The 65398-nt window shown below is 35.2% G+C and overlaps 6 protein-coding genes across 7 annotated transcripts; all 6 read right to left on the bottom strand.

The window, feature by feature from the left end:
* Positions 1–6775: 6775 nt before the first annotated feature.
* On the bottom strand, positions 6776–9552 carry LOC145121341 (protein HOTHEAD-like). Its single transcript, XM_079057104.1, has 4 exons — positions 9468–9552; positions 8330–8977; positions 7858–8252; positions 6776–7476 (listed from the first exon to the last, which is right to left on the bottom strand). Exons 1-4 carry the CDS (start codon positions 9550–9552, stop codon positions 6853–6855), a joined length of 1752 nt encoding a protein of 583 aa, XP_078913230.1. The 3' UTR covers positions 6776–6852.
* A 5231-nt stretch (positions 9553–14783) lies between these two features.
* On the bottom strand, positions 14784–18918 carry LOC145118487 (SPX domain-containing membrane protein At4g22990-like). The gene is made up of 11 exons (XM_079054193.1): positions 18614–18918; positions 17907–17965; positions 17661–17781; positions 17272–17583; positions 17105–17209; positions 16579–17033; positions 16223–16512; positions 15958–16139; positions 15687–15877; positions 15458–15591; positions 14784–15369 (listed from the first exon to the last, which is right to left on the bottom strand). Exons 2-11 carry the CDS (start codon positions 17957–17959, stop codon positions 15131–15133), a joined length of 2082 nt encoding a protein of 693 aa, XP_078910319.1. The 5' UTR covers positions 17960–17965; positions 18614–18918; the 3' UTR covers positions 14784–15130.
* Positions 18919–23287: 4369 nt separating this feature from the next.
* Positions 23288–25530, bottom strand: LOC145118799 (Pleckstrin homology (PH) domain superfamily protein). The gene is made up of 9 exons (XM_079054465.1): positions 25319–25530; positions 24902–25047; positions 24736–24823; positions 24423–24660; positions 24297–24350; positions 24116–24213; positions 23902–24027; positions 23730–23819; positions 23288–23642 (listed from the first exon to the last, which is right to left on the bottom strand). Exons 1-9 carry the CDS (start codon positions 25376–25378, stop codon positions 23520–23522), a joined length of 1023 nt encoding a protein of 340 aa, XP_078910591.1. The 5' UTR covers positions 25379–25530; the 3' UTR covers positions 23288–23519.
* Positions 25531–27505: 1975 nt separating this feature from the next.
* LOC145118684 (UDP-galactose/UDP-glucose transporter 2-like) lies at positions 27506–29725 on the bottom strand. Its single transcript, XM_079054377.1, has 6 exons — positions 29089–29725; positions 28776–29006; positions 28454–28696; positions 28242–28343; positions 28041–28148; positions 27506–27961 (listed from the first exon to the last, which is right to left on the bottom strand). Exons 1-6 carry the CDS (start codon positions 29212–29214, stop codon positions 27719–27721), a joined length of 1053 nt encoding a protein of 350 aa, XP_078910503.1. The 5' UTR covers positions 29215–29725; the 3' UTR covers positions 27506–27718.
* A 260-nt stretch (positions 29726–29985) lies between these two features.
* THO1 (nuclear matrix protein-like protein) lies at positions 29986–35109 on the bottom strand. Of its 2 annotated transcripts, XM_079057051.1 has the most exons (20): positions 34918–35109; positions 34692–34775; positions 33951–34025; positions 33755–33848; positions 33519–33664; positions 33365–33436; positions 33220–33292; positions 33070–33135; positions 32880–32926; positions 32363–32434; positions 32151–32276; positions 31976–32041; positions 31841–31882; positions 31620–31736; positions 31442–31524; positions 31301–31367; positions 31134–31205; positions 30766–30876; positions 30512–30664; positions 29986–30434 (listed from the first exon to the last, which is right to left on the bottom strand). In XM_079057051.1, the coding sequence occupies exons 1-20, from the start codon at positions 34918–34920 to the stop codon at positions 30198–30200; spliced, it is 1806 nt and encodes a 601-aa protein (XP_078913177.1). In that variant the 5' UTR covers positions 34921–35109; the 3' UTR covers positions 29986–30197. The 2 variants fall into 2 exon arrangements, with proteins under 2 accessions (XP_078913177.1, XP_078913178.1); XM_079057052.1 differs by lacking the exon at positions 34918–35109 and having other exon boundaries at positions 33755–33844; positions 34692–34733.
* A 14617-nt stretch (positions 35110–49726) lies between these two features.
* On the bottom strand, positions 49727–52528 carry LOC145118784 (GAR2-like protein). The gene is made up of 3 exons (XM_079054454.1): positions 51550–52528; positions 50538–50697; positions 49727–50464 (listed from the first exon to the last, which is right to left on the bottom strand). Exons 1-3 carry the CDS (start codon positions 52294–52296, stop codon positions 49920–49922), a joined length of 1452 nt encoding a protein of 483 aa, XP_078910580.1. The 5' UTR covers positions 52297–52528; the 3' UTR covers positions 49727–49919.
* Between the last annotated feature and the right edge of the window lie 12870 nt (positions 52529–65398).

Genomic DNA, 65398 nt, shown 5'->3' with positions numbered 1-65398 from the left:
ACTTATTAAGATTTGGTTTCTAGCTTGTGTCTCACCTACCACATGCTCCTTTGATATGGTGTATTCATGACTCCTTAATTTAAAAGTCAAACATGCCTCACAATTTTGTGTAAATTTTGTCAATATTGTAACCCGTTTAGTTTTTAATTTTTTTATAGGAAGTGTTAAACACGTAGGGCGTGTTCGGCACAGAGCGTTTAGGAGCGTTTGAGAGCTTCTAGCTTCTAGCGTTTGACAAAACGCTCTGTTTTGAACAGAAAACTTTGTTTGACACTACAAGCTTTTAGCGTTTAGTTTAAACAAAACGCTCCAAATCCAAAAGCTGCTTCATGTTGCGTTTAACAAAACGCTACAAGCTACAAGCTACCCGCTAACAGCTAGTTTTGCCGAACATGCCCCTAAACTTAAGGACATCTCGCAAAATTCGTCAATATCTGATAACTGAAAGCTACTATCTGATATATAACACTTGTTGTCAGTGTAATTTTTATTTATATAGAAGTATTCAAAAAAATTAATGTTTGTTTTTAAATGTGTAAAATAAGATAAAAAACTAAAAAAAATTAAAAGCTGTAAGATATTTGAAGCAGCTTTTGGGTTACATACATCTTGTTTTTTTTTTGTTTTTTTAAAAAAAAATTATACCGGCAAAAGAAACATTTTTTTATAGTTTTTGTCTTCTTAAAAGTAAAAGTCTAAAAAGTGTATTATTTAATTAATAAATCAAAAATTTACTTATTAAGAAATATTATATTATTAATGAAAACAAAATAAAACGCTATATTGACTAAAGTAAATTATCGATTTACCAAAATAGATGAAACCAAAGTTCAGGGTCGGTTCTATCCTTTGCAAAACTAAGCAAGGGCTTAGAGCTCCAATTCTAAAGGGCCCACATTTTAAAGCTTATTCTGTTATATATGTATATATACGTATTTCTTGGGTTACAAAGACAAGTTAAAGTTTGGCATGAAAAACACTTGTTTATAAAACAAAAAGTCTCAAGTTTGAAACGGTCTGCTTACTTGAAGGGCCCCAATTTTTTTGTTTGGTTAGAGCCCCAAATTGGTTGAGCCGCCCATGCCAAAGTTCTAAATGGCGTGAGGCGTGACGTGGATGCATGACCAAATCTCAAGTTATACGAGCCACGACGAAGCCATGACGTTTTTCAAGGCGTAATGTAAGGCGGTAATTTTGTATTAAAATATAATTATATTATCAAATAAACATAGATTTATATTAAATATATGAGGTTTTTAGAAGTGTTATATTAATAATAATAGCAAAAAGTTAACAAAAACTCAATAGTTGTATGCCTTGTTAGAAAAGTCATAACAACAACAAAAAAAATGTGTCTCGAACGAAAAAAATCGTGTCATAACACGTCATGACACGCCATATCATGCGTTTTCACACGTCACGCCTAACAACACCGCCATGAGACTTTTCGAAACGGTGGAGTTGCGCCTCATGCCATGGCGTGCCTTGACGCGCGCCATTGCACGCCTTCAAGAACACTAGATGAAAGACATTTAACGCGACATGAGCTAATTAAATATCAAGAAATACTTAAAAGTCTACAGCCTGGTAGCTTTTGTTTTAATAATATTGTACAGTTTAAAAAAAAATTAAACAATGGGATATTAAAAGAAATTAATGTTAATATTTAGACTATGTTTGACGTACTAGTTAAAAAAAATTAATTTTTAGTTTAAAAGTTAGCTGATAAAAAAACAATGTTTGATATAAGTTGACTGAAAAATATAAAATAACATAAAAAGACATTTAGAAAAATATGATTTTATAGTTAATTAAGGAAAATTATCAGAAAAGTCCTAATATTTTCAGGAAAGTTACACTTTAGTCCAAAGATTTTTTTTTGAACATAAAAGTCCCGATTATTTGTAAAAACACGATAATATGTCATTTCTCGTTAAAAGAAAAAAAGATTTTTTTGTAAACTTGAGCCAAAATGAAATATTCGAGACTTTTATGTTCAAAAAAAAAAATATTGGGACTAAAGTGTAACTTTTTCGAAAATATTAAGACTTTTCTGACGATTTCCCGTTAATTAAGGACAAAATTGTTCACTATATATTTAGATAAAACCTAATTGTCCAATTCGGAATTTGGATTCAACTATTTGGTTTGGATATTTTGATAAACTTTAGCAAAACTGAATTAATATTTTGGATTTCAGATTTGTTTCAGTTTTTTTTTCTTCGGTTTATAAAATAAAAATCGAATAGTCCAAAAAAACTTAATAACAATCTATTATTTATTTATTTATATTTTTTGTTCTTAATATCCATCTTTTTATTATTTATTAATTTACTAAATTGTATTTTTAAGTTGATTAGAAAGTATTCCACAACAAAAGCCTTAATGTGTACTTTTCAAATGTTTTTTATCTATAAAATATCAAATTATAATATATTTTTTCTTAATAGTTGTTCATAAATTTTAATTCATAACTAAACAATTTATTTGTGTTTAAAGTTGACTAATATATAAGTTATGTATATTTTTTTAATGGTTGCCTCTTGAAAACCGAATTGTAAAACCGATCCAACGAATTATAATTTGGTTGGTTCAAATCTAATTTAAGTTTAGTTTGGACTATTCAGATCCATGTTTTGAAAACTAAAATCAATTTGGATTTATTTGATTGGATTGGATCGAATCAATCTATCCAAATGAACACACCTAATTAATGATATATTTGAAAAATAACAAAAACTTCTGAAAAGCTAGTTTAAGTAGTTTTTTTTAAAATCTAGTTTATAAGCTAACTTATAAGTTATTTTTGGTTTATCAAACACAACAATTTAAAAAACTTGAAAATAAACTGGTTGTGGCACGATAAACACAACCTTAATTTAGAACTACGAGTCAAGGTTCATAAAATATAAGTTTTGTATGTATGTTGTTCATGTTTTATTTTTACAATAACTAATATCTGAATTATTCTATTTTATTTTGGTTTTATGAAGAATATTATTTATAGTCAATAAATCCTTATAGAAACATTATTATGGTTCACCTACAGATTTATATATATGTTATTTTCTTTTACGTATATATTTTCTTATTAATGAAAATCATATGAAAAAAATATTTTATATAATTAATAATGATTAAGGAAGATAAACAAAATACCTAAAGGGAATGAGCAAAGATGGTGTTGTCTATAAATAACTCTCTTGTGGCGTTGTCGACTTTTAATTTTGGCAGTACATAAAGGCGAGGGTTTGGGTTTATTATCGCCACTAATCGGACTTTGAGTGAGAAGGGTTCTTGTGTGGATATTGTGCATTAATTTTTGGTGTGTTGATGATGACATTGAAAGTGAATTTTAATTGAATGTAACAAGAATGGGAATGAGAATGAAATACTGGAAATAGGAAGAAAGGAATACCAGTGAATGATATAAAACTTTCATGTACTGAATGATTTTGCTGGAAACCCTAATATGAATTCTCTTGAAAGACTTTCATGTACGTTTTATGTTATAAATTTCCCAAAACGTTCTGATATGGTGGGTTGTAGGCGGTATGTAGGAAGCATGGAATAGTCGCAAATGTCTATATCGTTCGAAAATTATCTAAGTTGGGTGGAGGTGGTGGTGATGAAAGGAGCAAGGGTAATTTGATAATCTTTCATTTTCCCTCTTTAGTTGGAATTAATTCATTCCTTCTATTGATAGAAGAATGAGCTTTCCCCTCATTCGTGGAAAAAAATCGTTTAGGACTGTTATTCCTTAACAAAAGTTAAACCGAACATAGAAAATGAAGGGTGAAACTGGATCCAAATCCCCACATTCCACAAAAGTCAACCAAACAACCCCTAAGATTAGGATTTGGTCCGCTTGTAAATGAGGAAACATAAATGATGGATCATGGATTGATGTTGTGTTATTTTTCTATAAATTATTTTAGGAAGCAATTACATTTAAAATTATTAATGAAGGATTCCAACTCGCCTTCGTAATATTTCTTTACTTGAATTCTTCGGTTGATGTCGGGATTTTAATCTTCGTTGTCAAGCTTCCTGATTACGGACCCAAAACATCCAATGTAGAAATGAAGTACTGATTTGTAAAATCATCATCATTTTACCGTTTAAATAAAAACCTTCACACCAAGCAAACAGTTAGTAAAAAAAATAAGATAAGAGCTTCATATTCGTTATCATCAAAATAAATGAGAGTGCTAATCATACGCACAAATTAAAATGCACCGACAATGCTTAATGAACTAAAAAGACGGAATTAGCCAATACAAATTTAGGAACTCTTCAAAGTGTTTAGTTACCAAAATCATATGTAATAAAAACAATGCCTATGCTATTATGTGTAATAATAGAATTTCTTTATGTAAAAGAAACAAATAACTTAAATAAGCTATGGAAAACCTCAAGAATTAACCAAAAAACACAGTTAAGAATGAAGCCCAAAAGAGGATCAAAACAGACCATTTCTAGGCGTCCAATCATAATGCTACAATTCCTGACCGTAGTCGTACAATGGTTTCAGTTTAGCCCTATGTCATCTTCATTTTGAGCCCGATGATGGGGCACTCGACCCCTACGATGGAACCCTTGACTATTACGAGAATTTCTTCTGTCACTACGGCTAAAAGTGCCAAAACTGTATCGTCTTTTTTCCTTTGATCGTTTGGAAAGCCATTCCCTGGATGCCCTGCATCAGAAAGTTGATTCATATATAATTTCATACAAAATCCCCTCACCCTTCAACCCTGTTTATTTGTAAGTATTTAATATTTTAGCTTTTGTGATCATTAAGTGAATTTTTTGTGTTCGTTGATGTTATATACAAGGAGGTTATGTAATATGTCACAAAAATCTGGTTACAATCTTTTATAACATGTGGAAAACTAAAAAGTTGATTGCTTGTAAATAGAAGTGCTCTTATATACTTATGTGCCCCGAATACACCCAATGTCCAAAAGAACACACAACATATACATATGCCAAATTTTTATAATGATATTTATTAATCATACCTTTGATTCTACGTGATGTAATGCTTGAAAGCTTGACCTAAATGAACATTCATGGTTGTAAACAAAAGAGTCAAAGGGCAACTCTCCTTTGGCAGTAAAATGTATATATTAGAGAAAGAATTTCCTAATTCAAGATCAAAGTTGATCATTATTAAGCACCAAGTATGCAACTGCCAAAAGAAGAGAAACCCTAAAACTAGTTTGCTTATTAGATCGTAAAACTTGACCTTAATGTTGTAGATTTCTACTTGGGCATGATCATGCCCTAAGGATCATACTTAGAGCTTATATACATGTTTTTTCTATTGCATAAACCATTAAGAAATAGGATATGCCTATGGGCACCTATGGTTTATACCATGGATATTATCCCCATGAGAGATATAGATTCCTAGAGAGCCAAAGCTTCTTCATTTCAGAAAAAGTGTTAGATTCTATTTGAAGCATGATATAAACACTTGAATGTTCTTATACACCATCACGTGTCTTTGTGTGGGGACAGATGGAAAAGATATATAAAGGTGATGGAAGAAGATGCTTCCCCTTAACTAGCTAGCTATAAACAAGTGCATATCTGTTTATCCCTTAAAGTGTGCTATAAATATGTGCACATTAGTTGATCCCTAAAAGGGTTATTGTCAATAATGAGGATGAGGAACACATTATTGAATTTTTCAATCTATGAGAAACTGAGAGGAAGTTCACGTACTACCTTGTTCCACATTTTTAGGTGATATACAAATATTACAATACTAGGTGTAAAACCCGTGTAAATACACGGACTGATTAAAAAAATATTAAAATATAAATAATAAGTATTTTTTAAAATAAAATTTTGAAATAAGAGATGAAGAAACATATTAATTGCAATTTAGTATAATATTTATTACATTTGATACTTTACATATATAAGTATAAGTATTATGTGAGTTTTTAATTTTAAAAATTGAAAAAAACCATAAACTAACATGTGAATATTATTTATTTAAAAAATATCACAAAATGACAAGTGTCAAAACTCATTAGAGATTGACATGCGTTAAAATTATCTTCATTTATTATAGTATATCTCTTTGATATTAGTTGCAGGTCAATTCAATACACCCGAAACACGTTATGTTTAGCCAGAGATAATTTATAGAAATCTTAAAGATAAAACATTTGTTTTTTCATTAAGCATTATTGTTAACTCAATTGGCACTACAAAAGTTTGGAATTCAAATTTAAAACATTTAAGTTGGTGATATATTTCATGCTTTGATATCTCCCGTTCATAATATATGTTTTTCACATCCAAACAAATAAACAAATTCACGAGATAAGCTAACTTAAAAGCTAAAAACTAGCTTTTCGGCTAGCACACAAAATAAAACTTAAGTAAAAAACAAATTTGTTAAATTTGTATTGGAAAAAAATGGTTAAAATGAAGATAACTATATATGAGATGATCAAATTAGCAGCAAAAAATAAAAAAAAATTAAAAACTACCTACAGCTTAAGCAACTATTTACAAATTATAACCTCTTGTATGGTTGGCTATTATTTTTAATATATTGATTATTTAATTTTGAAAGTAAATGTAACCATATTTGACATGTCAACGCCAAACTTGTTCAACCAAATCCTATTAGACACATATGTAGGTAAATTATTCTTTAAAACTTTTGTAATAAGCATGCATGCATGTATCTAAACTAATATACAGAAGAATTTTATAATATATAATTGTAAGTATTTACAAAACCCTAAACTAATTGCTCAAAGAAATCAAGTGTTTGAAGAACAAATGTTTTTTTTGTTTGTCCATCAAAGAATAATATGTACACAATCATGAATAAGTTTCATTTTTTGCATACCTCTCGCGCAACATTTTAACACCCATGTATCTTCCGAGCATCATTACAGTAGCTTGAGGATTAGTTCCTGGAGAATAATCAAAAGTTGATCCATCGATAACCCTAAGAGCATCAACACCAATAACCTTATAATCACGATCTACCACTTTCCCCACATGACATCCTCCATGGTAATGCCATATAGTCATCACTGTATCTCTACAAAACTGTTCTAAAGACCTCGATGCATTTGCATGTTTAGGCAACATGTTAACAGGTGCATTAGCTGTCATGTTTAGAAGGCTTGAGATTGGGAGATAATTATAGCGAAATCTTGAAAATGATCTCGATTCAATCACCTTCTCAATCATTTTGATCCCTTGAACACATCTTTCTAAGTCTCCACGATCTTTAAAGTAATTGAATGTGACTGCAGGATTGTCATTTGGGTTTTTAGTTCGAAGCTGAAGATGGCCTCTTGAGAGTGGGCCCATAATCTTCTCCAAGATAAACCCACCCACGAATGCACTTCGTGGGAGGAACCTCATTGCCTGTATTGCCCTATCTAACGCCTTTTGTGTTCTTTGTTTTGGAGGCAAAGTTGAGAATTGTCCGATCTGGAAATACAAAAAAAAATTATTTCAACTGTATGGGTATCGATGTACATTTTGGACTAAATAAACAGTTTGAACGTGATTAAACGACAATTTTTTTTGCACATGAGAAAATTTCTCAATATCATCAATTTTAACAAATATTCTTCATTTCTTTTGCGAGAGAAGTTGGGTGGTGAAAAAAAAAACCAAAATGGGCAAAAAGTTAGTGACTTGATATATTATGTTGGATTTTTTTTTTGGCTTACCATATTAAGTCGTCGTGTCAAGATTAAGTAAAAAAAAAAAACAACCATACGTAGTTATTGACATTAAGTGGTCAACTTAGCTCATTAAGTAAAAAAAGAAACAGTAATGAAATTTTTAACAAAGAGTTATATATACCTTTGGAGAAAACATCCCAAAATCTCGAGTGCTTTGAGTTTGATCAGTACCAAAGTTTTCACCACTAGCACCCTCGATATAACTTCCATTGTGAGTGATACCAACGACTTGGATGAGAGACACCTCAACGGGTCTAGGAGAGGGGACAAAAACCGCATTCATCGGGTTATCAGACATCCCTTGGCCCACCAATGGCTGATCCAATACCACAGATATGTTATGGGCCTGAAGGTGTCTCTTTGGGCCCAACCCACTCAACATTAAAAGTTGTGGGCTTCCTAGTGCCCCAGAACAAACTATCACTTCACTATTAGGACCTCTTCTTAAATAAGCCCAGTGATTAAGCCCACTTGCGTCTGTGAAGATCACCCCATCTGCTGTTGGCCTTGGTTTTCCTGCATGTATATAAAATTACGATAAGGGTCATGAATGTACTGTTTTTAATGCATGATTTACAACAAGAGACGCTCACCTTCTGTTGTAAATAGTATTTTCTGAACAGGTGCATGGAGGAAAACAGTGATCCCTGAAGGGTTCGCATAACGGAGCAAGTGAGCAGACGTATGCCGCCGCCCATATCCATCAAAAATGGTGCCACCAACTTTTGTTCCGTACAAATGGTCAAGCGTGTAGCCATTGTAAGGCCGTATTCCGATCTCCAGCAAACTATTTCTCACCGCCGACTGCCACTGTCTCAACGGCGGCTGAAACGCCACCACTTTTTCAACCCATCGGTACGACTCGTTCACCAATTTGGCATCCCAACCGGCCTTGGCGATGTATGGTGAGCCGGCACGTGTGTAGAATCCGGCGTTGAGGGATGTTCCGCCGCCGAGCACCCGGGCCCTGGCGTTGATGACGCCGTCCTCTGAGACAAAGCGTTGAGAAGGGGATTTGGGGGAGAGGTCGGAGAGTGCTGCTCCAAATCTTGATAAGTGGGTGATGTTGGGGTTCCGGAATGGGGAGCCACCGCGTTCGAGGACGAGTACGGAGTAGGTTTGAGAGAGAGTAGCAGCTAACGGGCAGCCGGCGGTGCCTCCGCCGACGATAATGTAATCGTAGTATGACACCATCGGAGCTGCTGTTGATTGGTGTATAAAAGGGAAGCCTGTGTCTTTATGTGAGAAAATAATTAATTACATAATTAGTAAATCATCAATAGTTTCAATACAGATATTCTCTTTATTTATTTTCTATAAAAAAAATTAGAAAACAACCTGTAGACCTTTTTCTTTAAATTCACATCTTTCATGTTTTAACTAACGTTTCCTAAGTATCTTTGATGATAAAGAAAAGAATGAAAGAGGTGCATCTACTCTTCTTTAAAGTAGTTTTGCTAGAATCAATGCACATTTCCAAATATGTGAAATAATATGATCGAGGAAGATCGGTAGGTGCATAAGAAGTGGAGAAACTGATACAGGGATCGAGCTAGCTAAGAAACATAAGAAGTGGAATTGAATTTTAGAAAATTGATTATAATTTATCAAAGTTGTTGTATGATTTCATATATATTGATCGTATGAAATACCTTTATTAAAATAAAAATTTAGAAGGGGGCTAGCTAAAAGTCTTTAAATTTTGTATTTCACCACGTAAAAAGGAGTTACCTCCACGTCCAAAGCAAAACCCAAGACAAAGAAGCAATGCAGAGAGACCAGTAGCCATTTTTCTCCACCATCTTGAAGAACCCATGTTTTAGTTTAACTTTGTGTGTTTGTGTGTGTATTTTTTTAATGTATAAGCGTGAGTGTGTTAGGGGCACAACAGAAAGATGCAATGATGGATAGGGTTTTTATGGAGGCGAAATCCAAGAATCTTAACGGTTTTTAGTTAGCAAATAATACAAAGTACAAAGATTTCCTGTTTTTTTATGTTTGAATGTTGTTCACCAATAACACATCCATATCTGCATTATCTTTTAACATTCTTGAACACTGAAAATTCCGATAATTCTCAAGAAAATCCAAGAAACGTGACAACTCAAAACCTACAAATATACATTTATGAAGAGACGCTTTATACCCAATTCGTTTGTCTTGATCAATGAACCACAAAACATGCTAGAAATGCAAATGTCAATTATACATGTGTCCGTCGAGCCAAATTAAAACAGTGTTTTTATCTCCCGCACCCACCTTCTATAAAGCATTCGGCTTATATTAATTCCAAGTTTATTGAAGTCATCACCGATTAAGTGTTGCAATTAATCGATTTTGTTTGACAACAATAAATTTGTGTGCCATATGTGAATAGCATTGATAGTTAGTTTTCACCCATATGGGCGATTCAAAATATTAAGATAATTGATGGGAAGGGTGGGACTGATGCACCATAGGCACCCCGCAGGTGGACGAGCAACAACGATATCGAGGTTGTTATGACCAAGTGAAAGTCATGGCAAGGCCATCAGCCAAGTTCACCGGTGAAATCCAACTTGCAATTTGCACTTGCTTGGTGAAAAAGATCGCGACCAGCTACTCCTCGATGTGATCCTCAGAAGCGACCCATTTCACCGATAAAAAACGTTATCGCGACCAATATTGCCCGACGTCATGCTTGTTCCAAAAAAAAGATGGGAAGGCTGTTTCAAAAAAGAGCATAGAAGGTGTATAGTCCACTATTTCTTAAATTGACATTAGGTTTGAAAAGGCACGTCTTGTTGGCTAGCTTAATAAGGTTGTTGGTAGTGATAAAACATTCTTAAAGAGGTTTATCCTAACCTCTATACAATTGATAGGAAGAAGGATTGTCTAGTGGAGGAAAGATTGTTAATGAGGATGGTCGAGACATCTTAGAAGGGGGCGTGAGTCTAGACAATTCTCTGATTTGACTACCTTGTTGGATGATTTTCAATTTTATAAAGGGTATGACCATGGGCGTATCTATGCTTTGTGAAGGTGGGTCCTATTTTTATAAAAAAATAGTATAAATTGTGCATAAAAAAAGGGGAACTACCTAATAAATTTTCAAAGACCTACCTTATAAAATTTGCTAAAAAGAAAAATGGATCAAAGTGTATAAACCCTATATTTTATATTTCAATCCACTTAAAATAGCTCAATGCTTCGATCCACTTACAATGTAATAATTAGACAAAAGTCCAGTCCATTTAAAATTAAACAAAAAAGGATAAAATAGCAAAAAAAATGCTTGAAATATGAAACGTCGCTTAGGTTGAGACAATATTGATCAACATCCTTGAAGCATCATACGATGTCGTCCTGATGATCGCTTCCACCCATCTGTCGTTCGCCGTCCAACCATCGCTACCGGCCCAACACCGCCCCTCCTCCAGGCACTATCCTGCCACTAGTATTATTTACTCTCTTATTTTTTCGGTTTCACTTACATAAGGAACCACGTGGTTTTGGGTTCTAGATTCGTCACTGGGCATGACAGGTGGTTGTCGAAGGGCGATGGAAGCAATGTGTGACAATTATAAAATTAGATCATTAATCGTTAAACCCAATCGTTTTAAATAGATGTAATAGAGCTAATGTAACCATTTTAAATCATTTAGATGCAAATAAATTTCACACACTTGGAGAATGCATATGAAATATCATAGAAACCTTCGATTTGAAAATTGGAAATAGATAGTTGATTTATTAATTTATTATGTGCTTAATAAATTAATATGAGATTAATAGTTAAACAATTGATTTGTTAATTTATAAGGTTAATTAATTAATAAGAAATCAATTGGAATTAAGTAATGATCAATCGGAATTAATCTGGATATAATTTGGGATTATTTGTAATTAATTAAAGGTGAAAGGGGCGAATTGTAATTGTTCAATAGTTGAACAAAAGAAACAATTCTAGAACCATCCAAGGGGTGGACGATTTTGGGAGCCTCCTTCGAGTTTCCAGAAGCCTCGTGGATGCATATAAGAAAATGATTTAGATTAGGGTTAAATCTATTCAAATCTTGTTTGGTTACCTAAACTATAAATAGGACCCCTTTATGATCTTAATTTCGTTCTGCACTTCCCATAAGCCTTAGGAATGAAATTTTCCTCTCCTCCTTTCTCCTTAATTGTCTTCTAGTTCTAGGGTTTGGGTGTGAGCCATTAGAGACATCATATTTTTGGTACTAGCTTTCCAAGCTCTTTAAAGGAAAGATTGAAGTGATTTGTTTACTACAACAAATCAAAGGTATGTAACCCTAATTCTTTTGTTTTTGATTATACTAGGTTTTCAATTAGGGTTCATGTTAGTTTTTTTGTTCATAGTATGTTGCATTCAAAGTGTATGATATAGATACTTAAGGTTGCATGTGCCCTTAATTGTTAAGTGAAATTCCGCAAGCACATAATTTTTGTAACCTATAAAACCTATCAGGTTGTTAGCAGAACGGGTTCGATAAGACATAGCCTCATTAAAAGTATAATGATATAAAGTACTAGAGTCTTATTTAAAATCTCACTCTAGTTACTTTAGGAAAAATGAGAAATTGTATGCTAATCCATGAAAATACACATCATTCTTTATATGTCGTTAGTGGAGCATGTGTGGCTAACCGGAACACTAATTTGAGACTATAAAGTTGAATGATGGTACAAATTATAAATTATCATTATTGTTGTAGCGTGTGTGGTTAACCAGCACATCAACTGGAGATAATAAAAGACGTCGATGTTGTCAAGCGGGTTTGCATGGTTATTCACATCTTGGTGGTGGTGGTGGTGGTGGTGGCGGTGGTGGTGGCGGCGGCGGCGGTGGTGGTGGTGGTGGAAATCATGGCTACTTGTCACAGACCAAGTTTCTGGAAAATTCCACCATCGTCTAGAGAACTCCGGAACGATCAAGTATACTCAAGAAGTCTCCGGAGAGATCAAGAATGCTCTACGGGACCCTGAAAGATGCTAGAATATTATAGATGTCTGTGGAACAAAGGAGAACGATTTGGAATAATCACGAAGGCACTAGACGAAGCTAGAACGACCCGGAAGACTTTGTAACGATCTAGAACACGCTAGATCATACAAGAGCGATTTGGATAATATCGGGACGACCTAGAGATTTTTAGAGCATCATAGACAAGTATATCATATTCTAGAGTCTTGTAAAGGCCATGTATATAATAAAGAAGAGTCTAGATTAGTCAAGAATCATCAGGACCTAGAAACTTCCATTTGAGGAGGTGTAAGGTTCCTGAATTTATTTAAAAAACATGCGATTTTTTCATAAAAAAATTCAAAAAAAAGTTTTGTGATCTCTAAGTATTTTTTTTATGCATTTTTATGATTTTTAGAGCTTTTTGTTTTCCATAGAACCTATATATATATATATATATATATATATATATATATATATATATATATATATATATATATATATATATATATATATATATATATATATATATATATATATATATATATCCCAATGTGGAGAAAAAAATGTTACTAATTTCATTAACCGTAAAAGAAGAAAAATCACTAGTACAGAAAGCATTTGATGCGGTTAAAATGATTTATTAGTGCGGTTATTGAACCGCACCAAAAAATATCGCATTAGAAAATACCCTTATTTGATGATGCGGTTACAAAACCGCTCCAAAAAATAACCAAAACCGCTCCAAAAAAACAATATTGGGATAATACAAATCGCACCAAAAAACAATAAAAACCGCTCCAAATAAAGATGCAATACCAAAAAAAAAACCTCCCACATTCGCACCAAAAAATAGATTTTGTTCTGGTGCATAAACTTCCGATCAACGGTGCTCGTTGCAGTTCCATTTGTATGGTGGGAGGGCAAATCCATCCTCCTTGAAGCTATCAGGCCAGATGCCATCTAGACCAGATCAAACACCCACCGAAACCACAATCATTTCAGATACCTGTTTGTTGTCGAGAACACATCAATCACCAAGGCACCATTTTTTCCACCATTAACCACCGTAGAGCATCTTTAAATTGAGTCGATCTGCTTCACCTTCGGTTCACCATCTCGCCACCTCCGACCACCTGCCATCTATACCACTAATCACCGAGAACACCTACCATAGAGCACCTACCTTTTGCCGAGAACCATCCATGCGTCATCATCTCCTACATACTTCCGATTCACCACCATTATTCCACCTTACACAGCCCGACGCCACCAAAAGTCAATCAGAAAAAGAAAAGGAAGAAGAAAAGAAGTTGGTTTATCTATGTACCTGTCATCTCCATCACTAACCACCGAGAACATCACCACAACCCCCTGCCTTTGCCGAGAACCATCCAAGCACCACCATCGCCTACAGATTTCTGATCCGCCACCCTTGTTCCATCTTAAGCAACTTGACACCACCGAACGTGAAGTAGAAAAAAAAAGAACGTAAGGAAGAAGAACAGAATTTATGTGTTTTGTTTTGTTTGCAAAGGGGGAAAAACACTCACACAATAAAGGTACAGGTGCTTTTATGATGCGATTCCCATTCTTCAATGATGCGTTTATTAGATCGAAGAGTCAGGAGGGAAAATGAAAATTTTGGTTTGTTAGAAAATCAAAAGTTTGGGGGAAATGAAAAATTAGAATGAAATTTTAGAGGGAAAGAATAAACAAATGATGCGGTTACCATATCATTTTTTGAGGCGGTTTTTATTTATATAAATGTGTTTAATAGTGCGGTTTCGAGCTAACGCATCAAATAATGCGTTTTTGATGTCTTTTAATATCGATATAAGAAAACCGCTCCAACAAATGCTTTAACCGGTGCGGTTTCTTAGTTTATTAATGCGAAAATGTTTTAATGGTACGGTTTTAGGCTCTCACCGCACCAAAAAAAAAAGTCATCGCACTATTAAATACGTTCTGTACTAGTGAATAAAATCAATAAAATAACTTAACAAGCTTGTACACTATACAAACATACATGCCAACTATTTTGTCCCAAATACACATGCACACATACAACAGCTGCAAACAAATTCAAATCCAAAAATGATTTATTGAATTATAAAATAATTCAATTTTATAAACAGTGACCCAGAAAATTTACAAATAAAAAAATATATAAAAATCCCATCTTCACATCTAAAACTCATTACATATAAATGATAAACAACAACATCTGAAACGTATCTAATCCATTCCAAGGCCGTCTAGTGGGGGTAGAAATTCTCCTTTATGAAATTATGCAACTCAACCTCTCAACCGTATAGGGCTCCCATGACTAAAGCTTGTTACATATAAATAACAAAATACATTACAAATACTCAATCGGCCTTTTACGTACGTGATTCAAACTCCAGGACATCAAGATAATATATATCAATCAGTATTGTGAATTGTAGGTCAAACACGTGCAAATAATCGTCAATATGCAGATCGCAAGAGAAGGTAGTAAAGTGACATTCAAGAGTCTACTCTCCCCCGCATACCCTCCTAACGTTATTGTAGCATCTGCAATCACTCGCGCGATTGTTCCAGCTTCAGTGGACAATAATCCACCATTATAAGTCCCACGGGATAGCCTTGATGACATCACACGAGAAAGAAGCGATAGATTCACACCTAAAGTATCAAGAAACAATGGCAGAAAAGCTAGTATATATACCATTATATGTTTCATAATATATAATCACAAAAATAAAAGAATTACCTTCCAAAACTTCGGCAGAAACAAACATCACGAGTCCTGACAAGACATACTGAGTCACGGTGTAAGGAATTATTACGTTAAAACTTGCGAGAATTCCCAAAAAAACCATGATTTCGGATGCTAGTAATATTTGTCTGAACCATAAAATGGAAAAAAGAAATCTTTTGATGTTGAAGTTTTGATAAGAAAAGGGTACATCATATATACATGATTAATGAAATGTATATACCTGTCCTCAAAAATGTTGCTGATATTGCTTCCGATGATAATATTTACAGGAAGAACAGTTAGGCCGAGGCACACAAGAAATATTGAAACTTTACCAGTAGTCCAGTGAAAGTAGTATGAAGTTATGACACTAGATTCTGCCAACAAGATCTCCATTGCGTACTTTAGCATAAAATATATCAACAATTGGACCTGAAATATATTCATCGTAAAAAAAATTCTTGAAGAAATGATCATTACAATTCGCATGTTTAACTAGTGAAAAAACAAACCTTTACAGAAGGTGTGAGTAACTTATATGCTGCCTTTAGGGAACTAACGGGTGCATGTGAGTCTTCTGATAGTTCCTCACTCATGTCACATTCTTGATCATCATCTTCACCATCTTGGTGTGCCTCTGAACTTAATAATGGCTGTGTTGCACCTTTCTCAAGGGCATCACTCCCCACTTGACCTATCATAAAGATCCAAATTAATTCCAACACCATAAACAATAAAAATAAAACATTCAAACTAAAAAGATGGAATTAAACATACGTGCATGGACAAGATCCTTGTGAGAAAGACGATCAGGTTCTCTAAAAGAAATCGAAAGCCATATAAGATATAAAAGCCATGCAACAGCCATAACCCAACCAGGTAATGTGTTTTGGTTAATATGAATCATATAAATCTTGAATTTCACTTGTAGTAAACCCGCAAGAGCGGGCCCACAAGCCATTCCAAGAGCACTCGCACTAACGAAACCTGCTGAAGCCTGCATTCGGATCTTGAGTGGGACACAATCACTGATGTACCTTCGGTTCACTGCTCTAGCAGACCCAAGACTGCGAAGTCAACGAAAAAGTCAATATTTTGTTTAAATTTTCAAGAGACATACATTAATTACATACCCACAAAACAAACGACCGAGTAGAAGCACTGATATGGAGTTGAAATCATAAGCCAATGCATACATTACGTTTCCTATAAAAAGAAGGATGCTGCTAAAGACTAAAGGTTTGAAATACGATTTGTTTGACCACGCGCTAAAATAGATTGAAGAAAAGATTTGAGCAACAGCCATGGCACCAATCACAACCCCACAAACAGTTGCTGCAGCTCCTAGGCTCATGGAGTAGTCATCTGCTGTTGGGACGATGATATACGTATTCACCATATAAAGAAATGTATTCACCAAATTCATGAAAAGTGACATGAAATTGTATCTTTCATCATCGGGGTTTTCCTCTGTAGGCATTGGTAGTTCTTCGTGCATGATAAGAGCATGTTGCCCGAGAAAAGTAAGAAAATTTGTCGAGTAAGATAATCTGTCTACAGCTGCTCTTATTGCGTCGATTACAGGATCCTACAATTGGGATTTTTATGAGACAAATTAAAGGCGAAAATTTGAAAGAACTAGATAAAAGTTGGGAGGACCTGAAGAGGGCGAGTAGGTTGATCATAAATCGATAAGTAACTCCCCTGACGATCTTCAAGTTCTGCTAGATTTCGAGATATGGCCCCTACCACAGCCCCTAAACCCTGAAAATTTTGTTAGAATTCTTTCAAAAAGAAGTAAATAAATATAAAAGAGCGCAAATTACCACATGCTTGAAGACTTGTTGAAGCTGGGAATAAGGATGATTCGCTCGTGTTTTAACATAGTAATCAGTAAATCCGTAGCCTAAACGTTTATCAAACTTTTTAAGGATCTTACGAAGTCCAATTGCATTTATCTCAACGAAAAACAGAAGCTTTAGTAGATCTCTTCCAATGTCTCTATAACCTTCTCTCAAAGCAGCTATTTTGACTAAATCAAGCTCGATTTGAAGAGTTTCTTGTTGTTCTCCAAACTTGGCTATCCTGCTAGAAAGAATCCCTTGTTGTTCCAGTAAAAAGAGAACAACTTTTTCAATCTACATCCATTACATATACATAAATCACACATAAAGTACATTAAAAACTAAAAAGATTTGAACAAAAGTTAGTGTACCTGGATATCGAGCATTCTTGAGAAGTCTTTGAGAACGTATCTACGTTCAATACCTCCGGTTTCAATCTGTCGAGCATATTGTTTAACTTTTTTCTTCATAAGTTTGTAGTTGATGTAATATCTGTTAAGTCGCCATATATAACATAGAATGAAGTTTCAATAAGTGCCCCTTGAGATACTATCGAGCATATTGTTTAACTCACACTTTTCTACACTATAAAAAGATGAGGGGAAAATGCAAAGTACCCTTGCCATTCTTCGATTTGTCTGTCTTTTAACTTTTTCCCAAAAGCAACCATCTCTCACTGCATCAAATGTAGTAGAAATTTACCAGTAGAATCTACGAATTTTTTTTTATCAGAATTCAAAATTCACCTATAAGTCTCAAGAATCAAACAAACACACTTGACTTCTCAAAAGTTCTCAACTTTTTAAAGAAACTTATCTAGTTTTAGTTGTACCCAACCATAGTTCTAGTAAGAGAACTCTACATCTTGTGAAAAAAGATACTTTAACAACTGACATATTGTGGAGATGTAAATGCAAAAGAGTCATGGTACTTATGGTTTTTTCAATAGTCGATGGTGGTTTCAAATGATATGTCTTTCTTTCTTTCTTTTTGTATATCTGAAGAACAATCATTTTAAGAAAAAGGAACAGATACAACGGTTTAGAAATTAGATTGATAACCTACTCATGTTAATGTACAAACCAAAGCAGCAGAAATCTTTAATTCGTTTGCTGATTCATACAAAGAAAGTGATCACTTGTGGTAGAAATTGAAATACAACCTGCACCTCCTACTCCATCAAAAGTTATTTAAAATGCAATACCCACATTAAAGAAACAATATTTTTTCATAACTTTTATGCAAAAATCGTAACCCAGTCCGAGAAATGGAAATTGACATGCAATAACTTGAAATTCACGTAGATAGTGCTAATAAGCCTAACCTTCCTTTGGGTATCTTAGATGAACATCAACAAAAACAAGCAATTGTGTACGTATATATGTATGTTCTTGTATTTAGAACAAGGGATCTGGAGAGTGCGGAGTGGGTTGCATGAAATTGATCACAAGATTGGCATGGAATGGGTTTTCTTTTTGATGATTTCGAAATTAACAAAGAAGACTGGTATTGAATAGCATTTGTATCTGCTATTCCTGCATATTATGTTGCGATATGAAGATAGAAGAGAAGAGAGGGATTGGGAAAGGGATGGAATTGAGGTGGAGGTGGCGCTCATACGGTTTTCTTTGTTCGCTGCCTTTTCAAACCTTCATCAATCAATCAAGCTATCACCTTTTATGCAAACATTATTAAAAATAAAAAAGTAAAAAAACCTTAGACTTAGTTCGGTAGGACCAAGTTGGCAAGTTGTGTATCACAAGGATAAAGGTAAATTTCTATTTAAAATAAATGTACTTTGAATATATATATTTAGGGGTGATTGGCTTATCTTTTGAGATGTCAAAAGTCCTTTTTGGAAAAGTTGCAAAAAATGAGGTTTTCCTGACTTTTCCAAAAAGTCAGTTTTCCTTATATCCAAAATCCAAAAGCAGCTTTTAAAATGTTTTTACCAAACATTTTTTGCCTTTTATTTTTTCTTAAAATGACTTTTGGCCTCTCAAAAGATAAGTCAAACACCCCCTAAGGGTATAAGTAATTTTTTTTAAAGGGCTAAATACTAATCTAGTAAAATTAAGAAAGTAATTAACCATTTTTAGCCAAAAATTAGGAATTGTTCCAAAATAGCCCACGAAACCGTAGGTTTTAGAATCGTCTACGGTTTCGCTAATTCGTCTAATGTTTCATGTTTAGTATAAAAAAATAAAAAAATAAAAAACAAATCATTTGAAGATATAAAACCGTAGGTTTTTTTATAACCTACGGTTTTCTCTCTATAAAATACGGTTTCTCAAATCGTAGCTTACGGTTTTGGGTTAAATCTACGTTTTTTTTTTTAATAAAAACTACAGTTTTAGATTGAAGTCTACGGTTTTGGGTTAAAAAGCTATAGTTTTGTGCATTGTGGACTTGTACACCTTAGGTTTCGTAAGAAACCTACGGTTTTAATTTTTATTCGGTTTTTTTCAAAAAAAAAGTTATCCCATATACAAAAACTACTCCTAATCTACAATACGGGAAAATTTTGTTTAAAAATGGACGTATCTCATTGTTTTTCGGGTGCTCTATTGAGAGAAAATAGTAGACAATGGAATAGAAAATGAGAAAAAATTAACCTAAATTGAAAAATAAGACATTATATACTATGGGCCAATGGGCCACAAAACAGTAGACGGGCCACAAAACAGTAGTCTGACCGTAGTCAACCCTAACTTATCTACTATTTTGTGGGTTAGTTTTGGGTAATGTGTTTTTTTCTTAGCTAATTTTACATAGATAATTAGTATATTTGGCTAGATTAGTATTTTCCCCTTTTTTAAATCATTAAAGAGTTAATAGGCATGTGAACGACTATTACCCTCATAAAAACTATTAATGAGACCTGACTAGTGGGTATAAGCAACTAATTAAAGGGTATTAAAAGTTATCACCGTATATGTCATGTCAATATGGTGTTATAACATTAAATTGAGAAAATTAGCAACTAGTTATAACACTTCATGTCATCATTTTTTTTTATTTAATTTTTTATATTTATAAAAACAAAATTAATTAAAACAGTAGTCATTTATGATTTTTATTAACATATAACTATAGAAAAGATCATCGTAGCCTAATTTTAAAAAAATAATGTACAAGCATATATATATAAAAACCAAGCAATTGTAAGAGACTCAATCTCATTTTAACCTAAATATATTTACTCTTCTAATTGTCTTCTCCAACCTATCTTTGTTCTTGCGTCGCTCCCTCATAAAAATCATCTTCGTCAAACCTTATTCTTGCTAATATGGTCAAAATTACATACAACAAACGATTGATAAATGCCGATTAATATGATCAAAATCGAAGTCAACATCGAAATTTGATTTGATATTCTTCATGTTGCAGTTCATTGTCATCACGACTGAAGACCACATAACGGGAAGGGGGCGGTGTTCCCCTATGGTAACGCCGTTAAAGGTTGTCCACGTCACCAAAACGACACTCGACCCACACCGAGTCGTCTAAAAAATCATTAGACAAAACTCACATAAAGAATTGAATAAATGTTGGAATTATAAATGCTTTTACTTGTCTATTCATGAATTTTACTAAATGTTTATTATTTGTGTAAATACAATTTTTTTTAAGATTTTCCATATGTCACGTGTCTATGAGATTTTAAAAGGGAAAGTTACCTATAAATGTAATATAGTTCTCATTTTGTATATGTTTAGTCCTTATTGTTTATTTTTTCTTGTAAAATAAGTTATTGAACTTGTTTTGTATACATTCAGTCCTTATGATCCACTACTTCAGGTTAAGTTCTTAATTTTACATATTTAGACTTTAATTTTTTTTTTTTGCAAAGTAGGTCCTTGTTTTTTTTACACACTCAATCCTTATGACGCGTCTCCCACTTATATCAGTAGTCTAATTCATGAATTGGTTAAATAATATTGATGTTCTAATTTTCTTCAAAAAGAAAATGTATTCGGTTTCGATTCATCTATCTCCATAGCAGACAACAATATTATTTGTGATTGCTTCCTCCTAACTCAACTTGCACTTACCTGAGAAAAGAACTCCTTGTAAAAAAGTTTAGAGTTTTCTTTAATTTTTTGGTATGTCGATTTTAACCATTTTTCAGTAAATGAGTTTTTTGTTTTTTTTTCAAATTGACCTTCTTTCTTACCTTCTTAGAATTTGTTTTTTGTTACTGAAAAAAACCAAATAAAATTGCAAATTTTGGCAATAGGTAAATGAAGAACATGTCAAATTGACCTCGAATTTTAAATATGAGTTTGCAGTTGTTAAAGAGGAGGTTTTATGTCTCAAAAAAGAAGTGAATGAGTTGAAGAAAAATTAATAATGATAAAGTTAAAATAAGTTGTAATCTTTTGTATTGAAGTGAAATTTAGTTCATATTTGTATTGGAATCATTATGGCTAATGCGTTTTCTACTTCACCTGGTGTAACGTAGTTTATATTGCTATTAAATGAAGTTGGTATTGGGATTAAATGTAGTTGGTATTGTATTATAACAGTTGCTAATACCAAAAGTATAATGTTATTAATCAGACATGATTCCATTGCCTAGATGAGCCACATATGAAAACTCCTCATTAATGATTGTAGGATGTCACGTAAGCAAAAACATGAAGAAAAAATGGTCATAAGTGTGTACAAAAACAACAAAGGCTTACTTTTAAAAAAAATACATTAATGACTAAATATGTATAAATTGAAAACTTAACCTAGAGTAATCGGTCATAAGGATTGAATGTGTATAAAAACAACAAGTTCAAAGACATATTTTATAAGAAAAAACAACAAAGATACAAAATAAAAATATATTATCCTTTTAGGTAATTTTTTGATTTCAAAATTGACATGATGTTATACATTCCTTATGGAGGACTTTGAGAAATATCAATCAATCCCCAAATACTTAATATCATAAAAGACCTATATATTTGAGTTTTTTCCGGATAAAACCTCAAATTTATTTATTTTTCTAAAAAAGACCTTGTATTTTTCCGTTTTTTTATAATTTGGTTATTTTAGCCGGTTTACGGGTAATTTTCCGGTTTTAGACAAAATTACTTTAGATAAACCTTCAACTTTTTCTTATCCAAAAAAACATTCACATTTGACAAACTTTTTCTTTTGAACCATTCTTTTACTTTTTGGTGCATAGTTCCCATGGTTTTCTTGTTTATGATATTTTGATAGCTTTTTTCATTAAAAAAAATTTCTTTTGAACCATCCTACCTCCCCTTACCCTATTTTTATGGGGCAGGGGTAATGTTGTCATTTTCATTGTAACATACATTGAAATCTAAAGGAAATATTTGATTTTTATACAAAACAAAGAGAAAGAGGTCGTGTTCAATTCTTATTAGAAAAATAGCTTGACAATTTTTGTTAAAGGAAAAACTTGAACGCTTATATTAGATTCCAACCATAGATTGGTGTTTAGAAGTTCTCTTTTTTATTCTTAAAACAATCTAACATACCAAGCCAACTTATACCATTATTTTTCACCTCATATAATCACCGACCATTCTACAAATAGATTTTGATACACATTTTGATAATAATAGTTGGATACAATAGTCTCTCTTTTTCGAACAAATCAAATGTTTCTTTCAAGTTCAAATGTTAAAAAGCATTAAGAACAATAAGAACAAGAGAATTAAGAGTAAAAAACACCATTGATTCAAACAAAAACTAAAATCGAGTCTCATAGTCACATTATTATAGATCAATTTACTTCTAATTTTTTTAAATGTTTCTAACTAGAAAAACATGAAAGTAGGGATTAGATTCAATAACAAAATGTCAAATATTATAATTTTTTCGGAAAATAAATAGAAAATATTTAGGTTTTTTTTTTGAAAAAAAATATCTAAAAACAAAAATTTACCAGTAAACCTACCAAAATTGACAAATAGAATAAATGCAAGGTGAAGACGATTATTGATTGCATGCTACTTAAGATGGTGGATTAAAAAAAAAAAAAAAAAAAGCTTTGATAAATTTAGAAAAATGTTAGGAACTACAACTGTGTATCTCATCTTTTATACGACACAAAGAATAAATTTCCCAAGTTGTACATAAATTGACCTCGATTCTGCATACCATACCTTGTTCATAATTAGTCTTCCATTCATGGTGGGCCAAGTTTGTTTGGGTGAGAAGATGAAGATGAAGATGACATCATCAATGGCAGATGAAGATGAAGATCAAGCTGCAGGAGCATATTCTTGAATGACAGCTGCAAGCTTGTCCCTGTCCTCCTGACTCTTTGTCCTTATCAAGAATGTCCGTGCAACCACTTTGCTATCATCATCATTCCCACTATCATCCTATAAAATTAAAATTACTTATATTATTACAACTTTGCCATCCTAAGGGTAAATGAGGGAAGAAAAATGGCATACATAATTACATACCACTGTATGAAAAATGGCGACAATGGAATTCTTTTGCAAGCTTGTTTTTATCCCTGGATATAACAATGCATTAAGCAGCAATCTTCCCACCTGCAATTAATAATAATAATATAACAAAATGAAGCAAAACTCTTTAAAACTTTTGTAAAAATAAAAAATATAAATAACATACATCATTTCTAACGAGAACTGTAGGTTTGGATTCTTTAGTGCCTTTGGTGACACCTTCTTTGCATTTGATAGACAGTTGACCTGTCCCTCTATCTTTCCATGCATCTTTATCTGTTGAATCAGTTGACTGAAACAAATAGATATCCTTTTACCCTTTTGTAATTATTCTACAGAAGGTCTAAAATAATATAAATATCTGTCCTTTTGAAAATTACCTTGACATAAAGCTTACATTTGACTTCATGCACAACCAAGATACCAGTCTCTTCAGTCTTTTTCACAGATGGGCTGCTTGGCTGCTCAACATCATCTTCTGTTAAATTCAAAACATAAATTATAAAATCACATACTGTTTATTACAAAAGATAGAGCAAATAATATTCTGTATCTTATTACCTCCATCTGCATCATTTGAAGCATCTGGCTTTACAGAAATTGAGCTCTGTCCACCTGAGAGAGAAGGAAAATGAAACACCTTAGAAATGTTGAACATTATAAGATACCACATAATATAACACCTACCAAATGAAAAAGAAGATTGATTGTTGAAGAGAGGACCAGTGTTCCATGAGGCTGTGAACCCTGAAGTTGCAAACATTGGGGTTGTTCCAGAAGTTGGACCATTCATAGTTGATAAGTTCTCATTGTCTTTACTTTCAGTAGCAAGTTTCTTTTGAGGGGAATGTGATCCTTGTTCTAACAAATTTTCTTTCTTTGTAGAATTTGATTTGAGCCAGTTGACAACATCACTAAATTTCTCCTATACAACGAAGATCAATAAAGTTCTTGCATGAAATATACAAATTGCAGACTTGATATCAGTTTGGAACATTACCAGAATGCTTGAGGAGTGAGTTATGTAGTCACGTACTCCATCTTCCCAAAGTTCATCAGGGTGGTTTTGTAACTGAGTATTAACCCAACTGTAGATAACGGCTTAAATTATTGAAATGGTGAAACAGTGAGAGTTTCTTGCAACTGAAACAGGAAAGATCACAGACCTTGCAAATTGGTTATTAAGAGCTCTCACATGTTGTCTTGATGATTCAGCCCGACGCATATCCAATGATGGAGCTGCTATTGATTTTTGTTGTGATGATTCTGCCCGTTGAAAATCAAATTGAGATCCTACCATAATTTTTTTACTCTGAAACCACATAACTATACTAATAAGAACAAGCAAACAGTCCCCATTCAGCTTAGTATTCAGCTAAAAGTGTAAGAAATTGACTATATTGCTTTCAACATAGCAGCTCAATTTGCGAGAAGAAAATCAGTCGGGATTCAGGTACAGTTACAAAATCAATCAATTAAATTGAAAACCTAAGCTTCAACTGAGTTTACATAACCCATTAATGCATCAGCTGATACGAACAGAAAGTAATGAAACACAAAAAGGGAGCTAGGGTGTTGCTCACAAACAAATTGTTGGTGTCTGCACTGGATTCTGATATGGCGAGACGCTTGGTTCCTTTCATGTATGATTGATAGCTGCCTTTTCGAGAACAGAGATTGAATCAAACGAAGCCAAATTAGGGTTCTTATGATGATAAAAATACCCCTTTTTTCGCCGTAGATCAAAATTTCGTCTTTCTAGGGTTTTCGATTTTCGTTTTTCAAATCGGCAGACTTATTATAATGTACACGTAGGTACATAGAAATCTACATTTTTTAGCCGTTAAATTCAGGTGGGGTACTGAGTTTCAATTAGAGCCGTTGGATCTGCGAGATGATGGCGGTCTGGTCACATGTTGTGTCTGCCCAAATATAAATTTATCATCTCATGGACATGGGCCCATCTTAATTAGCCCACAGTAGGTCCATTGTTCAATGAGCTATGCATTAATGCTATGTATTTTAACCATTTGAAAAATGAGGATGCTACAAATGATTTTAAAATTTTTATTTTTTAATATTGTATGACACATTTGATGGCTCTTGGTGCTAGCTTCCCCTTATCAAAATGGGCATAATTTGTGCAACTAAATATCATTAACTTCGAGTAATTTGTAGGAGAATAGGACCATACATCAACTTTAGTCTTTGTTTAGGGCTACGGAAAGTTGATTGATTCATAAGGTGAGAAGTCGTGGAAGCCGCCTCGAGCTAAAATTGAAAATATAGGTTTGCATTAGACAACATATATCTACATGATTGTGTTAATGAGTGTAAGGGACGATATAGTTTGTGGAAATGTCTATTAGAAAATCGGGGTAATAGAATGTCTGGATCAATGAAAGTTGTGAAAACTTTCAGATTAAAGCATTTTGAGGGTACATTCGAAAATCTCTAATAGGATAAAACTTATTGTTCTAAAAGAAAGAATGAAGAAGATGTTATGATTATGTGTGTACCAGATCTAACTTCGAAATTGATCATATAATAGGAATATACCTTCTAGTCTTAAAAATGTCATATGATAGTTACAAGAATGTAACTTCCTGTCCAAACTTAAAACCGGGTCTAGAACTTGGATCACAAAATCTGGTTCATTTTCTAAAATTCGGATTTCTAATGCATTTTTAACAAAGCAACTAACTTAAAACCGGGTTTAGAACTTCGACCCCAGCCAGGGATTATGCCTGTTGGACTCCACCAGGGGCTGCTGCCCCTTTGACCCCGCTCCAAGGGGTGCTACCCCCGGACTCATGTAAGTTCAAGGACTTCTCCTCTAAAAGCAGTGTACTTTCAACCAAGACAAACTTGAACAAATATGCACTCTGCACCACCCTAACTTGTTTAATATTTATCAAGGTACATTGATCAACAAATTAATCTCATTACACTTAAATAATATTAGTGATACAAAATCACCAACAATGTCTTCAGTCTTGAAGTATAATTCAAATTTTTTTCTAAACACAACTCCAAACCATTATTTGTACGCAACTTCTTAACTGTCTTTTCGATTTGACTTTCAATGACAGTCTTCTATTTTTTAAAGGCGGAGAATGCATCTGATTTATTTAAAATAATAATAATAATAATAATAAGATCACACTTTTATTGAATAGCAGCCAATGATGGTCATCAAGTAGCTAACACCTCCTGAGTATTTGTTATAAAATGTCCCTCTCCCAAAAGCCTGAATGGCGAACGTGTTGTGAACTAAAGTGTTGAATTTCACCTTTTTTTATATGTTTAGAGTCTACTTCTTTAGAACTTCTTTCAAAATGTAGTTATGAAGATGGAAATGAATTCGGAGTAGGGCTTTATAATCTTTCTTCTTCTCTTCCTTAGTCCAAATGGTGTGATTTTTCTTCCAAAATCATCCTATGCAACATCATAATCTTCTTGAGCTAGTAATGCTCGCATCTTGATCTATTATAACGAGTACTGGTGGGTATTAAGATGCAACCTCTACAAAAATTGAGGACAAAGATATAGACAATTATGCTACTAAAGATTAAATAAAGAACTCAAGAAGATTTAACATTGTTCACTCGATTGTGACTAAACTACATCCACATGCAAACTAAAAAAGTTATTTTTATTGTATTCAAGAGGCTTTGTAGGTTTTATGGGAAAAACTAATTTGGTGGAAACCTTTGCATGTTTCAAGAATCATAAAATTACACGGTTGATCAAGTTATTATTTTATAAGATAAAATAACAAAATGACTTAATTATCTCGAAAATCCATTTCCAAATATCAATACATCCCGCCAATTAAACTTCAAATCAATCTAACTACACATCCAAATCAACAAAAACAAAACCATCATATATCTAACATTACACCCCTACCAAAACCTTCTTTCAATCTCAACAACAACAACAACCACAACAACAAAAAATCACCAATTTCAATAACCATTTCACACCAAAGACCTCTTTTCATCATCCTGTTCTTCATTCTTTTCATCTCTAGGATAAGATTTTACTTGTTTTACAATTGCATCCGGTAATCTTAGCTTTTGAGGAATCTTATGATCAGGCAACATTTTCATCATAATACCCGCAGCTATTAAAATTAACCCCATTGCATGTTGTTCTGACATGGGCTTTGTAAATATTATATAAGATAACAATAAAGTTACTGCCTTTCTTGCAGTTGTTACCTGTAATAACCATATATACATTTTTACCTTTAAAATATCCAATTTTTTTTAATACGGAATCAAGAAAATGTTTATTTACCAAAGCAGTGGTTGCAGCTCCAAAAATGGCAATTAGTGATAGAACGGATACTTGGCCTACAAATGTAGCCACAGCTTCAAAAACCAAAACCCCGTATACATAAGGATGCTGCATTTTTAATATTATAAAAGAATTATTAAAAAAAGATGTGTTTTTTTATGTAAATAGAAAGATATGACTTATGAGAAGCTGAAGACTTACTTCAAAACATGAATTCCATGCTCTGAATAATTCTCCTGTTAAAACCATTGGTGGAATCAAGAAAGGTGTTCCAACGACTGTTGAGCAGAATAGCATTTCCATCTGAAAATGTGTGTCAGTAAATGTGAAGTGATGGAAACTGAAGAAGGAATGGAATTAGTCATTACATTCCATTCCTTGTTCAATTCCTTCATACCAAAGACGATAATTACCTGAGTAGTATCACGATTAATGGTAAAAATGGCTTCTTGCAAATTACCCAAAAAGGAATCCATGACTAAGGCTCCAGAAACCATCACAACACCAATAATACTAAAATTTGGAGAACTATTGGCATCAGCTAATGTGAAGAGGATCAATCCAACAACAAGAAGAACAGCAGAAAAATATTCACGTGGGGGATACTTTCTTCTCAAACCAGGAATGAAAGCTCCCATCATCATAACAGGTAAAACCTATAAACAATTTCGTTTAAAAAATGTTAAAACAACAAATTTGGATCCAAAAAACGTATAAAACATTTGAGATAGATACCTTGGTTGATTTGAACATTAGTTGAGCAGGATAATTGAGATAAGCCAAGGATCCTTTTGTTAATCCATGAGAACCCATAAGAACAGCAGAAAGCTTAACGTACATTTTCCATGGATTCACCATTTGCTTTGTGGTGAATCCTTGTAAACTTATGAGTGTTAAGTATACAAAGCCTTGTACGAATGTAAAGTACCATCCATAGCTGAATTTAAGCCTGTTATATACGTATTCCTGCGATAAAAAAAATAATAATAATATAGGTATGATTATGTGTGAATCTGAGCGATATATGAATGAAATCGAGAAAACGAACCTCACAGATGCCATTAACAAGATACCCAAAGAAAAATCCAGAAGAACAAATAAGAAATTGTTGCCATGTTGGTTTATCTGTTAGCGTAATCCCAAACAAAGTCCTTATGTGATCTTCTCCCTTCATCTCTGTGACAATTCATCAAACACCTACACTGCAGAAGAATGATCAAAACCGGGTGTTACCCGCTTTGATTCTCTCACTTTTCGACCAAAATAAAAAAATTGTTTGGACAGGAGACGCATCAGAACATTGCTTGACAGTAACGACTTGTCTTGAATTTGTTAATTTCCAAAGAACCGCATTCAATTTTCTCCTTTTTGCAGGTTTTACAAGGAACTTTGATAGGCGAAGAGGCAACGAGAGAGAAACGAGAAGACCCCAATTGAAGTTTTCCCAGTTTATCTCCTCTGCAATCTGCATCTCTCGCGGTGTAGTGATGGAGGGATAATGGCTTGAAACAAGGAGAAAACATCTCCTCTTTTGAAGGAATTTTCATGTTGTATGAACAAGAAATAGAAAGAGACCCCATAACGACTCAGAGCCTCGGAAGTAGGAGAATTTAACATCAATTTTAGAATCTTGGTGAGGTGTATTTGATAAAGGGAGCAGTTGCAAACCTTTCAACGTATCATCAATCTTAATTAATTTTATGAGGAAAAAATGATTAACTTTAATTATGTAGATTTTTATATAAGCAAAATGTATTTTATCACAAAAAATAAATAAATAAATAACAGTGAGACGTAAATCGGTTAACGTTATCTCTAGCAACTATGTCAACTATGGTGTATTGTATGGATGAATATGCTAGATGATTTTGTTAATTTCTTGCATTTAATCAATTTTAATATATAACTCGTCGTCTACTTTTTGTTATGGATCAACACATCATAATATGTAAAAAAAATATAAATTTAGCATTATATTCTCATTTCAACAATGTGAAAAAGAAGTTTAACGACCAACAATTTGGCAAATCTTACTTAAAACTCAAAATAACTACAATCAAATATAAATTCCTGTTAGTTTTACTCATAATATTACAGTTACACACAGGTTTCATACAAAAGATGAAAGCTACTACTCTTGTCTTTTCCTTTCTTTTTTCAACCCACTGTATTTGTATCAACATCTGCATCATTTTCAGCATCTATCATCCCTGATTCCGGTTCCGGTTCCTGTTCTGGTTCCGGTTCCGGTTCCGGTTCCGGCTCTGTTTCATCAATTTGACCAGGCTCTTGAGCTGTTGTATCGGTCTCCATTGCCATTGTTGATGCTTCAAGATCTTGTCTATTATTATTATTATTCCCTTCACCATCACCCTCACTTGCAGGTGTTGCAATCTTTCAAAAATAAAAACATGGAATTTATAAAAAATAAAATTAAGCAAAAAAATAAGAAAAATGTGTATGTTTAGTACCTGATTGTTGTCTTCTGATTGATTTGCAGGAGTTTTGTTTTCTTCTTTTTTAGCACGTTTTGATCTGTCACTTGGTTTTGCTTGATATTTTGATCGGATGTCAGCTGGCATAAGTTCCATCGGCACAACCCCTTCCACACCAAATTCAGTAAACTAAAACAAAAAATGGGTCATATTATTAAAAAAACAATTATATAATAATATACTTTTTTTAATTTAAAAAAAAAAAAAAAAAAAAAAAAAAAAAAACTCACTCGAGAAAACCCCTCCAAATCCTGCCTTGCTGAAAATCTAAGACCTTTCCAGCAGTAAACACGGTTGTTTTTATGGTGGTATTCTGCTTCAATCCCAGCATCTACATCCATCTGCAAATTTTAAAAAAGAAACAACAGTAAGTTACATTTTCAGTCCCTATTATAGCTTCATTTTTGCAATTTTGGTCCTAAAAGGTTTTTTCCTTGCAATTTTGGTCATCATTCAAGGTTCCTGTAACGTCTTTAGTCACTTGCAACTTTGGTCCCAAAAATAGTTTAAAAAGAATTATGTAAAAAAATTTCCAAAATTTAATTTACTTAAACAAAACATATAAAAAAAATAAAAATTGGATAATTTGGGAATTTACATCTTCGGCTAAGGGTTTCCAGTATTCTGTGACAGCTGGCGTTCGTACACGTTGAGAATCAGTTAAAGCATTCTGCACAAGGGGTAGAATTGGTAAATAAATAAAATAATATTCTGTTAAAAGTAAAAAGTTATAAAAATAAATAAATAAACTTATATTTCACGCACCGGATTTTGATCAGCCCATTTCCATAACTGAGAGAGTTCTTTATTTCCCAATCTCCATCTTGGACGACTGAAATTTATATAAAAATTCAAAACTAAATTTTATAAATATTTTAAATCATTAAAATATATGATTATATATACCGTTTTTTTCCTCCATCTCTCACAGTTTTCTTTTCCGTGGGTTGTTTTTCAAATGGAGCACAACCATCACGTTTCCACCAGACCTAAAAAATATTTCACAAAATAAAAAATTCATTTGCAGAATAAATATAAAATCAATTTATATTATTCATTCAAGAAGGATAGAAATGGAAAATACCCAATTCCTTTCCCGTTCTAATATATGCTCAATGCTTTGAAGAAACTTTTCTCCTTTAGGTGGAGTCATCACAAGAAGTTGCTTTACTCTTTCTTCACATGATTTTATTTCTTCTTTCTGCAATTAATAAATACCAATTTTATCACTATGTTTATAAAACAATAAACAAAATATCACTTGTCATATTTTATAGGTATTTAAATTTTGAAGTCCAGACTAACCATTGTTTCAGAAGGCAAATCTTTTTCGTTTTTCCCTGGAGCCTAATTTTTTTTAGAACAATTGCATATATAAGTAACATTATAATATTACATACAATTATACAAATATATATAATAATGGAATGCATATATTACCTTAAGATAATCGAATAAAATCAGGCATTGGACAAGAATATGGCGTCGAAAGCTTGGATCTTTTAACTTATATTAGACCAAATTTTATATATAAATAAATAAATAAAAAGTTAGGGTGATGAGATTGAAGTATTTTTAGAATAAAAAATAATAATAATAAAATAGAGGGTCCCACCTCTAGACCCATTAAGTTACTGCTTGTAAGATATTTTATGCTAAATGTTGCAGCTTCATCTTCAAGATTGTTTGTACTACTCTCTTCTTCACTTAAAGGCTGAGCTTCAAATGTATTTAAAACAACCTGGAAAATCCCATTTTAAAAAAGAGGAAAATTAGAAAAAGAAAAAAATAATAATACGAAAAGGGTAATTATGGGGAAAAAAATACCTTCAAACAGGAAGAGAACTTCTGCCACTTGGGGGTGGCAGGAGTAATGGAAGCAGGGTTGCTAAAATACTCCTGAAACAAAAAAAAAAAAAAAAAGGTTTATTATAAATAACAATTTGTAGAAATTTAAACCTTGAAATTGAATTTAAAGAAATGATAAATCATCCATGTTGTCAACTATCTGATTGACTATATATCAATACTAGTCAACATTAAAAAATTTATCAGTAAAATTGTAGGATACAGTCATACGAACATAATGATTCAATCAAACACAAGTTATTTGAATGTTTAGATATTTAATGATTACTTTTTTTCAACCATAATTTTTCATTCAGAAAAATATTACTAACTACCAAGTATTTAATCAGTAAAACAATATGATGCAATCAACAGAAAGTAATGATTCAGTAAAAATACAGTTCACTGAATCTTTAAAATTATACTGATTCGATATTTTAAATAAGAAAAAAACTGTATCTAAAAATTAATTGAAAAAAGGCATCATTAAACTGACCTGCAAACTCCAAAAGGTTTTGTAGAAGTTGAAGTCTATAGAAATTCCTGAAAGCCATATAAGTTTTTTAGGCATGCATTTGATCACAAATAGAAATTGTTAATTTGAAATCTAGAATCAAGAAATTATTTTATAAAATATATATGGGATATATTAGTTTACAACAAAAAAAAAAAGAGTTGATTTTTACCATCAGGTGCTTGCTTCTCATACTTTGTCTCATTTGAAACATTGAAAACTCCCTTAATATTGACAGCTGTACATGCAAAAGAAATAATAATGTCAGAGAAAGAAGTAGAGTACTACACAAATAAAAATAGATAAAAATAATAATAATAACCTGAACGTTCAGACAATGGAAAAAAATGTGCAAGAAACATAATGATACGTCCACAAAACACCACATCGTTTGACTGAAAAGTTGAGAGGGCAAAAATGTCATTAATTAAAAAAGCAACTTGAAATTTTCCCTTAATTAAAATTACCTTTGAAAGACGGCGAAGAAGTTGATTGCAAGTTCTTAACATTACAAGCTTTCCCCTTGCAAAAAGTTCTGGCTGTATGAATGTATGGAAGTGAACACAAGAGTAGATACAAAAATTACTTAAAAGACCCTGTAAAAGTAGAGAATTTACACACCTTACCCAAGATGTCTTGCTTACTTTCTATATAACCAAAGACATCTTCACAGTTTCTCATTGTTGACATTTCTGTCAAATCTTCCAAAAGCTGGAATATCATTCCCCCTTCAATGTGTTCATTTTCACAAAGATATAGCACAATGTCTGAAAAGATTTCAAGAAATGGAAATATATAAGTGCAAGAACATTGACTAATAAATCATGAGAGTAAAATATATATAAAAATATACTCACCAAGAAGCCGAGGTACTTGCCCCTGTGTGATATCACCATCATCAATTGATGCCCCATAATGCATAGTATTTTCCCCTGATTGAACTGCAGCTGACTAGGTCAAACAACAATTACATGATGTTGAGGCATATAACATGTTGACTAGTCAACCCATGTGAAATATGAACATTAAGAAAGCATGTAAGGATTAACATACCACGAGCTCTTGAAGTAGTGTTCTTAGAATGTTTTCCAACAATTGGTTCTCATCCTGGACTAGTTTTGTTTGCCTCTACATCAAATATAACAATTTTGGGTGAGTTCAAGGGCAATTTTGGGTGATATCAAAGGCTTGAGATCGAGTTTCTTCCAAATCTAACAAGATTTGGTTAGATTATTGTAAGGATCGGAAGCTATAATCTCTATTTCATTAGGGTTCATGAAATTTGATTCGTAAAGATGATTCTTGATGTGTGTTTGTTATTATGATGTAAATGTTGTTTATTAGTAAGGGTAACAACATTTAAAGGAAGATTTCACCTCTATACAATATGAAATGGGATGACATGTCAAGTTAGGGTTTGTGTCAATTTGAGGATGCTATGTTAATTTGAGATACATTGGATTATTGCTTAGAAATCATTGAACTATGATAGAATAATGATGAATGCATGATTAATTTCATGAAGACATGGCTTAAGTGTATAGTCATGGATTAAAGATTTAATAGTTCTCAATTTAAGAACTAAAAGAGGTTAAAGTGAATTGTTTATGGGGTAGTTCACAAGGGAAAATCTATGCAGTGTCTGAATATGGGCTTCTACTCGGACAATTTATAAGATTGAGAGAAATCAATTAAAGAATACATGCCCTTCGATAACTTGAATACCATTTTCAAAATCACATTGGGGAAAATCGGAAAAGCATATATACACACAAGAGAGGTTAAGAAGCAAACCTGAGGTTTGATGGCTTCTTGAACTGTTTGAAGAGCAAAATCTTCTGGTTTCCCAGGTTGTGTTATTACCTTCCTGAACAAATCCTACGCGTAGAAGATAAATTTGAAAAAAATAAAATGAAAAAATACGTGTTCAAGAACGTAGCTTCGTTCTGATTTCTTTTTTGAGTTCCTTTCATCTTCTCTGAATTAAACGTAAAGTACAGGTGATTAGGGGTTAGTTTACCATGTCGATTTTCAAATGCGATAAACTCGTTGATTGTTCTATGCCGAGTTCTTCGAGCAGTCTATACCCTCTTGGATTCTTTAGATAGCAAGATATTTTCAAAATTTTGATCGTGTCACAAGCGAGCTAGCTGCCACTTCATGGATTCCCGCATCGTAGCATCTACTGCTTTCGTGTGTTCCTCGGTTCTTCCCCAAAAGAAGCGCTGAAGAGAGAAAGAATTGGGCCGTTGATTTTCATGTGAAACATATTGGGCCTATTGGATTGGGCTTGGTATCACTAACATACCATACTGGGTCTTCATTCTTCTATATCATCTTAAATCTTATGACCTAATTTTTTAAAATGTCATAAAATAACCACTTAAACTCACTAAAAAACCCAATCGAGTGTTCAAAATTATTTGTCTCGTGTCACCTCATGAAATTTATTACTTTACACCATTTCCTTGAGTTTAAGATTGAGGAAAGGAAAGTAAAATGAAGAAAAATGAATGAAATAAAAAGAAAAACAAGCTTTTTATTTTCTTTTCTTCCCGATTATTTCATTTTTTTGGACGATAGATTTTAAGGAGAAAACTTTTTTTACTTTTCTTTCATTTACTTAAAAAAAAAACTCAAGATCATAATTTTCCTCTTCTTTCCATCCTTAAAAGGACTCGAGAACATGGTTTTAGATATTATGACATTTTTTCAAAGTAATGCTAGCACACCTAGTAAACATGCATTGTCCATATGAAAAATGTCGTAAGTTCTATCCCTACAAGACCCTTGTTTTATGTTAAACAAGCAAAAATATTTTTTTGTAAAAAAACAAAAAACTTTGGTAGGGATTTGAACATAGAACCTAACTATCTATCTTGGCTAAAAGTAACTTTGTTTATGTTTGTAAGAAATATACATCTTAGACCGCAAGATCAGAAAAAAAAATATTCACAATTTTTTTGAAAACCCATTGAACTGTGGATCCTTCTTCTAAAACAATAATTAAGTTCTTTTAATAAAGAAAATAAATAGTCAACATCAACTCTGACAGGTTTTCTAGGTTATAAAATACTAGATCTAATAAGCGGAAATCATAAAACAATTTATGGGTACATGTAACCTAGAGATCTATGATATTTTCTCATTATAGCAACATACTATGAAATACAATCTAGTCTACCTTTTGCGGAAATAAAAGGGATTAGAAAGCATACATTTTTGCTATAATCGAATATAGCAAACCTTGGATCTTTAATTCTTTCTTGGAAAGCAAGCACCAATAATGTGGATGTCTCAAATGGCTCACATCCAATACCCTAGAACATTAGGGACGAAAATAGGAGAGAGGAAAAAGAGAAGCAAAGTCGAATTCCTACCTTGTGAATGTTAGGGTTCGAAAATGACTTGCTAAGTGTCCTTGTTTATAGTTGATGGATCTCAATGATAAAGCCTAATTTGAATAATTAAATATTAAGATTTAATCTATTCAAAGCAGTTATCCTTATTAGTTACGAGGAGGCTTCCATAACCCTTCCTTAGCCTTATGAAAATCGTCCAACATAAGGAAGGTTCTAGAATTATCTTCTTTTCAATAAATAAACAATTACAATTCAACCCTTACACCTTTATTTAATTTTAATTAATACAAAATTAATTTCTAATTAATTATAAATTAAATCTAAACAATTTCTAATTAATTTATTAATCATATAATAAATTACACCCAAATAAAATATTAAGGCTAAGACCCAACACAATATTCTACAATTGCGAAAAGGGATGTCGTAATCCAATTGTAAAATATTTGAAGGTAGGTAAATGACGATTTACTAATTTCCACTATGAAAAACGAAATAGATTATTAAGTTTTAATTGGATTGAAATTCCTAGATCCTTTGAGATTCATTGAACTTTTCAACGGCATGTTTAAATCTCGATTGCGCCCTTCAAGTTTGTGACTGGGATGCCGAGGATCACAAACAAGGTGCGAATAACCATGCAAATTAGCTTGGTATACTCAATGTTACAAATCACATAATCAATGTGCCGGTTAACCACACACGCTCCATTGATCTATGATTAACATCAAGCTACTCTTTGCCACACATTGTCAGTCCCAGATTAGTGTGTCGGTTAACCACACACGCTCTACTAATGACTTAACAAGGTGCAAAGTGTAATTTCATGAATTAGCACCATTTTCACATTTTCCTAAAGTAACTAAGATTGGGAATTTAATAAAAATTTAGTTACTTTATATTTATCATTATACTTTTAACGAGATTTAATGTCTTATCCTACTCGTTCGGCTAACGACCCTCCACCAGTCAAGGAAGCGGTGGGTAAGAGTGGACACCCATTAAACCACCATTTTATAGGCAATAACCTTATCCCCCCCCCCTTATAGACCGGCTTCGTGAGTGAGGCATACTAACGGTAAGACTGACTTGTCTTATATATATATATATATATATATATATATATATATATATATATATATATATATATAGGGAAATGATCAAATGAGAACACCAAAAAGGTTGAGAACGCGAGAACAATTGTGAAGCAATCATTCTATAAGGGCATAAAAAGAATTTTACACTATAATTAATTATGGATAATTAATTAATTCCTAAAATCATGGGATTTAATCTGATTAATCGATTTTTTTACCCAAATATTAGGAACTTGTATAATCTATTTTTAATTAACAAAATCAATAAAATGATTTTAAAATACGTTTTTACCATAATTTAAAAAAAAACGTTTATTTTTACCAACAACATCAAAAATACTGACGCGTTAATCATTTTATCCGAATATTTGTAATCATACATGAATAAAATATATTTGTAATCATATATGAACCCGGTAATAATCTTGAATGAATAGATGGATTAAGTTATATTCATAAATGAATAAAACACAAATGAATGAACACAGGTAAATATGGATTGCTTTTGAATAGAAAACATTGAATACACATTTAATCACTAATGAATACACTTCAGTCAGTAATGAATATACATCTAATCTTATGAATACATTTGAATACACATTTAATCACTAATGAATACACTTCAATCTGTAATTAATATACATCTAATCTTATGAATACATTTGAATACACATGTTCTTGCTCTTTTGTTGGACCTGCATGAAATATGGAAAACAAAGACATAGCCAAACTCTGTTCATCACCATCACCATTTGTTTCATAGAAGCATGAGATATGTGGTAGACTTCTCTTCATTCGGTTCTTCAAGAATATTACTCAAAACAAAAGCCTAATCATCTGGGCCTTTTTCTAGAATTCGATTTTTGGAGACAAACAAAAAAAAATCAGAAATAGTTACAACACAATTATTGTTCTATAGAGGTTAAATCAAAATAAAATCGAATCGGAACATCGGGAATCAGTGAAAAAGGTGCGAAGGAGGAATCCATTCCAAGCAAGTGGATTGTATGTGCAATCGGTTTAGGTTTTGAGTAGTCAGAGACAAATATACCTTCGTGTGATCTAATGGCATCGTCTAGTGACCTGAGATCTCTATGGATTTCGATCGCAAAACCCATGATTGTCGTGGGTTGTCACGGTAGTTGAGGCGCCAATCACGCACCTCCCTTCATGATTGCAATTACCAATCGTGATTTTTGCAGTCATTCTTCAAGCCCTGAATCGGGATTGCAAGTCCTGGGCTTACGAGAAATCGAGGCGGTCTCTTGGCCTTCGATGGAATTGGCGATGGTGGAAGTCAAAGGGGCAGAGAGTGTGAAGGCTCACCAGCGACGGCAGCAATAGGGCGATAGGAAGGGAAGAAAGGCTCGCATCGCAGGTGTGCTGTCCGATATTCAAGATGTTGTGTCCAATTGCAATCGTCTCCGGGGTTCGAAGAGGTTGAAGAGACAGAGGGAAGAGGGGAAGGAAGGGCATCGATTCTCCGGCGACCCTTGTGGCTTAATCGTTGTCATCAACAGCGCACAAATGGGGGAAGGAGCAAACAACAAAAAATCGACATTTGGGGTGAAATCAGGAAGCATCATCGTTTGATGTGGATGGTTCATCTGTCGAGCAAGGGAAAAGGAAAACGGAAGTAGTTGGGATCGGCTGTGTGATTCGGATGTGTGATGAAGGTGTCGATTGTATGTTGTATGAAATTAGGTCAACGGAATAGAGAGGCAGAGAGTAATTATAGGAGTTTACAAAATTAGGGTAATGTTTATTTACCTGAATACTCTTTATAATTTTCTTTAATTTGAAATTTAAATTTTGAATGTATTAATAATTAGAAAAATAATAATTAATTATAGCCACACATCTTAAAAATTAGATGGTCCAGATCTGTTCTCGCGTTCTCAATCTTTTAGGTGTTCTCATTCGATCCTACTCCTATATATATATATATATATATATATATATATATATATATATATATATATATATATATATATATATATATATATATATATAGGGAAAAGTTCAATAGAGAACCATAATTATTGGTTCTTCAAAGAACCAAATATGTCAATTTCTAGAGCTTATTCTTTATCGAAAAAAAATCTAAAAATATCTAAATTCATATATTAACATTGTGAATGTGAAAAATATTTTTCGGATTCACCGTGTGAATCCGGATTCACATTGTGAATTTTTAAAGATTCACATTGTGAATTTGACGTAAAAAAAAATTTGAATTTGATATCATTGGAAAAAGGATAAAAAGTTATGAATTTCTGTATTTTTAGTTTTTTTTTTTTTGATAAAAAATAAGTTCTAAAAGTTGAAAAAAAGATTGGTTCCTTGGTTCCTTGGTTAATTATGGTTCTCTATTGAACCTCACCCTATATATATATATATATATATATATATATATATATATATATATATATATATTATTAAACTTATAATATTATAAAGTATAAGGGTTGAATTTTAACTTTTAAAACTCTAGGGTTTGGAATTAAAGTTACATTAGTGAGAATTTACAAATTTCAAAACTTGAGGGAAAGTTTTGAAACTTGTCAAAACTCTTGGTATTCATAACTAATGAGTTTAATGCAATTTTAAAGATGAGACATTTCATTTTCCATAACTTGATATGGAGGTCATTAAAATTCATTTAGATCATCATTTTAACTAACAAAAATTATCAAGTAATTTATCTATGATCTAGTTAAACTCATAGGTCAAGATAATTCACATCAACAATTTAAGAAATTAGCCTAATCATATAAACTAATACACAATTTGAAATCTTGACAATTATCTTATAATTGGATGAGCATGATCATTACCATATCAAGAAAATAGATTATATGTTTCAAAAACAGCTTGTGGTAATGATCCTAATCCAATTCTGGCCAAAAACACGAAATTCTGCACCCAGAGCCATCAACTCGGCGAGTGCATGAACTGGACTCGTCGAGTTGGTCATTTACTTAGTGGACTCAGCGAGTTCATCAGTCAGAAGCCAGAAAATTGATTTTTTTCAACTTTGAAGCAATAAGAATCAAGTATAACAGAAAACAATCCTACGCTCTGATACCACTGTTGGGTTTTGAGCACTATAACACTCCTCTGGTGCACATGCAACCCTAAATTCTTTGGATCTATGTTTTCTCTAATTATACATGCATTTTCAATTTTTCCAAATCATTCTCCCTAACTAGCATACAATTGAACAATTGAACAATACAACTAGTTAGATAACTTACCTCTTAGTATGACTTGTAGTTCTTGGCCTTCAAAAGCTTGAGCACCTCAAGTGTGATGCCTCTAATGGTTCACAAACACCAAATGCAAGATGAGGCTTGAGAGAATAAGTTACTTAGCACAAAAATCAACTTCACTCTCATAGAATGAATGGGGTGGCCGATTTTGGGACTAGGGGTATGCTTTTATAGTGTTACTAAGCTAGGGTTACATTCATGTAAACCCTAATGCTCCATGACCTTTAACATTCTTATGCTCCATGGGTTAACCTCCATGGATTATCTCATTGGTTTAGCCCATCTAAACAATCATGGATCATTGGCCCACACTATAAGAATCATTGATCAATCCCCATATATTTAATTAGTCTCTTTTGATCACAAAATTAATTCCAAATTAATTCTTGATCAATACTAATTAAATAATATGATTTCTCAATTAATATATTATACTTATAATATATTAATAAATCACAAATAACCTTATTCTCAAAAGTCCATCCTATCAAATTGCACTGATGAAGGCAACCCAAAAGGACCATGCTACAATCGGGTCAAGTACAACCCAGTTACAGTTATGGGCTTAGACACCAAATCCAACACCCTCAACATACAAGATGCGAACCCCACCTTTTCCGCCTCGGGGCAAAAGCTCGTGCACTGGGAGTTCTCCATGTCTGCCACCCAGCATTGACTAGTGATGGGATCCCTGACCCCAAAGAACTCGGGCACTCCACACGCCTTAAACTCCCTGAACGAGGGAGCTCAGGCCCCAATCTAGCCTGCAACAATCTCGGCTCGGAAAAACCTAAGCCGCTCCTCCATGATCTCCATGATGCCCTCCTTGACGGTACTCAAAATCACCGGGGTGGCGTCAAGGATGCCACGAGTAACCTCGGCTGCGATAAGATCACGTAGCCTCTCATCAATGGGCTCTGCACCAGAGCCTGAACCTAATCATGATCCTGAACCTGAACCTCGTGTGATCATCACCATCCTCAACTGAAAATATCATAGTTAACAAAGATAAGGAATTCGAAAGAGACTCCTCCTCACCGGACTGCTAAGAACTATCAGGTATGTCATTGATTCGGGTACAGGTCCCATGCTTTTAGTAGTACGGGCCCAATACTACATTCCACACCTACCTGTACCTTCCCCAAGGTCATACCTGATACCCCTAAATCATCCAATCACAAATCATGACTCATAAACACAACACTAACTCAGATCCTAGACTGCTCTAGGATTCTCAACCCTCACCAAACCAGGAACTCATATTTATCATAACAGGTTTCCCTATGCATGCAAGTTATACGCAAAGAGAATAACATAGACTGTCAAACAAAGCTTCTACCCTAAACCACAACCAAACAAGGAACATAAATAAGGCAGATTCCCTCATTCTAGGGCTATGCAATCCTAAGCATGTACAACTTTGAAAGCATACACTTAGCAAATAATCCATGTAACATAAATTTCCATATATACTATAACATGGCTAAAACATTGGGAACACATTACTTGAGCTCAGCCGATTACGCGCATTGCATTCTCCCCTTTTTCTTACAAAATTGTTTCCAGGAAATTTAACTTTGTTTTTGAAAAGTAATTTGTTACCATTTCCTCAATTGAGTTCTGACACACTCAGAAGTGTGCCCGAATCCCTCAAACCAAGTCTCTGATACCAACTTGTAACAACCTAAATTTTACAGAAAATTTTTTAACTTTTAATTTCATAAATTTCAACCACAAGGTGTCCAAAAATCCCATTACATAACCATATTATTTTAAAGTTCAGAGTACGAAAACTAAATATGAAAACACTGGAGAATGCACGCCGCGTCATCAAGCCGGGCCCTTGCCCTTATCCATAGAAGTACCTAAAACATTCAATAAAACTGTAAGCACAAGCTTAGTGAGTTTCCTAAAACACACGAGCCATATAATCACATAATACCATGCGCACATATATACATATAAGTTTGCCACAGACTCCCTCTGTGGTCTTCATTTCGAATGCCATGGGCTACCGTCATGGTCTTATATCCCCGGGCCATGGGCTCCTCCCATGGTCTTCACATAAATCCACATATAGATCAAATAACAACATTTACACACTTCATTACTAATCATCTCATATCAATTAATGGGCCGGACTTGGTGCCTTCGACCCATGAGTGTGGTGAGAAGACTCACCTCAATCTGCTGTATACGAAAGCTGCTCACCTAACAGTCTGAACCCACACGCTGACCAATGATACAATTAACCCTAAATTAGGATTATACACAACTTAATTAAAGAGTCTAATCATCTAAGCCTAATTCCTTCCCTAGTGACCCAAAAGTCTTCCCTTTGCTAATGGGCCTAAGATCCAAGATAAAAGCCATTAATGGACCACATGGCCCAATAAAGCCCAACCAAACAACTATGGCCCAAACCAAAATATCAGCCCAAAACTCTAAATGGGACCAGGCCCAAAACTAACTAAGGCCCAATAAGCTTACAAGCCCACACAAAGCCCAAATCCAACTAGAGTGCATACGCCCTGCGTACCACTCTAGTACGCTCAGTGTACCAGACCCTAAAGTTGTACGCACTATGTACACACTATTACGCACGGAGTACAAGCATGACATGCATCGTCGACCATTAAGTGCTTAATACTTGGGATTTCAACGTCAATATTTAGATCTGAGTCCATTAAGATGACTTATGGCATAAAGTTGGCAACTTTATGCCCTTGCATGTCATGAGTGACCCAATACTTCATTCTTTCCATTAAGACCACATTTAAGACCTCTAACTTAAGCATGGAGTCAAAACAACCTTCAAAATGGCACATTTATGCATTAAACATGCTCAAGGGCTTAAATCTAACAATCCTATTCTCTGGAGTTGCTCAACTCACAAGAGAAGGTCCAAAAGCCAAAAAGGGACTCCATAACAAAACCCTAGCTCAAACAATCAAAAGAGATGACAAGGTCATGAATTTATACCTCCAGAAGTTCCTCAAGATGAACTAGATGCATGATCTAGAAGCTCAATGAAACCCAAGGCTTGATTACCACCTTCTCCTTCTTGAATGCTCTCTAAAATGGCCACCAACACACTTTCTAAGCTCAAGAATCACACTCACAGGGAAATTTGAGGTTAAGGGACAAAATGAGGCTATGGAGGCTGATTAGGGTTTGGTCCAAAGGACTTAAGGACGTTTATATAGGTCTCAAGCCCAAAAATTAGGGTTTTGGTCTTCAGCCACGTACGCCCCGCGTTCCTCTTGGTACGCCCAACGTACGTGACGAGCCTCCGTGATCAATCATCCTTAGTATGCTAAGCGTACTCCTTAAGTACGCCCAACGTACGAAGGGACTAATTTGCCATAAACTTTCGTACTAAGGGTAAGAAATGTAAATACCTTAATCCTCACCGTTACATTACCATTTTGGTCAACTATTCACTCAAAATCAAATCTTTCTAATTTCGAGTTCTTACAACTCCCTTGTTGTTTCATAAAAAAATGCATATTTATTATTTTTATTATTATTATTACTTTCTAATTTTTTAAATCATAAAGCTATTTTTAAATTTTATCGGATTTATAAAGATTATTTCTATTGATCAATGTTTGTGATTATATGGATGTATAAAAAATATGCAAGTATATTTACTAAAAGCGATTAATAAAGTATAAACTAATATGTAGCATCCTTAACTTGGACCAAAAACTTTTGCATGTTTTTAATTAATTAAAAGATAAATTAATTATCAATAAATAAATAAAATAATAAAAAAATACAAATAAAGGAAGATATAAATAAATGATAGTTATATTATTATTTGATTAAACATTTTAGTGAGGAATAATAATTTGGAATTAAAAGAGAAAACAAATCATAAATGATTAAATTTGACAATTTAGTTAAACTTGTGGGCTGGAATTTAATTGATTGGGATTATTTTGATAAAATAATTATAACTTCTTTACTTAAACCTCATATTATAAATGACCACCAAATAACATAGCTTTAAAACCTCATGTGACAATTTAAACCATTCTTGACTTTAATATGGTATTTTGACCACTAAATAACATAGGTGTTAAAAAGTTTCTAAGTTTTATGTTAGGAGTGTACTTTAGAATGTTAAAGTAAAACCATTTCATCATTTGAATGGTTAAATTACGTCTCTATTGGTAAAATTGGATGATTTGAAACCTTAACTTGATGAATAGTTGTATCATAACTTGAATGACTTGTACATTAGCTTCTTGATATGTTGATAAAATTAAATCCATAAATTCCAAGTCATATATTTATTAATTGAGCTAATAGGTCAATTCATGTGTCGATTACAAGGATAATATTGAGTTTTGTGAATGAAATTGGTGATTCCAATGGTAACACATCATTTTAAATGGAATGAAATGGTTTTAAACCAAATTAATCTTCAAAAACCTCTTTAGAAAACAAGCAAATGAAATGAAATGCTTTGAATAAAGATTTATTGTAAGTTTTGAAAAAACTTAAAAAGGTTTTAAATGAATATATACACTCTTTGTACGATTGGAAACCTTGTAACTCTTTAAATGTACTTAGAATCATATAATTCATATTTTGAATTAAGATTATGATGTGTATGCGATGTCAGAACTATATTAAGACAAATTAATGTTGATCATTTTTCGTTAAGAAGATAAGCTAGAAATTTTATGGAAGTTATTGATGGCTTAAGGCTTGATGTGGTTAATTGATGTTTTCATGTGTTTCTCCTTGGAATCCATGAGTCATTAAGACATTTGAGCATTAATACATGAATGAAATAAGGGTTATATGAGTATGATTAGAAGTGTTTAAGACTTTTTATACTATATAACATAAATTGGAAATTACTTAAGATTAAATAAAGTGAGGTTTTATAGCTTAAAAATAAAAATTGCATGTACTAGAGTCCCAAAATGCTAATCAAGAGTTATAGGACTCTAAACTCCTTAACTTCCCTAGTTAATAAAGGCGTCCTATATGAGCACAAAGTCCCAAGACGCTATATGGAACACTAATTAGAGTCTTAGGACGCTATGTGGGACGTTGAAGGAATATAAGTTTGTTTTCTTTCTTAGTACTTCTTAAATGGCAGGAAAATATTGTAATAAGATATTGAGGACTATAAGATATGCTTTGGGATGATTTTAAGTGTTGATAAACGATATTTATGCTATTATAGGTGATTATTAAGGGGGAAATGACATAAATGCCCTCAAATTTTCAAGTTTTTGTCAGTTTTACCCTTGGTGTTTTTTTATGTCAATTAAAGCCTAACATTTGAATAAGTTTTGTCATAATTAACTTTTATCAAGTTTCCAATTGGCTTGCCGGTCACCATTGCCAACGTGTATGTTACGTCACCTTAACTCCCCCAATACCCCCCCGTTATCCTCTAAATTGACAAGCAACAACAAAAGTCGCAGCACCCATGTAATCGAGCGTCTGCACATAGTTGATCAACAAGAAAATTAGAAAGATGGGGATGAATTGTTTCTTTGGATTGATCGTCGGCCCCTAGTACTTCTCCAGATCGAGCGTTGCACATAGTATATGTGTATGTTTTTGTTTTTCTTTCGATCGTTCCAAAATCACAGACTAACGCCGCCATCTGTTTCTTCTTCGACGCCCCTTTCTTCACCGACCTTGATAAACTTGGCTAGGGCTATTAATCGGATCTGTAATAACACACAAACCGTCACAAACAATTCTTTCGGTTTTCTTTATTTATTGTGTATTTCTATGTCTTTGTGTGTTTTTCTTGTTGAAATCAGACATGGGAGGAAATACACACACATGGGAGATACAGAGAGAAAGGGATTGTGATGTTGGGTTATGAAGAAGGAGGTTGTAAGATTTGCCATTTATGTCCCATTAATGCAGACAGAGGTCTCACCGGAGAAGACACATCCCCCTGTCTCCGATTGCACACATCTCATGTAACACCGTAAATTTTCAAACAATTTTTCATTAAAAATCACATGAATCTCGTAATGCATTTCACAAAAATCTCATTTAAGTTTACAATTCAAACTCCATAATTGGTTTAGTAAAAACCCAGGATCTTCAAAAACCTAATTCCTTCTCTTGTGTGTACAATCAAGCCGGTGCCTTCCCGCGATTCCTGAGAACAACCTGAAACACATAACACATAACACGGTAAGCACGAAGCTTAGTGAGTTCCCCAAAATACCACATAAAGCACATATTAGCCACTCGAGGCTATAACTCTATGGACTCTCTGGTCCTAACTCTGTGGACCCTCTGGCCCTAACTCTTTAGACCTTCCGGTCCTAACTCTGTAGCTCTGGAACACATACACAACATAAATCACATAGAAATAATGCAGTGCATCACATCAGATAAATAGCATACAAGATACTCTGTCACATAACTCTAATTACCACTCTAGGTAAAGTATAGTGAGAAGACTCACCTGACAAGCAGCAAGTAAATACCCTCGCACCCGAAACTCGAACTAGCCTCCGCCTAGCACAAAAGATGAATATCTCTAATCAATACTCTTTACACGACCCTAATAAATGAGGGCTATTCTTCTCTCTCTAACTCTTGAATTGGGTAAAAGACCATTTTACCCCTCCATGGTCTCCATTACTCATGTTGACCAAACCCCAGAGTCAACAGAAGTCAAACTCGAGTCAACAGTCCATGTCTGACCCGACTCGTCGAGTGCACTCATACAACTCGTCGAGTCCACTCACATCCTCAGAAGTCTCGTGAAGGTCCAGCTCAGCTCGTCGAGTTGACCCCCAACTCGTCGAGCTATCGCATGCTCAAGCTCATCGGGACAAACCCTCACTGACTCGTCGAGTCAACTCATGGACTCGACGAGTCCCCTCGGTCTGATTCCTCATTCAGACGTCCAAAGTCAGATCTCTCATTCCAAACCCTAGATCTAGCCCTTTAAGACACCAGAGACACATAAAGTCTCGACCTTTACGTTCATGCATGGCATAAATGCCTCAAAATGCCAAAACAAGCCCTTCTTAAGGTGTTAAGCACAACAACCCTCATTTGGATGAATAAAGTTGGGACCTTTGGACTCTAGGGACCTCACAAGGTCCAGATCTGAGGACTAGGCTTCTAGCTAATCCATTTTACTCAAAGTCCCAAACCAAAGGTGGTAAAAGCCCTAGAACTCCAAACACATGAGATCTAACCAAAATAATGAGAAAGGTGCAGACTTTTACCTTCCTCGGAAGCTCTGGACGATCTATCACTGGATCCAACTTTCCCCCTCTTGATCCTTGCTTGATCTCCTTATCTTCTTCTCAAATGATGCACTAAAAATCCCAAGATACCTTCTCTCTCACTTTCTAGCTCAAATGACCTTTAGGGTTTGCTTCCAAGGAAAGGGTGGCCGCAAATGAGGCTATAAGTGCCTTTAAATAGGTCCCAAACCCCGGAAATTAGGGTTTCTCTAATCAGCGCCTACTCGGCGAGTCCCTCCTCTGACTCGTCGAGTCCACTCATTAAGTCCACGGGAAAAACCCGGCTCGACTCGGCGAGTTGGACCCTCAACTCGTCGAGTCTCTTCTTTAATCACAAGATCAAACTACACGATAATATCCCTGAACATCCGGATGTTACATCTCACCCATGGAAACAAAATTACTCTTGATGTAGGATGTACCAGGTACCACCTCCTTCTTCATCTAAAATTACCCTTGATGATTACCGGGTCTGCATACCGATTTTTCCAGTTATTCATCTAAAATCAATTTTGACAAAGCGAGTTCATCTAGTTCTTCATCTTATTTCTTCAATTTTGAATATACTAGTTATTGAACTTCAATTTATTTAACACATCTGCAGATATAGATAGATACCCACAAAATACACACTGAAGATGTATAAAATGTAAGCCGATTCAACGCCTAGATTCAACTGAAGGGGAGAGGGCTGTGATTTTAAAAGGGTTTGAAATGGGCTGCGTTTGATTGTGAAGGTTGAGAGAAAAAAAGATGTTTGGCGTGATGTTTTCCTAAAAGATGATGAAGGTTTATAAAGGAAGGAGATGTGGGTCTAGTACTCTAGTGTAATGAAGTCACGTAGCATTCAGGTGGCCATGGTAACCGGATATTATGAGGCAAACCTGTTAAAAGTTTTAAATGAAAAAGTCAGTGCAAAATACGAGGTTTAAATTGACATAAAAATCACCAAGGGTAAAACCGACAAAAACTTGTAAACTTGAGGGTTTTTATGACATTTTCCCTTATTAAGTGCCTTACAACTAGTATAAGTGAAATGAAATGTTTCCAAGCACTAATATGAGTAACTATTGAATACATGTTTGTATTAAGACTAATGATGATTTTTATTAAATAGAGTATGATAATGATGGTTTTTATGAAATGAAAATGACAATGACTATTATAAAATGAAGTGTGGATATGATGTCTATAAAACTTGTTCGCTACATGGAATATTATATATATATATATATATATATATATATATATATATATATATATATATATATATCTTTGTGTGCATTCACAAAAATAATATATTTTAAAGAGTATATGTTTATGACTAAATGACTATGATAATTTACAAATTATTTCCTTCATGAAATTATGCATTCATGTTAGGATGGGTATGACCTAAGTTGTCCAACCACAAAATCCATGGTAAATGACAACAAGGATAACGAATGACCAAAAGTGCCAAATAACTAGGTGTTGATACTTTAGTCAATGTCACACTTGCATGTAAGACTAGCTACCTTATATGTGGATTTTATGAATGGTCATTTGATCCTAGTTGTGACTTATGAGCTCCACTTTGTGTATTGTTTGGCACAAATGACTTCCTTACATGTAATGTTTAGCATATGTCATATGTCCCTATGGATGTTATGTAGTGACTCTAAGGCATGAGGAATAGCCTTATGTTTGTGACAGATGACTAGTCAGTACGTGAAAACTGGTTCGGAAACCTTTATTAGGGAAATTCCATTTCTAAAGAAAACCTTACAAGTTGTATCATGTCTTATAAGTTGTACAATAATGAAACATTATCACTCATCATAACATGCCAAAATCACATGCAACTAAAAAAAGCTAGCATTATCTCAATAACTTATTGATATTACAAAGTATATTTTTAAATTGAACCTATTTTTTCTTATCCCCATACGATAAAAAGATCAAAACTAGTTTAGTACTCTAACTTGGTATCAAAGACATTAGCCTCTACAAGTTGTAGCATGGCCATTTTAGCATCTGAGAATGCAACTTTCTACTTGAAAGTTTCAATCTTGCATGCCATACACTTATACAAATGAAAATCTAACAATATATCATCGACTAATGAATTAAATATTTCATACTCCAACTCCATACCTACATTTTCTTTCTCCACTTCATTGTCATACTTTGACCAATTTACCCCTTTCTCGATTTCTCTTATGCATGTTTCTTTACTCTTCTTAGATTCCCAGTCAAAAACAATCTCTTGTACTTGTCCATCCATCCAATCTTTTGTCTTCTTCAATATTTCATAATTAGAGACACTTTGCTCAATCATTTTCTCTTTAAAGAACTCTAACAATAGGCATTCCATAATTTCATATTTGAATAAATCAAGGGAAGAAATCGTTGATTTCATTAGTTGAAGTAATGCCAATGCTTTCTTTTCTTGGTGGTTCTCTTCTTGATCTACCTCATAAAGGGTTTTTGTTGACGACTCAATATCGAATTGAGTAATGCGGTCCTCTAATTTAATAGGCTCAAGTTGAAGAACACCCTCAAATCTTCGAGTCTTGTACATTATCTTTTTTGTTCCTGTAAAATAACAAGATATTGTCTTTATATGTTATGTTTCCAAGAAAACAAGATCAAAAAGAGCAAGGACAACCTTCAACATCAATGTGTGTATGTTGGAACATAGAAGAAACCTCTTCTTCATCATCAACATCATTATCGTTGTTGCTTGGAAAATCCATCACAGAAACAGGACTAAATTGTTCATCTTGTTGGTTTTGCCACTTCTTGTATTGATTGTCATCGCCAACAAACTGAAATCGGACATAATAAAATTATAATATATTTGCATATACCTAAGCAATTAGAACTAGTTCCAAGATTACTTAAGGACTCTCTCTCTCTCTCTCTCTCTCTCTCTCTCTCTCTCTCTCTCTCTCTCTCTCTCTCTCTCTCTCTCTTTTCTAAAGTTATTTCTCTTAATTGTAAATTATTTTTCGTTACACACGAATGTTAATTGTGAAGTCAACGCTTCGTGGTCGACATAGAACGTTAAAAGAAACGTGTACGAATTTATAAAAATGCCCTCCATCTAATTCAATGACCATACCAAACCCATTATCGGTGCTCACTGGGGTAGGGGTCCAAAAGAGGACGAGGGTCTCATGGTAATTAAGTAATCATTTATTACTATATTCAACCCAATCCTCTACAACTGCATGTATCACGAGCTTAAAGCCTTAAACTGCTACATCAATTTTCAACGGCGAGGATTCCGCCACGAGATTCCACGTAAGCGCAATCTACGGCCATGAGACAGTAATCGAAGACTACGTAACACACGTGAGTTCATAAATAAAAATTTAATAAATTCTTCACATCCTCATTTCTCGCTGTAAAAATTTAATGCCTCTATCTTCCTCATGTTAATAAATTACAATAATTCAAAATTTGAATTTTTCATCTCGATTTTCAAATCCTTTTTTAACAATATTTTTATTTTAACGAAAATATAAACAGTGAAAAAAAACTTTTTTCATTATGATAATGTTCAAATTTAGGTGGGAATTTAAAGAATTTTGAGTAAAGTACGAGAGCAATCAAAGGTGGGGGACAAATATCTTGACAATGTTATTGTGGGTGCGAAGCATTGAATTATGTCTTACCTTTGCATCATCGGAAGTAGGAGACCAGTTGGTGGCGGTGTCGGCGGTTGCGCCAACTATTTTACCATTTGTCGAATTCTTGATCTCCGGTGAAGCGTCTATGACTTTTTTCTGAGCTAAGTTAACCTCCGAAGAGTTACCGGTGGTGGTAGTAAAGTCGCTGTCGGACCAACTGTTACTGTAGTTGCTCGTTGAGCTGTTCAGCTCCGCCGTGGTGATGGCGGTTGAGAATTGCGACGGAGACGGAGGCTGAGTAGGAGTTTCCTTCTCTTTGATGAAATCGCCGAACGATTTCAACCGTTTGATCTCCTTGTTAGGATGATCGGTTTTCTTCCAGAGCCCATGTTTCAGGAGCTTCCGAGAGAAACTCCTCGGGAGAAAGTTAGCCATCGTGGGATTCCCGGCGCCGGAAAACTGGAAATGTTTGAATGCCTTGATCATTGCAGCAGAAGCTCTTTGTAACACCGACAATTGTTTCTGTTTCGGTTTTGATTTTGATTTCCATTTTGTTTTGATTTCCGGGATCGACCGTCGCTGCTGCTCTAGAGGCAGCTTACCGTTGTTGTTAAGATCCATTTCCACAAGGAATCGAACGGTGGTGCAACATTGACGGCGAGGATACGACCGGAAGCCGTTTGATGAACACGAGCTCATATCATCGAGTAAATAATCCCTGAGTAAGAGAGATTTTGGCAGTGCCTTCTTGATCATCCTTGAATCATGAGAAAACGATGCTCTGGAAGACATTGAAATGGTGAAATAGAATTAGACTGAGTTTGAATTAGGGTTTCTAATATAGAGAATCAAAGTGGGGAGAGTGAGAGTGAAATATGAAGGAGAGAGAAAGAGAGGGGTAGCTTCTGATTGAAGATCTCAAGGTGAGAGAGAAAATGTAAGTGAAGCAGTAGAAACAATGACAATGGAGGGAGAGGTTAATGGAGACTGGTTGGATGCTTCGTATCTTCAAAACAGGGGGGATGGCTTCTTAATTGAATCTTAAGTTATGATTATTTTAATATTTAGGTTTTATAATTTTTTGTCAAACTATTAGCAAAATATGTTTAAAAAACCAACAAAGATAACATAAAACCATTTGCAAACCATATTAAATAAAATAGTTTTTGCAGATATATTAAAGAGTAAATTACGAAAAATAGTCTATGTGGTTCGGTCTAATTTTTGAAAAATTGATTGGTTACACGGTTATAGTTTCAATAAACTATACCAACAACATCGTCCATGATCTACTATTAAATCAATGTAAAATGATCAATTTTTTTTTTGACAGGGAACTTCCCTAACGAGGGTTTCCGGCGCACCGACTAATCCCCCGCTGCAAACATGAGGCTTTGCCTCATGCCCTGGAGTCACTGCAGACGAACATTCATGACCACAAGGGCTGAGTAGTGTTAGGATTTGAACATGGGTCAATAGGTTATCCACCATATCTTCCAGATGCTTTATCAAGTCACCATAACCCAAGTGGTTTCAAATTATTTTTCTATCAACTTTTTATTAAATCAGTATAAAATGACCATTTTTTCTATTTTTTTTATATTTATAGATATAAAGAGGCACTCCATTACCCTAAACAACCACCACCACCAAAACTATTGTGTACCACCACAATATTCAAATACGTAGCTTAAAATAAAAAACAATCAAAATATTTAACATAATAAAATCAAGAATTAGAAATTAAGAACTCAAGCATTTAAGAATTCCTAATAAACCATGATGATTTGGAGATAAGATTAAAATCCACATGTAACACCCGTTTTCCTATGCATGAAAGCTAAGAATTTGAAAAAAATCAAATGAAGGATTTTTGGGAAAAACTGAGTGTCACGACGTGGAGGATGGATGGCCACGATGTGGCATGGATGATACAAAACACATGTTTTGGATGGCCGTACGGGATGACAATAAGAATGCCACATCATGGCAGTTGGTGCAACCCAAGCCTACAAAGTTTTAGAGTTTCCTTCATATTTAAACTCATAATATCAAGATTAGGGGATCTTTTCCAGCCTCCAACCCTTCACCAATGAAACCCTAGCCTCCATGCATGATTGAGAGCTTGTTCTCTTGATTTGAAGCTTATTCCTTGAGTTTTGGTGGATTTTGCAAAGAAGGAAGTTTGCAAAGAAGCAACGAAGCAAGAAGCAAGTTTGGATCCAACATTCTCTTTAGTTTTTTGAGTTGTTAAAGGTATAAAGTTAATACCTTGACACCTCTTCTTCTAGATTCAAGTTCTAGATCATATTTAGGTAGTTTTGGTCCCTTCCTTGGATGTTCTTGGAGTTTGAAGAACTCCAGAACTTGTTGTGGCTTTCTTAGGTCCTTGGACTTCTGTTGATTGAGAAAAAGGACAATGTTTGGTGTATTTTGTGTTCATGCTCAAGTTATGGCCTCATTAAGGACTTAATGAACTTATAGTTGTAGATCTTGGATTGTAATGCAGCCTTAATGGATAAAGTTGGAAACTTTATCCATTAAGTCATTGAAAAAGAGTAGATTTGAAATTTTGGGTTCAGATCTATAAGGATTAAGCACTTTAGGAAGTTTTTAGCATTCTGCCAATTCCCAAGGTATAGCCAAGGGATGGCCACGACGTTACCAGGTCCCGTTTCGCATTATGTTGTTCAAGCATTTTCACGGCGTGGCCAAGAGGTGGCCACGACATGGCAAAGCTCTGTAAGTCAACTGTGTTGTCCCAGATGCCCACGACATGGCAGAAGGAGCTCTACATCGTGGCGAGTGTTAACTCATTGACTGTTGACTTTTGACTAGTTTAAATTTTGGTTAAATTTGGAGAAATTAAGTTGTTGATTAAGGTTTGTCTTTTCCTGGTGGTTAGTCGGTCGGATCAGCGAGAGGAGTTGAAGCGTTGCTGTGTCGTTTCAGGTCTTTGTTTCAGGTGAGTTTCCTTACTATTCACGTGGGTCGAAGGCACTAATGTTGGCCCAATATATTGTATCATGTATCCTTGCATGTTACAGTATATATACTTGTGTGTTAAGATGTTGGAGTAATGATATGATGGTTAGAGTACCAGTAGGATGGTTATCATCTAGTGGAGTTCCCTAGGGACTGTATGTAGTCATTTAAGATAGCCTGAGAACTCTTGATCTAGGCTTTCTTGCCGGTTCATTGTTTGGTTGTGGCTCTAGAGTAGGATCACCTATTCGGATGTCTATCTCACCTCTGGTTATGTATAGTTATGCATTCCTTGGAGATTTTTCGGTAGTAGCATAGTGTGTTGTGAGAGGCCTAGAACGTGATAGTGAGATGTTAGATAGGTAGACTTGTAACATCCCCAAAAATTCAAATAAAATTTTCATTTTTAAATTCATTCCAATCGTACGATAATCACATCAAATAGTTGAAAGTATATTATAGGGAAAATATTATCAGAGTACAAAATCCCAAAATCACGAGATGCGCAAAAACATAGGTGGATGCAGTGTGATCAGACCAGACCCTTCCCTTTCAAGCTGGAAGTACCTGAAACATAAACTTAAAACCGTAAGCACAAAGCTTATTGAGTTTCCCCCAAAATACCCCATACCATACATATATATAACAATCAAAAACATATTGGGTCTATTCCACCCCTTCAGAATCTTTCACAAGTAATAAAACCCTAATTATAAATTAGGTCAATAACCCATCATGAGATTCCAAACCCTAAATCCTGTCTTTAAGGGAAAACGACTACTTAATCCTTTCCCTATTAGGCCTAACCCACCAAGGCTCAAATACACTTAGTCCCAAAGCTTAAAAGACATTCCAAGTCTAACTAAAAAGGATCCTAAGGCCCAACATGGGCCCCAAGAGCTCCATGATAGCCTAAAGCCTACAAATGAACTGATACCACAAATAGGCCTAAGGACCAAACTCAATCAAGGCAAAAAGCCCAACTAATCCCGAGCCCAAAACTCCAAATGCCCATAGAAGGATGTACGCGAAACGTACCTGGCTCGTACGCTCAACGTACGTTGCTTGATCTGGAGTCGGGGCACTGACCCAGTATGTGCATCGTACTCAGGAGTACGCCTGACGTATTGGTTGGATAGCCAAACTTCTCCAAATGTCTTAACCCATTAAGCTTTTGACGTCCAAATTCAGATCCAATGTCATTAAAGTGTATTAAGCCATAAAGTTGCAAACTTTATGCTTTTGCATGTCTTAAAAGGGTCAAATCTTGGACTTTATTACACTAACTTCATGAAACCACCTTCAACCCTTGTATGGTTGAACTTAACCCGTCAAGACTCCATTTTTATGCATAGGGGAAACTAGATACCTTAGGATCTATCATTATAACCTTCTGGAGTAGCTCATACTCTCAAGAAACAATTTAAGGACCATTTTATGAAGAAATAAGCCCTAAACTAGAACTAACACATGGAGTCATCAAGGTAGTAGCTTTTTACCTCTAACAAGCTTGAATGGTGAATAACTTCTGGATCTACAAGCTTCCTCTTGTCCAATGCTTCTCCATTAGTCTTCTTCTTCTTCACTAAGCACCATACATACCCAAAACGCACACATAAGCTCAATCTCTTTGGAAAATGGATTAGGGTTTCGAGGTTAGCTCAAAGAGGCAATGGAGGCTGAGTAGGTGAAAGACTTGAGGGGCTTAATGAGCTTAAATAGGGTGCAAACCCTAAAAATTATTGTTTGTCCGTAGCTTGCATACGCATGGGTACGCCCAACATACGTAGAGGACACCCCGCTTTGTGCATGCATAGGAGTATGTCGTGCGTACCTTGTGTACGCCCAGCGTACTCGAGTCCAGTCTAAAGATAATCAATAATTAGTGAACGTTTTTACATGGCGACTCGGGCGCTACAATTCTCCCCCACTTGAATCAGATTTCGTCCTCGAAGTCCGAAACCACAAATAACCCTGGGTAATGCTCCCTCATCTTTTCTTCAGGCTCCCATGTCCACTCAGAACCCTTCCGGTGCTGCCATTACACCTTTACCAAACCCAGAACCTTGTTCCTCAAGGTTTTCGTCTTCCGGTCAAGGATCGTCACCGGTCTCTCAATGTAGTTCAGGTGGTCATCCACCTGAATATCCTCCAACGGAACCACCACAGAATCATCAACCAAACACTTTCACAACTGAGAGATGTGGAAAGTAGTGTGAATCTGACTGAGCTCCTCTAGGAGATCCAAACGGTACGCCACCCTGCCCACTCGGGCTACAACCCTGAAAGGACCAATATACCTGGGGCCTAGCTTACCCCGCTTCCTGAACCGGAGGACACTTTTCCAAGGTGACACCTTCAGGAGTACCATATCCCTGACCTGGAACTTCAAGTCTGATCGGCGTTTGTCTGCGTAGCTTTTCTGCCGACTATACACTGTCTGAAGTGTACCACGAACTTGGTGAATCATCTCGGTCGTCTTGAGTACCACCTCGGTACTCCCCATGACTCATTGACCGAACTCACCCTAAAATATCGGAGTCCTACACTTCCTACCATAGAGCATCTCAAAAGGAGGTCGATCAATGCTGGCGTGATAACTGTTGTTATATGAAAATTACGCTAACGGAAGATACGTACCCCAACTACCGCCAAAATCTAGAATGCATGCCCGCAACATATTCCTCCAATGTTTGGATGGTCCGATCACTCTGACCATCCGTCTGCAGGTGAAAAGTCGTCTTGAAGTGCATACGAGTACCCAAATCCTCGTGAAATCTCTTCCAGAACCTGGAAGTGAACCGAACATCCCTATCCGAGACCACAGAAACCGACACCCCATGGCGTGCCACAACCTCCCGAATGTAGATGTCTGCTAACTCCTCCGCAGAGATACTCTCCTAGATCGGGATAAAATGCGCGATCTTGGTCAATCGATCCACGATAACCCATATCGAATCCACTCTGCGCGCCGTCCGAGGCAATTTAGTGATAAAATCCATCGAAATCTCTTCCCATTTCCAAACGGGAATATCCAACAGCTCTATTTTTCCGTGGGGTCGATGATGCTTGGCCTTAACTTTCCTACAAGTCAAGAATCTCTCCACATATCATGCCACATCCCGCTTCATACATGGCCACCAATAATCAGGTCGGAGATCTCTATACACCTTTGTCACTCCGAGATGAATAGAGAATCTTGACTTGTGTGCCTCTTCCATCAAAATATGCCATGCACCACCCTAGTATGGAACCCACACCCTACAATAAAGGGTCAACAACCCCGAGTATCATAATCAAAGGAAGCTACCTGACCCACGATGTGCTCACTCTTCCGGTGCTCTTCCTTAATAGCCTCAATCTGAGCCTCTTAAATCTGCTCTAATAATGGGGTAATCATTGTCATCCTCAAACATAAATCCCTTATTGGAGCCATGACTGCCTTGCAGCTGAGAGCATCGGCCATCACTTTGGCCTTCCCTGGGTGATAAAGGATCTCACAATCATAATCCGTCACTACATCCAACCATCTGCACTGCCTCATGTTCAAGTTTGGCTGATCCATCAAATACCTCAAGCTCTTGTAATCCATGTAGATAGTACAACGGACCCCATAGCGTTAATATCGCTAAATCTTGAGGGAAAACACCACTGCCCCCAACTCTAAATCGTGTGTAGGGTAATTCGCCTCATGAGGCTTCAGCTGCCTCGACGCGTACACAATCATATGACCCCGCTGCATCAACATTGCACCTAAACTCGAGATTTAAGCATCACAATATACCACAAAGTCCTCCACACCCTCTGGCAGGGTCAAAATTGGTGCCTCACACAATTTCTGTCTCAAGGTCTCAAAAATTGGCTGTTGCTCAGGTCTCCAACGAAATGTGACAATCTTCTTTGTCAGCCTGGTCAAGGGAACCGCTATCTTGGAGAAACCATGAATGAATATTCGATCGTAACCTGTCAATCTAAGAAAACTCTGAATCTCAGATGGAGACCTCAAAACCTCCCACCTCATCACCTCCTCAATCTTGTCCAGATCGACCAGAATATCGTTATGGTTGACAAGGTGATCCAGAAACCGCACCTCGCGCAACCAAAATTCACATTTTGAGAACTTCGCGTATAATATCTCCATCCTCATAGTCTCCAATACCTCCCTCATGTGCTCCTCATATAGCTCCTGGTTCTCAGAATAGACCAGGATGTCATCAATAAACACAATCATAGACCAATCCAACATAGGTCTGCATACGCGATTCATGAGATCCATGAATGTGGCTGGAGAATTGGTGAGCCCAAAAGGCATCACCACGAACTCATAATAACCATAACGAGTTGGAAGGCCGTCTTCTGCATGTCTTCCTCCCTGACCCTCATTTGATGATAACCTGAACGCATATCAATCTTAGAGAACCAAGATGCGCCCTGAAAAAGATCAAATAAATCGCCGATCCTCGGGAGTGGGTAACGGTTCTTCACTGTTAGCTTATTCAGTTCCCGGTAGTCAATAAACATCCGATGCATCCCATCCTTTTTCTTCACAAATAAGATCGACACTCCCCATGGTGAACTACTTAGCCGGATAAATCCCTTGTCTAGCAGCTCCTGTAGCTGCGTAGACAACTCCTGCATCTCTGGAGGCGCTAGCCGATAAGGTCTTTGGCTATCGGGGCCGCACCTGGAACCCAGTCAATCCGAGACCCCACCTGCCTCTCCGGAGGCATTCCTAGAAAATCCTCTGGGAACACATTCGGGTATTCCTGTACAATCGGTACATCATCAATGGTCACCTCACCCTTCTCCCGTGCATCCATCACATAGGCCACAAATCCAGAACATCCCTGCTAAAGATAATGCTTGGACCTGGCTGCTGAACAGAGAGCCAGCCCACGATGAGCACCCTTACCGCGGATCACCAACTTTCCCCCACTTAGGTTTTGGACACGTACCGACTAAATCCCACAATCAATCATCGCCCCATTGAGGCTCAATTAATCCATCCCCACAATTAACTTGCTCTCACGCAGGGGAACTGGAACCAAATCAACCAGATACTGCTCACTGAATAACTTCAAATTGCATCCCCGGTGAACCCTCGACACTCGCACCGGACGGTCATCAGCAATCTCAACCTCTAATGGACAATCCAACTCTCCTAGAGCCTCACCAAACCTCTTGCTAAGTGAAAGAGATACAAAAGATTGGGTAACCCCCGAAACGAATAAGACCAATGCAGGAATACCGTTCACAAGGAACAACCCTAAACAACAATACAAATAACATAAATAAGAAGGTAAAGAGAAGATACACACCAGTGACTACATCGGGTGCTGTACAAGCCTCCTCGACTGTCGGCTGAAATGTCGTGCTCCAAACAACTGGCACCTCCGCCTTGCCCTGGCGGCCATCAGTGATCCTCAGATTCGCTGGAGAAGGTGCTACTACCGGTCCTCCTGATGCTAAACTCGGGCGATTGGCCTTCTTGTGGCCCATCTGATTGCAATGGAAGCAAATCAGATCTGATGTCTAGGTGGTGGTGGTAGTAGGAGTGTAATCCATTCTGAAATGCCCCGTGTTGACGTACTTGTAGCAGCCTGAACCACTCGCATTGCAGACTCCATCAGCGGCTCCGGCCCTACTGGACCTTTCATCTAGAATCGAAGCCCTTGGGCTTCTTCGCCGAAACCTCAGTCGCCCGCCCATGCTCTGCCTTCCTCTTCCCTATGTGCTCTAAATCAATCTCCCATTCTCGGGCTCTGGATATCATGTTTACCAGAGTCAGGCAGGCGTAAAAACTAACAAAACTCCCTGATATCAGGTCTCAACATGTCATGGTACCGAGTCTTCCGCATATCCTCATCTACGGCATACCAGGGTACCAATAGGGCTCTTTCTTTGAACTTGGCGATGATCTCACCACAGTCTCAATCATCTGTCTCTTATCCAGAAACCCCCTAGCTAACTGTTGTACTTCAACATCTAGTGCAAACTCCGCTCAGAACCGGGTCACAAAATCCGGCCATGTCATGACCTCAATGGTCGGGGCTCCCAAAGCATAGCTAACCTCCTCCCACCAATTCCGAGCTCGCTCCCTCAGACATTTTGTAGCGAACCCCACCTTCGACCCCTCGGGGCAGAATCTCGTCATTTGGGCACACTAAATGTCTGCTAGCCAACGTATGGCGGCAATGGGGTCCTTCACCCCAAAGAATTCTGGTGCCACACATCCCCTAAAATCCTTGAAGGAGAGAGTGCGGGCCCCAAACTGGCTAGCGGCCAAATTAGCTCTGAAGATATGAAGGCGATCCTCTATCAGCTCCATGATACCCTCCTTGATCGACCCAAACATCATCGGGGTCGCATCAAGGATGTCTCTAGTAACCTCTGACGCAATGAGCTCGCGTAATCCCTCATCAATTGGTTTGGTGCCCGTGCCCGAACCAGATCTAGATCCTAACCCCCCTGCTCCTTTGTGTGTCACCGCCATGCTGAAACATAACCACATAAACAATCAGTAAACACACGAAGAGGTTCACACTCTCGAGCTTCCTAGATTCATCATGGTCTACCTGGTCTCGGGTATAAATCTTGTGATTCTAGTAGTACGGGCCCAATACTACCTTCCACACCTATTTATACCCTCCTCAAGGACTACCTCGACTTCTCCAAGTCACTCCTCCCCATCTAACACTCTCATCATACTATAAGGCATCCTACGTGCCAATACATATTCCAGGGACTTCCTTGGGTTCCTTTCCTCGCCACTCTCTGCTATTAGCTGCAGAAGGAACTCCTACTAATACCATCTAACTACCATACGAATATAATTACATACTATCGACACTAGATAATTATTTGAATGAAAGGTCCCACACTACAACGATTGGACTCAAACAAGAGCTGCGCAATAGAGTTAAACCTATCTTCTAAAATTATCTAATCCCAATAATAAGTAATCAAACACATTTGTCCAATAATCAGTTGGTACTAATAAAATTTCCTAAAAGCACAAAGCACGCATCATTCGAGCATCAAGCAATTTAAGTCTGGACATAACCTAAACAAGTCATCCTATCAGATAACTGATCTCATACTAGCATGCAGATCTATAAGCTATTACAATAGGCACATAAAGTCATCTCTCCTAGCACAATATCATGCAATCATAAGCAGGTCCTTAGTCCTAATCTAGCATGTGATTCACATATCATAGCGTAAAACATATAACATGTATGGGTATTTTGGGAAGACTTACTTGAGCTCGGCCGATTGCACGCATCACACCCCTTTCTTTTATTAAAATTCATTAATTAAAATGTTTATTTATTATGGAAAATCTACCAATTCCTCAATTTGAGTCCAGGCACACCCGAGAGTATGCCTGAATCCCTCAAACCAAGGCTCTGATACCAACTTGTAACATCCCCAAAAATTTAGATAAACTTTTCATTTTTAAATTCATTCCAATCGTATGATAATCACATCAAATAGTCGAAAGTATATCATAGTAAAATATTATCAGAGTACAAAATCTCAAAATCACGAGATGCGGAAAAAGGATCCTAAGGCCCAACATGGGCCCCAAGAGCTCCATGATGGCCTAAAACCCACAAATGACCTAATAAAACAAATAGGCCTAAGACACAAACTCAATCAAGGAAAAAAGCCCAACTAATCCCGAGCCCAAAACTCCAAATGCCACCAGAAGGACATACGTGTGTCATACCTGGCTCATACGCCCGGCGTACGTTGCTTGATCCGGACTCGGGGCGTTGGCCTAGTACGCACAACGTACTCTAGAGTATGCCCGACATACTGGTCGAATAACCAAACTTCTGCAAATGTCTTAACCCATTAAGCTTTTGACATCCAAATTCAGATCCAAGGTCATTAAAGTGTATTAAGTCATAAAGTTGCAAACTTTATGCTTTTGCATGTCTTAAAAGGGTCAAATCTTAGACTTTATTACACAAATTTCATGAAACCACCTTCAATCCTTGCATGGTTAAACTTAACCCATCAAGACTCCATTTTTATGCTTAAGGGACACTAGAAACCCTAGGATCTATCATTATAACCTTCTGGAGTAGCTCATACTGTCAAGAAACACTTTAAGGACCATTTTATGAAGAAATAAGCCCTGAACTAGAACTAATACATGGAGTCATCAAGGTAGGAACTTTTTACCTCTAACAAGCTTGAAATGGTGAGTAACTTCTGTTGGATAAGGTGTCTAAGTCCATAACTATATTTGGTATGTACTTGACCCGAGAGTAGCATGGTCCATTTGGGTTGCACTTCACCAGAACAATCTGTAAGGATGGACTTTTGAGAAGAGGTTATTTATGATTTATTAATATATTATAAGTTCTAATATATTAATATGAAATCATATTATTTAATTAGTATTGATCAAGAATTAATTTGGAATTAATTTTGTGATCAAAAGAGACTAATTAAATATATGGGGATTGATCGTGTAAATCATTCATTCTTATGAAGTGGGCTAATGATCCATGATTCCTTATGTTGGGCTAAACCCATGTGGTAACCCATGGATACTCCATGGAGGGTTAAAACCCATGGAGCATGAGGAATGTGGAAAGTCATGCACATTAGAGTTTGCATGGTGTAACCCTAATTAAGCCACACTATATAAGAACCCCTCTAGCTAGCAAAATCGGACCTAAGCATACACACAAGAGTGCTAGCCGAAATTGAGTGCAAGTAATGCTCTCTCAAGTTCATCCATTTGTTGGTGGTGATTTGTGGTTCCATTTGAGGCATTCACATTATTGGTGCTAGGCTCTTAAATGCTTAAGGAATCAAGCTACAAGAAAAGGTATGTCATTCTACTAGATTTTTGTATTACATATACTTAATGGTATGCTAGTTAGGATGAAACCTTGGAAAAATGAAAGTTGCATGTATAATAGAGAAAACATAGATCCAAGGTTTCTAGGTTTGCATGCACACCTTAGGAGTGTTAAAATGCTCACAACCCATCAGTGGTATCAGAGCCTAGGCTTGTTTTCAATTATACTTGATGCTACTTTTTTCAAAGCTTGAAAAAATCGATTTTCTGCTGTCTGAACGGTGAACTCGCCGAGTCCACTGACAGACTAGCCGAGTCCACCTTAAAAACTGACCAACTCGTCGAGTCAGTTCATGCACTCGATGAGTTGGTGCTCCTGGATGCAGAATTTCGAGTTTTAAAGCTGGAATTGGACTAGAATCATTAGCCTAAACTGTTTTTGAACAAATAAACTTGTTTTTGATGTGGTAATGATTGTGCTTATCCAATTTCAAAGATAATTGTCAAAGTTTCAAGTTTTATATTAGTTTATATGATTCTTGAAAATTGTTGATGTGAATTATCCATGCTTATGAGTTTTGCTAGATCATAGATATTATTTGACATTTCTTGTTAGTTTAATTATTGATCTAAATGCCTTTTAATGGACTCCATAACTTGTCCTCAAGTTATGGAATTCCAAAAGTCTTTTCCTTAAAATTCATTAAAACTCATAAGTTATAGAAATGAAAGGTTTTGAATAGTTTCAAAACTTGCCCTCAAGTTTTGGAATTTGTAAAGTCACTTTAGAATACTTTAATTCCAAACCCTAGAATTTTAAAAGTTTAAAATTCAACCCTTATACTTTATAGTATTATAAGTTAATAATATATATATATATATATATATATATATATATATATATATATATATATATATAAAAGATCAAGTCAGTCTTACCGTTAGTAGACCTCATTCACGAAGTCGGTCTATAAGGAGGGTATAAGGTTACTGCCTATAAAATGACAGTTTAATGGGTGTCCACTCTCACCCACCGCTTCCTTGACTGGTGGATGGTCGTTAGCCGAACGGGTAGGACAAAGACTATAATTTTCATTAGAAGTATAATGATAACTATAAAGTAACTAAACCTTTTATAAATTCCCAATCTTAGTTACTTTAGGAAAATGTGAAATTGATGTTAATCCATGAAATTACACTTTGCACCTTACCAAGTCATTGATGGAGCGTGTGTGGTTAACTGACACATTAACTTGGACTAGTAAGGGTGGCAAAGGGTAGCTGAATGTTTATCATAAGGTCAATGGAGCGTGTGTGGTTAACCGGCACATTGATTAAGGTGATAATTGACATTAAGAGTACCAAGTACATCTGCATGGTTATTCACACCTTATTTGTGATCCTCGGTATCGCAGTCACAAACCTGAAGGGAATAATCGAGATTTAAACATGCCATTGAATTGTTCAAGGAATCTCAAAGGATCTAGGAATTTCAATCCAATTAAAACTTAATAACTATTTTGTTTTTCATGGTGGAAATTGGTAAATCGTCATTTACCTACCTTCAAATATTTTGCAAGTTGGATTACGATATCCCTCTTCCAAATTGTAAAATATGTGTTGGGTCCTAGCCTTAATATTTCAGTTTGGGTGTTATATTAAGGACTCTTTATCTAATCTAAACTTTGTCTTTATTTCTTTTCAGATGTCTTCCAACACTGCTTCTGGCTCAAAGCCTACCGACTCCTTCTCTCTCATGAACCTTTGTGGGAGATTCATCTTTGATGGGACTAATTTCAATGATTGGATTAGGAACATCAGGATGGTCACTCTGAAGAAATGTGAAAAATTCAGGATGGTCAGTAAACCTAGACTAGAATAGTCCAAGTGTTGAAAATACTGAAATAGAGTTTCAGAATCGTCAAGTGGCAAGTAGTGCTGAAAATATTGAGTTGTGAATCACCAAGTTAATGATAAAAACGTTTTTTAATGTTCAAGATCAATGATCCAAATGTTTCTCATATTCATGAAGATTCAATTACAAGTGTTTGAATGTAAAACACACTAAAACTCTCAAATGGCTCTTTG

The sequence above is a fragment of the Lactuca virosa genome, chromosome 6, assembly GCF_052849685.1.
Source record: "Lactuca virosa cultivar CGN04683 chromosome 6, Lactuca_virosa_CGN04683_v6, whole genome shotgun sequence".
In the NCBI taxonomy this organism is placed as follows: domain Eukaryota; kingdom Viridiplantae; phylum Streptophyta; class Magnoliopsida; order Asterales; family Asteraceae; genus Lactuca; species Lactuca virosa.
This window is presented reverse-complemented; position numbering and strand designations above follow the sequence as displayed.

Coding starts and splice junctions, on each gene's coding strand:
- THO1 (XM_079057051.1), bottom strand. Junction 33,665..33,754: donor GCAAGTACCTCGGCTTCTTG/GTGAGTATATTT, acceptor AAATCTTTTCAG/ACATTGTGCTATATCTTTGT. Junction 31,883..31,975: donor TTTTATTCGATTATCTTAAG/GTAATATATGCA, acceptor AAAAAAAATTAG/GCTCCAGGGAAAAACGAAAA.
- LOC145118799 (XM_079054465.1), bottom strand. CDS start 25,378: ATGAAAGGAACCAAGCGTCTCGCCATATCAGAATCCAGTGCAGACACC. Junction 25,048..25,318: donor CAGACACCAACAATTTGTTT/GTGAGCAACACC, acceptor ATGTGGTTTCAG/AGTAAAAAAATTATGGTAGG. Junction 24,661..24,735: donor CTCACTCCTCAAGCATTCTG/GTAATGTTCCAA, acceptor TTCGTTGTATAG/GAGAAATTTAGTGATGTTGT.
- LOC145118684 (XM_079054377.1), bottom strand. CDS start 29,214: ATGAAGGGAGAAGATCACATAAGGACTTTGTTTGGGATTACGCTAACA. Junction 28,344..28,453: donor TTAATCGTGATACTACTCAG/GTAATTATCGTC, acceptor ACACATTTTCAG/ATGGAAATGCTATTCTGCTC. Junction 28,149..28,241: donor CATGGAATTCATGTTTTGAA/GTAAGTCTTCAG, acceptor TTAAAAATGCAG/CATCCTTATGTATACGGGGT.
- LOC145118784 (XM_079054454.1), bottom strand. CDS start 52,296: ATGTCTTCCAGAGCATCGTTTTCTCATGATTCAAGGATGATCAAGAAG. Junction 50,698..51,549: donor CTACTTCCGATGATGCAAAG/GTAAGACATAAT, acceptor GTCCGATTTCAG/TTTGTTGGCGATGACAATCA. Junction 50,465..50,537: donor TACACACATTGATGTTGAAG/GTTGTCCTTGCT, acceptor GTTATTTTACAG/GAACAAAAAAGATAATGTAC.
- LOC145121341 (XM_079057104.1), bottom strand. CDS start 9,552: ATGGGTTCTTCAAGATGGTGGAGAAAAATGGCTACTGGTCTCTCTGCA. Junction 8,978..9,467: donor GTTTTGCTTTGGACGTGGAG/GTAACTCCTTTT, acceptor TTATTTTCTCAC/ATAAAGACACAGGCTTCCCT. Junction 8,253..8,329: donor AATACTATTTACAACAGAAG/GTGAGCGTCTCT, acceptor ATATACATGCAG/GAAAACCAAGGCCAACAGCA.
- LOC145118487 (XM_079054193.1), bottom strand. CDS start 17,959: ATGGTTGCTTTTGGGAAAAAGTTAAAAGACAGACAAATCGAAGAATGG. Junction 17,584..17,660: donor CAAGAATGCTCGATATCCAG/GTACACTAACTT, acceptor TAATGGATGTAG/ATTGAAAAAGTTGTTCTCTT. Junction 16,140..16,222: donor CAAGGATCTTGTCCATGCAC/GTATGTTTAATT, acceptor TCTTTATGATAG/GTCAAGTGGGGAGTGATGCC.